The 72,089-nt window shown below is 44.8% G+C and overlaps 1 protein-coding gene and 1 long non-coding RNA gene across 9 annotated transcripts; one reads left to right on the plus strand and one right to left on the minus strand.

The window, feature by feature from the left end:
* The first annotated feature begins 12,041 nt into the window (after positions 1 to 12,041).
* LOC119308869 (sodium/potassium/calcium exchanger 1-like) lies at positions 12,042 to 12,868 on the plus strand. Its single transcript, XM_037585035.1, has one exon. The coding sequence runs from the start codon at positions 12,121 to 12,123 to the stop codon at positions 12,634 to 12,636; it is 516 nt and encodes a 171-aa protein (XP_037440932.1). The 5' UTR covers positions 12,042 to 12,120; the 3' UTR covers positions 12,637 to 12,868.
* A 4,448-nt stretch (positions 12,869 to 17,316) lies between these two features.
* Positions 17,317 to 21,137, minus strand: LOC119308874. Of its 8 annotated transcripts, none has more exons than XR_005150337.1 (6): positions 20,708 to 21,137; positions 19,678 to 20,628; positions 19,476 to 19,549; positions 18,724 to 18,811; positions 18,044 to 18,097; positions 17,317 to 17,825 (listed from the first exon to the last, which is right to left on the minus strand). It is a non-coding gene; the product is annotated as an uncharacterized LOC119308874 (long non-coding RNA). The 8 variants fall into 8 exon arrangements; XR_005150341.1 differs by having other exon boundaries at positions 19,426 to 19,549; XR_005150340.1 differs by having other exon boundaries at positions 18,044 to 19,549; positions 19,678 to 19,795; positions 20,405 to 20,628.
* Between the last annotated feature and the right edge of the window lie 50,952 nt (positions 21,138 to 72,089).

A 72,089-nucleotide genomic window follows, 5' to 3' on the forward strand; every position in this document is an offset into this window, starting at 1 on the left:
ACCGTCGACACTGTTGCGGCATGCCTCATCGCTGCGGCGAGGCATCGTTGTCGTCGAAGCATTGCCACAACCATTGAAGCACATTACTCAACATGGCCGCGACCGTCAACGCCGTCGCAACACGCCTTGTCACTATGGTCATGTGTCATGGTCGTCGAAGCATTGACACGCCATTTTATTGAAGCATGCCTCGTAGCATGGCTGCGGCAATAAACACGGTTGAGACACACCTCGCCGTCATGGTCGTTGAAGCAAGCATGCCTCACAACATTGCAATGGTCGTGGACGCTGTCGGAACACGCTTTGTTGTGGTCGTCAAAGCATCACCGTGGTCCTTGAAAAATGCACCCACACAACATCTCACCCTTCCTCGCAGCATCGCCAGTGCCGTTGTAGCGTCATTGCAGCATACCAACATCCGGCGCTACGGTGAGGATCCATGTCACAGCCATGGAACATGCCTTGTCATGGTCGTCGAAACATCCTGGCGATGGTCGGGCTTGCAACACAAGTGGTCATTTGTGGCAGTTCCTTACAGCGCATACCACTCGGCATGGCAACAGGCGAGCTTCGCCAACGGGCGGCGGCTCATGCCGTTAGATGTTGGCGCGCCGCCATGGCTCACGTCGTTGCAGGAGGTCGAAAAAACGTCGTGTGATGGTCGTAGATGTTGGAAATTCGCCCTCAAAATCAATCACATCAAATCACACGACCACACACGCACGAAAAACTGATAGCCAAGGGCCTGTATCGTGCCCTTTGTTTTCCTCTTTATTTCTATTTTCTGGTTTTCTCCGTGTTACAAAACGCAAGGCCAGGGCTGTGTATATATACACAAGACCATGATCGACCAGACAACCTGACCCTATACTTACGTATATGACCCCTAGTCCCACACAGACACAACCAAAACTAACCTAGCATACCTATCTGAACTAGGACTAGTACTCGTACATGACACTTAAATCAACTTTGCTTTCCTAATCTAATTACCGGCAATGCTGATCACGCTACTAGTCATAACCGGACATAACTAGCACACTTCTAGCCAAATTCAAACTTGTTTAGATTAACCTAACATTCACCCCCTGATCCAAACATCGAACTCTTTACTCGATGAGACACGTAGACGCCCACCTGTTCATCTTGTCACACTGATTGCCTCTGGTGACGCAACTTATCGGACCACAATTTCTCTCTTCTCGCAACGACTTCGTCATCGTCTTTTATTTTCATGCCGACTTGTAGACTAGAACCAACGATTACCGGACTACCAGCCACGCTGTCACATCTTAGTGTGCTATATGCAGACTAAACGCATAGCCTCATGCAAGAACTCAAGTTAACTGGTGCGCGTCCACTTCACGTTGATCTTCATCTTCTCATCGGTTGCTCGCACACGGGGAGTCACATCTCATCACCCGCCACGTCTTCAATCTCATCTCTTTGTCGTTGGTGACACAACTTACCAAACGACGCTTTTCATCCGACAGCATCACAACTCGCCATATACGGGCAACTCAACTTCACCATATATGAACTCGTCGGAACTCCACGAACACAAACGGAAACGCAAGGCACGAATTCCTTTTTCTGTCCGCTCTCGCTCGCAATTCTCCACTGCCAGTGACGCATCTCAACTGCAGCAGAAGACTCACACACTTGAGCTCTTGGACGCAACTTACAAGAACTCATGTGCATACCTTGATGACGGCTCGCAACTTCGCCATCTTCACCTTGCACCCTCCAACGATGATCTCGATGATTTCCTCGGTGTCACAACTTCGGCACCTCCATAACCATCAACGATCACCAATGCCTTGCCGACGACAGCCATGTCGCCCTCCTCTAGGTCGTTCCGCCAAACGACAATCACCCGCCGCCTCGCTTGCGACAACGTCCTCGCCACCTTCTCGTTGTCGCTCCGCCGAACGACAACCACCTGACCCTTCACGTCGCTGCACCACCCAGCGACTAGATCGCTCGTTCCTGTACCACCCAACGACTATATGGCCCGCCCCGAGGAGCTAGTAGGTCATGAAGGAAATATGCCCTAGAGGCAATAATAAAGTTATTATTTATTTCTTCATATCATGATAAATGTTTATTATTCATGCTAGAATTGTATTAACCGGAAACATGATACATGTGTGAATACATAGACAAACATATAGTCACTAGTATGCCTCTACTTGACTAGCTCATTAATCAAAGATGGCTATGTTTTCTAATCATAGACATGTGTTGTCATTTGATTAATGGGATCACATCATTAGGAGAATGATGTGATTGACATGACCCATTCCGTTAGCCTAGCACTTGATCGTTTAGTATATTGCTATTGCTTTCTTCATGACTTATACATGTTCCAGTAACTATGAGAATTATGCAACTCCCGTTTACCGGAGGAACACTTTGGGTACTACCAAATGTCACAACGTAACTGGGTGATTATAAAGGAGTACTACAGGTGTCTCCGAAGGTACATGTTGAGTTGGCGTATTTCGAGATTAGGTTTTGTCACTCCGATTGTCGGAGAGGTGTCTCTGGACCCTCTCGGTAATGCACATCATTATAAGCCTTGCAAGCAATGTGACCAAATGAGTTGGTTACGGGATGATGCATTACGGAACGAGTAAAGAGACTTGCCGGTAACGAGATTGAACTAGGTATTGGATACCGACGATCAAATCTCGGGCAAGTAACATACCGATGACAAAGGGAACAACGTATGTTGTTATGCGGTTTGACCGATAAAGATCTTCGTAGAATATGTAGGAACCAATATGGGCATCCAGGTTCCGCTATTGGTTATTGACCGAGAATAGTTCTAGGTCATGTCTACATAGTTCTCAAACCCGTAGGGTCCGCACGCTTAACGTTATGATGACAGTTTTATTATGAGTTTATAAGTTTTGATGTACCGAAGTTTATTCGGAGTCCCGGATGTGATCACGGACGTAACGAGGAGTCTCGAAATGGTTGAGACATAAAGATCGATATATTGGAAGCCTATATTTGGACATCGGAATCGTTCCGGGTGAAATCGGCATTTTACCGGAGTACCGGGAGGTTACCGGAACCCCCCCCCCCGGGGGGTTATTGGGCCTACATGGGCCTCGAGGGAGAAGAGGGAAGGAGGCAGGAGGGGGCCGCGCGCCCCTCCCCTTCCTAGTCCGAATAGGACAAGGGAAGGGGGGCGGCGCCCCCCCCCCCCTTTCCTTCCCGTCTTCCTCCTCTTTCCCCCCTTCTCCTATTCCAACTAGGAAAGAAGGGAGTCCTACTCCCAGTGGGAGTAGGACTCCGCCCTTGGCGCGCCCTCCTTGGCCGGCCGCCTCCTCCCCCCTGGCTCCTTTATATACGGGGGCAGGGGGCACCCCATAGACACACAAGTTGATCTACGGATCGTTCCTTAGCCGTGTGCGGTGCCCCCCTCCACCATATTCCACCTCGGTTATATCGTCGCGGAGTTTAGGCGAAGCCCTGCGCCGGTAGAGCATCATCATCGTCACCACGCCGTCGTGCTGACAGAACTCATCCCCGAAGCTTTGCTGGATCGGAGCCCGGGGATCGTCATCGAGTTGAACGTGTGCTGAACTCGGTGGTGCCGTACGTTCGGTACTTGGATCGGTCGGATCGTGAAGACGTACAACTACATCAACCGCGTTGTCATAACGCTTCCGCTTACGGTCTACAAGGGTACTGGACAACACTCCCCCCTCTCGTTGCTATGCCATCACCATGATCTTTCGTGTACGTAGGAATTTTTTTTGAAATTACTACGTTCCCCAACAGTGGCATCCGAGCCTAGGTTTTATGCGTTGATGTTATTTGCACGAGTAGAACACAAGTGAGTTGTGCGCGATACAAGTCATACTACTTACCAGCATGTCATACTTTGGTTCGGCGGTATTGTAAGATGAAGCGGCCCGGACCGACATTACGCGTACGCTTACGCGAGACTGGTTTCACCGTTACGAGCACTCGTGCTTAAAGGTGGCTGGCGGGTGTCTGTCTCTCTCACTTTAGCTGAATCGAGTGTGGCTACGCCCGGTCCTTGCGAAGGTTAAAACAGCACCAACTTGACGAACTATCGTTGTGCTTTTTATGCGTAGGTAAGAACGGTTCTTGCTAAAGCCCGTAGCAGCCACGTAAAATTTGCAACAACAAAGTAGAGGACGTCTAACTTGTTTTTGCAGGGCATGTTGTGATGTGATATGGTCAAGACGTGATGCTATATTTTATTGTATGAGATGATCTTGTTTTGTAACCGAAGTTATCGGCAACTGGCAGGAGCCATATGGTTGTCGCTTTATTGTATGAAATGCAAACGCCCTGTAATTGCTTTACTTTATCTCTAAGCGGTAGCGATAGTTGTAGAAGCAATAGATGGCGTAACGACAACGATGCTACGATGGAGATCAAGGTGTCGCGCCGGTGACGATGGTGATCACGACGGTGCTTAGAAGATGGAGATCACAAGCACAAAATGATGATGGCCATATCATATCACTTATATTGATTGCATGTGATGTTTATCCTTTATGCATCTTATCTTGCTTTGATTGACGGTAGCATTATAAGATGATCTCTCACTAATAATCAAGAAGTGTTCTCCCTGAGTATGCACCGTTGCGAAAGTTCTTCGTGCTGAGACACCACGTGATGATCGGGTGTGATAGGCTCTACGTTCAAATACAACGGGTGCAAAACAGTTGCACACGCGGAATACTCAGGTCATACTTGACGAGCCTAGCATATACAGATGTGGCCTCGGAACACGGAGACCGAAAGGTCGAACGTGAATCATATAGTAGATATGATCAACATAGTGATGTTCACCATTGAAACTACTCCATCTCACGTGATGATCGGACATGGTTTAGTTGATTTGGATCACGTGATCACTTAGATGACTAGAGAGATGTCTGTCTAAGTGGGAGTTCTTAAGTAATATGATTAATTGAACTTAAATTTATCATGAACTTAGTACCTGATAGTATTTTGCTTGTCTATGTTTGTTTGTAGATAGATGGATCGTGCTGTTGTTCCATTGAATTTTAATGCGTTCCTTGAGAAAGCAAAGTTGAAAGATGATGGTAGCAATTACACGGACTGGGTCCGTAACCTGAGGATTATCCTCATTGCTGCACAGAAAAGTTACGTCCTGGAAGCACCGCTGGGTGCCAGGCCTGCTGCTGATGCAACTGACGACGTTAAGAACGTCTGGCAGAGCAAAGCTGATGACTACTCGATAGTTCAGTGTGCCATGTTTTACGGCTTAGAACCGGGTCTTCAATGACGTTTTGAACGTCATGGAGCATATGAGATGTTCCAGGAGTTGAAGTTAATATTTCAAGCAAATGCCCGGATTGAGAGATATGAAGTCTCCAATAAGTTCTATAGCTGCAAGATGGAGGAGAATAGTTATGTCAGTGAACATATACTCAAAATGTCTGGGTATAATAATCACTTGATTCAATGGGAGTTAATCTTCCTGATGATAGTGTCATTGACAGAATTCTTCAATCACTGCCACCAAGCTACAAGAGCTTCGTGATGAACTATAATATGCAAGGGATGAACAAGACTATTCCCGAGCTCTTCGCAATGCTAAAAGCCGCGGAGGTAGAAATCAAGAAGGAGCATCAAGTGTTGATGGTTAACAAGACCACCAGTTTCAAGAAAAAGGGCAAAGGGAAGAAGAAGGGGAACTTCAAAAAGAACAGCAAGCAAGTTGTTGCTCAAGAGACGAAACCCAAGTCTGGACCTAAGCCTGAAACTGAGTGCTTCTACTGCAAGCAGACTGGACACTGAAAGCGGAACTGCCCCAAGTATTTGGCGGATAAGAAGGATGGCAAAGTGAACAAAGGTATATGTGATATACATGTTATTGATGTGTACCTTACTAATGCTCGCAGTAGCACATGGGTATTTGATACTGGTTCTGTTGCTAATATTTGCAACTCGAAACAGGGACTACGAATTAAGCGAAGATTGGCTAAGGACAAGGTGACGATGCACGTGGGAAATGGTTCCAAAGTCGATGTGATCGCGGTCGGCACGCTACCTCTACATCTACCATCGGGATTAGTTTTAGACCTAAATAATTGTTATTTGGTGCCAGCGTTGAGCATGAACATTATATCTGGATCTTGTTTGATGCGAGACGGTTATTCATTTAAATCAGAGAATAATGGTTGTTCTATTTATATGAGTAATATCTTTTAAGGTCATGCACCCTTGAAAAGTGGTCTATTTTTATTGAATCTCGATAGTAGTGATACACATATTCATAGTGTTGAAACCAAAAGATGCAGAGTTGATAACGATAGTGCAACTTATTTGTGGCACTACCGTTTAGGTCATATCGGTGTAAAGCGCACGAAGAAACTCCATACTGATGGGCTTTTGGAATCACTTGATTGTGAATCACTTGGTACTTGCGAACCGTGCCTCATGGGCAAGGTGACTAAAACGCCATTCTCCGGAACTATGGAGCGAGCAACTGATTTGTTGGAAATCATACATACTGATGTTTGTGGTCTAATGAATGTTGAGGCTCGCGGCGGGTATCGTTATTTTCTCACCTTCACAGATGATTTGAGCAGATATGGGTATATCTACTTGATGAAACACAAGTCTGAAACATTTGAAAAGTTCAAAGAATTTCAGAGTGAAGTGGAAAATCATCGTAACAAGAAAATAAAATTTCTACGATCTGATCGTGGAGGAGAATATTTGAGTTACGAGTTTGGTCTACACTTGAAACAATGCGGAATAGTTTCGCAACTCACGCCACCCGGAGCACCACAATGAAATGGTGTGTCCGAACATCGTAATCGTACTTTACTAGATATGGTGCGATCTATGATGTCTCTTACTGATTTACCGCTATCGTTTTGGGGTTATGCTTTAGAGACAGCCGCATTCACGTTAAATAGGGCACCATCAAAATCCGTTGAGACGACGCCTTATGAACTGTGGTTTGGCAAGCAACCAAAGTTGTCGTTTCTTAAAGTTTGGGGCTGCGATGCTTATGTGAAGAAACTTCAACCAGATAAGCTCGAACCCAAATCGGAGAAATGTGTCTTCATAGGATACCCAAAAGAGACTATTGGGTACACCTTCTATCACAGATCTGAGGGCAAGATTTTCGTTACTAAAATCGGATCCTTTCTAGAGAAGGAGTTTCTCTCGAAAGAAGTGAGTGGGAGGAAAGTAGAACTTGATGAGATAACTGTATCTACTCCCTTATTGTAAAGTAGTTCATCACAAGAACCGGTTCCTGTGACAACTACACCAATTAGTGAGGAAGCTAATGATATTGATCATGAAACTTCAGATCAAGTTTCTACTGAACCTCGTAGGTCTACCAGAATAAGATCTGCACCAGAGTGGTACGGTAATCCAATTCTGAAAGTCATGTTGCTTGACCATGATGAACCTACGAACTATGAGGAAGCGATGATGAGCCCAGATTCTGCAAAATGGCTAGAGGCCATCTGAGATGGGATCCATGTATGAAAACAAAGTATGGACTTTGGTTGACTTGCCCAATGATCGGCAAGCAATTGAGAATAAATGGATCTTTAAGAACAAGACCGACGCAGATGGTAATGTAACTGTCTATAAAGCTCGACTTGTTGCGAAAGGTTTTCGACAACTTCAAGGAGTTGACTACGATGAGACTTTCTCACCCGTAGCGATGCTTAAGTCTGTCCGAATCATGTTAGCTATTGCTGCATTTCATGATTATGAAATTTGGCAAATGGATGTCAAAACTGCATTCTTGAATGGATTTCTGAAAGAAGAGTTGTATATGATGCAGCCAGAAGGTTTTGTTGATTCAAAAGGTGCTAACAAAGTGTGCAAGCTCCAGCGTTCCATTTATGGACTGGTGCAAGCATCTCGGAGTTGGAATAAACGCTTTGATAGTGTGATCAAAGCATATGGTTTTATACAGACTTTTGGAGAAGCCTGTATTTACAAGAAAGTGAGTGGGAGCTCTGTAGCATTTCTGATATTATATGTAGATGACATATTATTAATTGGAAATGATATAGAATTTCTGGATAGCATAAAAGGATACTTGAATAAAAGTTTTTCAATGAAAGACCTCAGTGAAGCTGCTTACATATTGGGCATCAAGATCTATAGAGATAGATCAAGACGCTTAATAGGACTTTCACAAAGCACATACCTTGATAAAATTTTGAAAAAGTTCAAAATGGACCAGGCAAAGAAAGGGTTCTTGCCCGTACTACAAGGTGTGAAGTTGAGTCAAACTCAATGCCCGACCACAGCAGAAGATAGAGAGAAAATGAAAGATGTTCCCTATGCTTCAGCCATAGGCTCTATCATGTATGCAATGCTGTGTACCAGACCTGACGTATGCTTAGCAATAAGCTTGGCAGGAAGGTACCAAAGTAATCCAGGAGTGGATCACTGGACAACGGTCAAGAACATCCTGAAATACCTGAAAAGGACTAAGGATATGTTTCTCGTATATGGAGGTGACAAAGAGCTAGTCGTAAATGGTTACATCGATGCAAGCTTTGACACTGATCCGGACGATTCTAAATCGCAAACCGGATACGTGTTTTTATTAAACGGTGGAGCTGTAAGTTGGTGCAGTTCTAAACAAAGCGTCGTGGCGGGATCTACATGTGAAGCGGAGTACATAACTGCTTCAGAAGCAGCAAATGAAGGAGTCTGGATGAAGGAGTTCATTTCCGATCTAGGTGTCATACCTAGTGCATCGGGACCAATGAAAATCTTCTGTGACAATACTGGTGCAATTGCCTTGGCAAAGGAATCCAGATTTCACAAGAGGACCAAGCACATCAAGAGACGCTTCAATTCCATTCGGGACCAAGTCCAAGTGGGAGACATAGAGATTTGCAAGATACATACGGATCTGAATGTTGCAGACCCGTTGACTAAGCCACTCTCACGAGCAAAACATGATCAGCACCAAGACTCCATGGGTGTTAGAATCATTACTATGTAATCTAGATTATTGACTCTAGTGCAAGTGGGAGACTGAAGGAAATATGCCCTAGAGGCAATAATAAAGTTATTATTTATTTCCTCATATCATGATAAATGTTTATTATTCATGCTAGAATTGTATTAACTGGAAACATGATACATGTGTGAATACATAGACAAACATATAGTCACTAGTATGCCTCTACTTGACTAGCTCATTAATCAAAGATGGTTATGTTTCCTAATCATAGACATGTGTTGTCATTTGATTAATGGGATCACATCATTAGGAGAATGATGTGATTGACATGACCCATTCCGTTAGCCTAGCACTTGATCGTTTAGTATATTGCTATTGCTTTCTTCATGACTTATACATGTTCCTGTAACTATGAGAATTATGCAACTCCCGTTTACCGGAGGAACACTTTGGGTACTACCAAACGTCACAACGTAACTGGGTGATTATAAAGGAGTACTACAGGTGTCTCCGAAGGTACATGTTGAGTTGGCGTATTTCGAGATTAGGTTTTGTCACTCTGATTGTCGGAGAGGTATCTCTGGGCCCTCTCGGTAATGCACATCATTATAAGCCTTGCAAGCAATGTGACCAAATGAGTTGGTTACGGGATGATGCATTACGGAACGAGTAAAGAGACTTGCCGGTAACGAGATTGAACTAGGTATTGGATACCGACGATCAAATCTCGGGCAAGTAGCATACCGATGACAAAGGGAACAACGTATGTTGTTATGCGGTTTGACCGATAAAGATCTTCGTAGAATATGTAGGAACCAATATGGGCATCCAAGTTCCGCTATTGGTTATTGACCGAGAATAGTTCTAGGTCATGTCTACATAGTTCTCGAACCCGTAGGGTCCGCACGCTTAACGTTACGATGACAGTTTTATTATGAGTTTATATGTTTTGATGTACCAAAGTTTGTTCGGAGTCCCGGATGTGATCACGGACGTAACGAGGAGTCTCGAAATGGTCGAGACATAAAGATTGATATATTGGAAGCCTATATTTGGACATCGGAATCGTTCCGGGTGAAATCGGCATTTTACCGGAGTACCGGGAGGTTACCGGAACCCCCCCCCCCGGGGGGGGGGGGTTATTGGGCCTACATGGGCCTCGAGGGAGAAGAGGGAAGGAGGCAGGAGGGGGCCGCGCGCCCCTCCCCTTCCTAGTCCTTCCCCTCTTCCTCCTCTTTCCCCCCTTCTCCTATTCCAACTAGGAAAGAAGGGAGTCCTACTCCCGGTGGGAGTAGGACTCCCCCCTTGGCGCGCCCTCCTTGGCCGGCCGCCTCCTCCCCCCTGGCTCCTTTATATACGGGGGCAGGGGGCACCCCATAGACACACAAGTTGATCTACGGATCGTTCCTTAGCCGTGTGCGGTGCCCCCTTCCACCATATTCCACCTCGGTCATATTGTCGCGGAGTTTAGGCGAAGCCCTGCGTCGGTAGAGCATCATCATCGTCACCACGCCGTCATGCTGACGGAACTCATCCCCGAAGCTTTGCTGGATCGGAGCCCGGGGATCGTCATCGAGCTGAACGTGTGCTGAACTCGGAGGTGCCGTACGTTCGGTACTTGGATCGGTCGGATCGTGAAGACGTACGACTACATCAACCGCGTTGTCATAACGCTTCCGCTTACGGTCTACGAGGGTACGTGGACAACACTCTCCCCTCTCGTTGCTATGCCAATCACCATGATTTTGCGTGTACGTAGGATTTTTTTTTTAAATTACTACGTTCCCCAACAGGTCGCCACCCTGGGGCAAGCGCAGCTTCACTCGAACCTTACTCTGATACCAATTGTTGGAAATTCGCCTCCAGGTCAATCACATCAAATCACACGAACACACACGCACGAAAAACTGATAGCCTAGGGCCCGTATCATGCCCTTTGTTTTCCTCTTTATTTCTATTTTCTGATTTTCTCTGTGTTACAAAACGCAAGGCCAGGGCTGTGTATATATACACAAGACCATGACCAACCAGACAACCTGACCCTATACTTACCTGTATGACCCCTAGTCCTACACGGACACAACCAAAACTAACCTAGCATACCTATCTGAACTAGGACTAGTAGTCGTACATGACACCTAAATCAACTTTGCTTTCCTAATCTAATTACCGGCAACGCTGATCACACTACTAGTCATAACTGGACATAACTAGCACACTTCTAGCCAAATTCAAACTTGTTTGGATTAACCTAACAGTAGAGAACCAGGAAACTTGTGTTGTTTGGTATAAGGATCAGAGGATGCTACGCGTGCGGGGAGCCCACATGACGCGTGTCGCACATTGGAGGCGGATGACTCGGGGCTGTTTGCATCCGGATGGAGCCAAGGAGTTTACATGTAAAAAGCACTTGTTGATAATGTAAATGACACAACACTCGTTTTTACATCTCCCAGTTTACATCATGTACTGCAAATGCTCTTAGAAGTTAGTGTAGAGAATGATTTGGCGCCGGAGGAAGGCGGCGCGGCGGAGAGAGGCGGCGCGGCGTGGGGAGGGAGGCGCGCGGTGGAGGTAGGGCGCGCAGGGAGGAGAGGTGGAGGCGGCGGCCCGTGGCGGCGGCTAGGGTTAGCGGAAGCTGGAAGATCGACTTGCGATAGATACCATGTAGAGAATGATTTGGTGCATCGATAATTGATTGATCGTGCACTAGGCACATATATATATAGGTACAAGGGGTGTGACCGATATTTTGTCTCCTAAGATATACGTACATACAAAGGGAGACAGATACTACATGTACTACATACAGGACCCAGACCTACGTATATGTACACATGTTCAACAGTTAGGTCTGCGTGTTAGCCAAGCACATTGTCAGCTGGACTGGCTGCCGTCATCCCTTTGTAGCGTGAGGTGTGTATTTCGACTCCACGCGCCCGCATTTATTTTTAGTGAAATTTTACATCGGACGCCTTTGAGTGGGCCGGCCCATTTGCGCGGCCTTCAGCGAAAGCTCAATTATTGGAAGCACGCGGGCGTCCAACAGGCTAAGCCCACATTCAGCCTCAGACTGGCTAAGCCGCCTAGCCCAGCGCAGCGACTTCTGGAGTCCTCCAAGCCAGCGCACGTGCTGTGCACCAAAAATGGCCGAGGAAGGCAGGCACATCGCCGCCGGTGACCCCATCCGGCCGCCGCGGCTGGAGGATGCGGGCCTGGAGGACTGCGCGCTCCCGCCGGAATCCATCGCCGAGGCTTTCTCCCTTGCGGCGTTGGCCGTCTCCTCCCGCCTCCCCCACCTCTCCCTCTCCGACGACGAGGACGAGGACGAGGGAGATGACCCCCTCGCGCCTCGTGGAGGCTGCGTGGAGGACGCGGGACCCACCCGAGGGGCCATTCCCAACGCCCTTGTTGGCGCAGGGGGCGGCAGCGAGGGCGGCGCCGACGAGGTCGTGGTCGTCGGCGGCGGTGGCGGAGGAGGCAGCGACGAGGTGGTAGTCGTCGGGCGCGGAGACGAGGAAGATAGGGTTGTTGTGGTCGGAGAAGAGCTGGGGCAGGAGAAGCGTTGCGGCAAGGGAACCAGAGAAGGAGAGCGCCGGAAGGAGGAGGAGGAGGAGGAGGAGACGGTGGAGAAGGCCATCTTGCTGGAAGATTTCGCGTGAGCTTTGTGAGCTTTTCCTTTAGCCTGATAAGATATTTCCCTAGTACTTTCTTGTTTGTTTGACTTGTAATGTAGTGAATCTCCCTATGAGCAAGGCAAGAGTGAATTTATCTCAGATGTAGTGTTTAATTTTAAGATCATTACTAATGTGGTGGTTGATTTTAAGATCAGATGACAGTATGTTAGTCTCTAGTGGCAAGCTAGTTAGCATCAATGGTATTCGATTTAGTGCACTGCTGATGATTGTTGTCGTTTTCCCGTTCGATTGTTCAAAGTTAGTGACAAGCTGCGAATGCACCTGACATTATTGGTTGTCGTAAGGGGAAATGATGCAAATGTGATTGTGTCTGATATATAATGTGTCTTAGTAGGGCTTGCAAACAGAGAAATGTTAGAAGAAACACCTGGATCTGACATGGCATCAAATCTTTCAACAGAGAAATGTTTGGTGCAGAAACCTTCCTCGATAAATTTATGGAGTGGGAAAATAATACAAGGCATCAATCGTAAAAATAAATAGAACAGAGCAGACTTTTTATTGATCATGAACATGATTTGTACTTTTTCAACTGGAACTGAAGTTGGATTACTGATAAACTAACACCATTGCAGTACACAGTGCCACTCTCGTGAGGGAATTTAGTGAAAGCTTTTCTGTAAAATAATTGGATGTGCTAAGGTCACTAGCAGGTTAGACTTTTTTTTGGTGTGTGGAAATAGCAGTTTAGACTGGTTAGTGTGCTGATAGCCCAGCCTAGCAGACAATTGTCGTGTCAAAGTGAATGGAAGCATTGAAAGTATGTATGAGTACATACATATAGCTGAGTAACTAGTTAAATAGCTTGAATGATTTTTCATCGTATAACTATAACATGGTCGAAGATAGTCACTGAGTCATTTCATTTCATTGTTGTGCCTATATTTTTGCAGCCCTTCAGGTAGCTTCCATGCTTAATCGTCTTTCTACAACAAGATGAACTCAATGGTTCAAGTAATGATAAATGATTTCAGCTAAGTCATGAGTCATCTAACAATCTGCTTGACATAGATTTCTTTTTGCAACTAGCGCTTTTGATTGGCCAGTCACCCTTCCTGGTAGGGTTACTGCAAAAAGGATAGCCTGTTTCTCAAAAATCGATAGATAAATTTTGATTGGGTCAGAGATTCACAGAACTACCATTATTTGCAATTGTTAATATGTTTGAGATATAATCATATATCAGTTGTCCATCTAGTCCTGTTTATGAGGTTTATCAGCTCCGCATTTCCATGTGCCTCAGTGTTCCAACTTCCAAGTTAAGTCTTTGGCCTGATTACTGGCTACCAACTCTCATTAAATGGGAATGAGAGATCCATTTATATTTGGGGTGGTGCTTAACAAAAGATACCTATCTTTTCTTGCCATCTAGGACAGCTGCTAAGTTATTAATTTTGTAGCATCGACGCTTGTGAGCACTAGTGTTTAACAGGTATTTGGGTGTATAACTACCTGCTCTACTAATAGAAAATACAACTACTGAAACACCTATGCTTCTTACTTGGGTACATGATGATGTGGTTATACTGCCCCTCTGTAAGCACCCTGTAGAAGAATGTTTAATTGTGGATATCCTGATGGCTCCAATTTTTTTGTGTGTAGTATTAATTCATCTGGTCGTACAAAACACTGTATATTCTTCATACCATGCTTATAATGTGTTTCTTATCTTACTGATAAAGTAAAATTGGATAAGATCAAATCTGTTCTCACCTGAAATGGATGTATGTGGCTGTCACAGTCTCACAGAGCCACTCACTTTCCACATAGCAGCACTGCTGCTATGTGGATTGTGGATATGGATATTAGGTGCTTAACACGAGTTGATATGTGGATTGTGGATATGGGTAAGGTGCTTAAGATGAGCTAATTGGTTACTGGGGATTTTCTTGTTCCATGAACTGAAACTTTGAGAGCGCCATGCAAGGGGTGCTGGCCTGCTGGAACATTTCACACCTATTAGCCTCCAGTTTATCGACAACATATAATTAGACCATGTGAAGTGAAGCTTTTGCCTCATTGCACAGACCATCCCGTGGACAGTATCCACTGCAGTCACGGGGAGAACCGACGCCCCTAATTTGGATTTTGTTAGATGCTACTGTAGAAACCACCGAGACTACAAACAGAATCTCTACCTTGTTGGCAGGCTTACAAGCGCAAGAAGTTGCTCGTTGATCTTTCTTGCATCAGAAATGCCCAAAAACATTGCTCTCGCCTCTCAGGTGCTTATCAGAAGATAGTGGAGCTAGGACTGTGCAGAGAAATGAGGCAGACATCAGTACATCACTGTAGCTGCTTTGATCAATCTCTGCACCATGTCCACCGCAGGCCTAGCCTGGAGCATCATTCACAGGGATCACGGGTGGTACTGCCTACTAATGAGGCCAAGAAGCCCAGCTTAAGTTGTGCCGGTGTGTAGGCTGCATTATTGTCCTTGCTTTCCAGGTGTTCAACTGCAATCAGTTTTGGCTGATGCTCCTGCTACAGGGTGAGGTACATACCGGCCTATGTGCTGCCCGTACCTGTTGGATTCCTCTCTGTTATGCACACAAGACATTTTCATCGCCATTAGGGATTTGAATCTCTGCTTCTCAAGATTTTACTGTGTTTATTTACATGCACTGGAGTGAGTATGGTCTGTTCATGGCCAGTGTGGATAACATTGTCACTCACGGGTGGTGGAGAACCGGAGAAGGAAATGCAGTGTCTTGCCATCCTGCAACAGTTGCGACTTTGTAGACATCCTTGTCATGAAGGTTTGTCTGATGTGGGGTGGTCTTGTCATCTCAATCTGCAAGGACATGTGAACAAAGATAATAGACAGGTCGAAAATCTGGTAGGGAAATGTTGCACAGTTTGCGGTGCAAAATTTTGGTACGCATCTCCTGAAGCTTTTCCTTGCAGGCATGTTTTTCGTGCTCCATTCTTGACGGTGAGTCGGTGACAGGGAGGGAGCAGACATCTCCACGACACTCGAGAGCCTGCAGAGAGAATGCAATGCCATGGCCAGCACAAAAGGCAGGCGATGAAGAAAAAGTATATAATAAATATTCTTTAGTGCCATGGGCAACAGCATGCTTATGAATGATTCTGCATCCTGGAAAGATGATCTCTACACTGCATGTGATAATTATGCCAGTGTATGGTGGTGATAAGGTAACCCTACAACTACAAGGAGCGCTCCCAAAATTGGATCCAGTCCACCACCAGGCTTGATCAAAGTACTAGGGGTTGGGGTGCCACCTCGTGGCGCCTCCTGAAACGAAGCTGGGGCCGTGCCAGGTTGGCAGCCGCCCATTCCAGTTAGTTTTTTGTAATCTTGGTAACACATGAAAATGGCATGTTACAAGAAGTTGCACTATAAATTTTGGAAGAGTCAAATAAATGAGACTCAAATACAATGAGATTGCATCTCCAACATGGATCAGCAAATGGATACCAACATGTTCGTTGACATCTGAATGCAATTTACCAAAGAAAAAACAGGACACCAATCATAATAAACAACTGAAAACCAAAGAAAAGACAGGACACCGATCAAGGTCGATGACCCCCGCGCCGGAGCCGCCGGCTTTCGCGTTGTTGGTGGCCAAACGTGTGACTTTTTGTATCGTCATCGTGCTACTTAGGTGCCTTGTCATCGTCAGCCTCAAACTCCTTGAACAGTCACTCCCACCGCGCCGAGATAAGTCGGCCACTGCATGTGACTAAGATGGTGTAAGGATGGAGGCGGCGCTTGGAGCAAGTCCGCCGCAGCCCTTCATGGATGTAAGGGGAAACTGATTGACCTTCCAGCTCGTCGCTTGCCAACTAAAAGGGACTTGTTGATTTGTTGTACAAGCAACTCAAACAAACTTCCATAGAGGGATTTAGCAAGAGTGAAGTTAAAATCCATCCCATGCAAATATAAAAAAGATAGATGATAAATCAAAGGAAAATGCAACAGGAAAATTCAACATCTGTTATCATGTAAGCAAACTTCAAACACAATAGGCTGATGCAATTGTGTGAACTGAAGGTTGGTGTGTATCTAAAAAGTGTCAAAGTCACTATGCTAACTACCATAACTATGAGGTCATGGCAACAGAGAATTAATAAATATTTATTTGTTTTTTCCCAATTGTAAATTGACAACTACTTACTCTTGAACATCAGAATTATATATAAAGTAATAAATATTAATTATTAATATACTTATGCTCCAATAAATTTAAATTATCCAGATTACTATATACTAGCAAACATGCCGTGCGTTGCAACGGGGAAATATAAAATCACACACACATATAGCCTAACTCATGTCCCCATGCAATTCTTCCTTTCCACCCCCGCGACCAGTAGTCGAGCAGTGCATATGATGACAATGCGCGTAGAAAGATCGGAGGCGGCGGTGTGTGTGCTTCGCCTGGTCTTGAGTCCCTCCCCGCATATGTTTCATACATCATCCCTTCACCTAGTCCATACATCATTCGTCGTACTCCCGCTTGCTTTTTATTGTGAACTTGTTTCATGGAGGGATGGCAGTCCTCCACGTTTCCCGGCATGCTTGCTTTTTATTGTGAACTTGTTTCATGGAGGGATGGCAGTCCTCCACGTTTCCCGGCATGCCTCCTTTCACCACGCACGCTTGCAACAAATATATATTGAATAAAAGCATATTGCATTAACCAGAGCCAGTCGAGTAGTGCCGCAATGAGTATTTGGTGTCCCCGCCTATCTATTTGAACCACAGATTCACATCAGAATCATAATATTACGGGGTGACCAGACACAAAAGATAAATAAAACCGCGCAAGAAATATTCTATCTATATATACAGCCCAATGCTAGCTAGTAGTTCAAGCACTTGTCACCTGTATCTACACATTTTGATGCATTCACTTGATTAATTGTTTGTTTGTTCTTGGGCATATGTTCATGGCGGATGGCTGAGCCTGATCGTCTTCACGACCATCGCCATCATCTGCCTCTACACCGGGCTTCTAGAACCTTGTTGCTGCTTTGTTTGCTTCTTCACATGATGCAATATATTTGTCCTGCTAGCCTTCCCACGGTGGCTATATATACACTAAGAGAGAACAATCAAACTTGGCAGTTTTCAGCTTTCCAGTGACATGAATAGCAGCAGCGATGCATAGGACCTCTCCAGCCTGAAGATTTTCACAGGAAAATAATTTGATTATGAACAGATTATAGAAGGCAAAAACTGGTCTATTACAAAAGTAGAAAATGTTAGCACAACACTGAAATTTGAAAGTGCTTAACGTAAGTAAAATTTTGTAACATAACATAGAAATTTTCAATCACTTAGTCTGTAGGTAAAAAATTGTCCAGATCATATATAATCATATATGAAGTTACACAATACCTTGTGACGACGCCTGAATGTTAGTTGTGCAGTGCCAGCGGCCCTTCCAGCCCCCTTTTCTCAAATTGCCGGCAAACATGCACATATAAGTAAGAAATTTGCAATAGAACTTACAATTGATAATTTATAAAAAAAAAACCTTTGAACAAACAACAATATTTTAGAAACCTTGATCCCCTTGGGTGGTGGATTATTCCCAAATTAAACACTATATCCTACGAAGAACAGCGGAAGACATAGAAGCAATTGTGCACTTTAGGGGCTAGCACTGGAAGTTTACGATGACGGAGATGTCATCTTTGCTCGTCCTATTCATAGGCTGAAGCTCTGCTAGCAGCGGATGTTTACGACGACGCAGGATATGCCGTCTTTGCTCCTCATGTTCACCAGCTGATCCGCCAGATGCTTCACAACTGCCTGTGTGTCCCTGATGTCATTGCTCTAACTGTAAAGATTGATAGTCCACCTCTAGCAAGATATTTTCAGTCCTTTTCAAAGGAACCAAACCAATTGCAGTTGATTGTTTATATAAATACATACCCATGATTATTAAGATGACATGTACACAGTATTTTGTCTATCCAACAAGCAAATTTCCACGACAAGCAAGCAAGGCAAACACCAAATAGTGCATGAATCATATCAGGAGAGGAGAGGGACCAAACAACAGTGTCACTTACCTTTTATCTGCCGGTAACCATATCAGTCATCATTGTCACCTCCCGTTGACTCGCCCACCACAGTCGATCAGTGTCGTCTTGCACTGCACTGTCATATTCATGCCAGTACTCTAATAAAGAGAATTTTCAACATGCAAGAATGTGCTTCTGCAGCTAACATGCATGTACAGAAGGCCCTGTATAGTATATGTGATCACATTTATTCCTCTCTAATGTCCATAATTGCCATCTTCTCCTGATGTTTTTAACACTCTTAGGTTCTGATACGAACATGCTACTATACTTGTGTAAGTGGTACTGTATTAGAATGATAAAATAGACTGCTCTTGGTTGTTGTGTCACACACTGGAATCGATTACAATATAACCCACATGTGCAGGCCATCATTCATTTACTAATTTTGTACTTATGATCCCCCATGCTTTAATAAACATGTAATTCTTCTTTTTTATCTTGATCCAGATTATTTCATGATGTCACTTAATTCATAGTACAGATTTTCTCTTAACATGGGATAAGAATAGAGACTAACCCTGAAACAAATTGATGCTTAACTTGACTGATCCTATTTTATGAACCAAAAAATCAAGTTAACAGTAGAAGTCACTCATAGATTATTTGACTAAGATCTATTCATGGTATCCTCTAGTCCAAGATTGTAGCTGATGTTGATGGCATCGAAAATAATCAACACATTAGTACCATCCTAAACGACTTGATTGTTGCAGCCGAACTCTAAATACAATTAGTACCTGCATCTAGCACCTCCGGTTCCCTTGCTCCCATACATGTCGTGGATCCACCAATTGGATAACTCTCTATTGTACTGTATTGACACAAAATAATGAACATTCGATTAGCTTGAATCAAAATTCTGCAACCATTTCTACTTACAAGAGTGTCAAAAGGGATATTCATTGCACGATAACATAAGAGTCCAATAATTGTTTTCACCTAACAGAAGACACCAGGGCCAGAATCTTGTGTCATTAATACAATCCTGATGGCGAGGGTGGCGAGGCGACGACAAGATCTGTCCCGATGACGATCATCCAAAAAATATCGACATAATCTACTAAATAAACTTCATTACCTAATGAACAAGCTCATGACCAAATGTAGTATTCAAAGACATTCTTTGATAACGAAAGTTGCAATCAATTAGGACCTGCAAGAACATATTGTAACCTAATTGCTGCTCAATATTCGTTGGCCTCGACTTTTTGCCATGCTCCATGACTCACATGATGATGCCCGATTTGATTCAACGTTTCTTTTGTTCAGTTATATTTTCTTGATCCTTGTTGTGTTTTCATCGATGTTTGATTCAACCTACTTATTTATATTACAACCTTAAGTGCTATGGCAGTATGGCTCATTAATTAGAGGGAAAAGTTTACAAACGCATCAATGTTGCTGAAGATGGGGATGTCTAGACTGTCAGGCTCTTGGGTAGAGAGGAGGGACAAAAGAAGCAACTTGTATAGTGGTTGTTGGTTCAGAACTTTTGCTGTCTAGGAACATGGCATCGTATTCAACAAAGTCCGGATGCAGACACCTATTACAATAAAAGGAGTGTGTTTACCAAGAAGCAAATTACATAGATTATCTCCCTTTCATCGAACGCCTTCTAGGTAACCAAAGACAGAATTTTTCGAGATCAAATAGATTGGGGACTTACCAACGAGCGGATATGAGTATGTGTCTAGTCATCCTGCTATTGACTAAGAGCAGAATCACATTTCTTAAGGAAGCTTTAGACATCTTCAGGTAACATATGTAGGAGACCAATAACCATCCAAATCGGCAGGTTCATCAAACTTATGTAAAGATTCCAAGCATCCGTAGTACAAGCTGCAACATCCATTCATTACAAATCCATTCTAGCTGAACATATGATGGAACCTGTAACAACCAAATCATGAAAATCAAAACAAATTACAGAAGTAGAGAGGGGGGAGAGGGGTGCGGTGGATTAGCATACCCGTAGCTGTCATTCACAGCACAAAGCAAAGCTGGCCGCTACCATGGGTGGTGTACAATCTCGTGGCCGCCGAAATCTGCAGCGCTAGGGCCATGGCTTGGCCGAGCCATCTCCCTCGCCAGAGGAAGCTGGTGGGAAGTCGGCAGCGCCATCTCCACATCACGAAGGTGCCGAGCATCTGTCAGCACCTCGATGCAACCCCCCCTCCTCTGCAACCACCATGACCGCCTGGGGGAACACGAAGATCTGAAGGTTTGGGGGAGAAGCTGTACTCAAGAGGGCGCGTTCGCCAGTGGTCGGTGCCGGAGGAGATGGGACGGGCCGATAGGGGCGAGGCGGCGGCGGCGGAAACCCTAGCCGCACAGCCCGGGGAAGAGAAAAAGAGGAACGGGAGGTTGCGTGCGATGCGATTTTTTTGGGAGAGATACGATAAGTGATGGGGCTCGAGGGGACTTCTCTTCTTATCTCTTTGTCCTGTTTGGAGCAAGCGGTGGGCCATGTTTTTTTCCTAGCCAATACAGTATTTTCTTTCAACCTCGACACAGTAAAACTAATAGGTGGATTGCGCGAGGAGGCTCCACTCGCGCGACCCTTATTGGGTTTAATAGCATGATAAAACTCTGCTGAGTTAATTCCCTTGTCTCTGTAGTTCCGCATGTGATGTAGTAAGGGTGATTTGACAGGAACTCACATGGTAGTACTTACTAGTTGATGTAATAGCATCAGGAGTCTTACAACTTGTCCTGAATGTGACGATTTGGTCCCAAACTTGCAAAAGCCAACTATTGAGTCCCACAACTTGCACCCAATGTGCAAATCTAGTCCTAGCCAATCGTAGCACGACAAGTGGTGCCTAGTCAGCACAACCGGTCAGCCCAGCACACTTTGCATTTAGCTCCCTGTACTTAGCAATTATTAACCCGCACTACACTGCACTTTTCACCTGAATTTATTGGGTCTCTCCCCCCTGTCTGTGACCGGCCGACAGGCCGTGCTGGCTGCGCTCGCGTGAGCCATGTCCTCGTCGCCGGACTTCACCGGTAGTGTGCCGCCGCCGCCTACCGCGCACCAAGTTCAGTCGTTCGCTGTCAACCCTCCGGATTATGGTTAGTCCTCTCTGCTCTATTCCTCCTCTCTGCTATGTTCCTCCTCTCTGTGCTCGCTCGATGTCAAACCTCTCGGTCGGTGTTCTCCTCCCCGTTGGATCGCCCAGTTCTGAGTTCGTTTCAGCCCCATTGGTTGGTAGTTTGTGGTTGTAGTGCTTCCCGCGACGTCATACTGGTTATTGGGTAGTCGATTGTAGCCTAGGGTTTTGGGTGAAGTTGGGGATTTAGGCAAGAACCTAGGGTTCTTGTTTAGAATCTTTTTCGGCCAGACTTTAGGTTTATGGCTAGTATGTACATACTGTTTTGCAAATACATGTGCCAATTTGGCCTAGGATTTGTGCTTAGGGGCAGCATTTGCACTGTAAAAAATGTAAACTTTGTCTGGCCAATGTAGGCCAGTGTTTGAGGTAAGTAGTTTAGTGTTTGTGCTTAGGGGGCAGCATTAGTACTTAGTTTGTACATTAGCCATGCTAAATCATCAGTTTGTTACTGCTTTTGTTGAGTTAATTTGCAAGCTTTAGTTAACTGAATTTATTCTGTTAACTGAATTCAGTTGCAAGTTACAGTTAACTGAAAAAGTTCAATTAACTCAGTGCTCTTACAGTTAACTGTATTTATTCAGTTAAATGTATTTATTCAGTTATTTTTATTGATGATTGTGCTTACATTCTGCATTATGTTGTTGTAGTTTGTGATTCAGCAATGGGACTCAGTGTGGACACCCCTTTCTTCACATTAGAACTGGAGCATGGTGGGATGTTCTGTGGACCAATAAATAACATGGAGTACTATAATCCTTGAGTGGAGGTGCTTGACTATGTTGATACTGGCACATTCTCATATGCAGTTATTGAAGAGCACCTACTTTGGTTGGGATATTCTGTTAATGAGCACATCATTTATTGGTGCATGCCTGACAAAACAATTTCAGATGGTATGCTCAGAATCAGAGGTGATGAGGATGTGCAGCAAATGATAAGAGCCAGTGCTCAGCATAAGGTTCTTTCAATCATGGTTGATCATGCAGATTTCATCAGTAATTTCAGGCAAGATTTGATATGTATAGTGGGAGCAGTAGAGAATCATGTCAGAGTGGTAAACTCAAATGTTGTTGCAGCCAGTGCAGCTAGTTCTCACAGCATCATTTCAGTCAATGCTGAAGATCCAATTTCAGAGTTTGCAACACAGGAGACAGAAGCAGACAATTTGTTGGTTAATGTTGCAGAAGAAGAGCTTTTGCTGACTGATTTTGCACAAAGAGAGCACTTGCTGATTGATGCTGCACAAGGAGAGCAATTGCTGAATGATGTTGCACAAGGAGAGCATGTTGCAGTAGCAGATGAGTTGTTGACTGATTTTGCCGAAGAAGATCACTTGGTGACTGATGTTGCAGAAGATGTAGTGCTTTCAGATTCAGATTTTAGTGACAATGATTATGACATAGATGATGGAGATGATGATCTTTATGAAGAGAACATTAACTTTGATGTTGATGAAGTTGAGCAAGAGGAGGAAGAGGTGGAACCTGAGTATGAACTTGATGATGAAGATTTGAATCTGTCAAGAGAAGAAGAAGAGCAACTGATGTACAAGTTCAAAGCTTTCAATTCCAAGGTGGACATGAAAAACCTTGTATTTAAAGTAGGGATGGTCTTTGCTGATGTAGTTGAGCCGAGGAAAGCTATTACTTCATATTCAATAAAGAACAGAGTGCAAATCAAAAAGTTGAAAAATAACACGATCAGATTTCATGCAGTTCGTCAGAGTGATTGTCCATGGCTGCTTAAGGCTGGCAATGACAACAGGACAGGAGGATTTGTCATTAAGGCCTACTATGGTGATCATATGTGTCAGAAGAAGTGGAGGCTGAAGGACATGACAGCTAAATTCCTTTGCAACTATTTCATAAAAGAATTCAGAGATGACCAGAAGATGTCATTTAGAACATTTTCAAGGAAAATAACAAAGGAGTTTAATTGCACCCCTAATAGATGGAAGTTAGCTAGGGCTAGGACAACAGCAGTGAAGGAGATCCATGGTGATGAAGAAGAGCAATTCAGTAGACTATGGGATTATGGACATGAATTAAGACAGAAGAACCCTAACTCAACTTTTTTGCTGACAACTGGACTGGTCAGAGATACAAAATTTCCAATGGGCAGAAAATGTTTGAAAACACTGTATTGGTCACATGATGCCTGTAAGAGAGGATGGCTTAAGAGTTGCAGGCCTATTATCTTCATAGATGGTTGTCATATGAAAACTAGGTTTAAAGGTGTGCTCCTTAGTGCAGTTGGCATTGATCCTAATGACTGCATTTACCCCATTGCTATGGGCTGGGTGGAAGTAGAATGCACAAGTTCTTGGGAGTGGTTTCTCACAACTTTGAAAGATGATCTGAACATCACCAACAGTGCTCCTTTCACACTTATGAGTGACAAGCAGAAAGGTCTGATAAATGTTGTCCACAAAGTTTGGCCAGATGCAGAGCACAGGTTTTGTGTGAGGCATATTTACCAAAATTTCAATGAGAAGCACAAAGGAGAGCTTCATGAAGCAAGACCTGTGGGCCATTGCCAGATCACCAAACAAGTTGAAGTGGAGAGAGAACTGTGAAAAAATGGATGGTCACAGCTCAGCTGCTTTCCACTGGACTGAAAGACTTGAGTGGAAAACTTGGTGCAAGCATTCTTCAGTGAATTTCCAAAATGTGACATCCTCCTGAACAATAACTCTGAAGTTTTTAACAGTTATATCCTTGAGGGTAGAGAAATGCCAGTGCTAAGCATGCTTGAGTACATTTTTTACAAGATAATGCACAGGATGGTGAGTAAGCAAAGAGAAGCTATAGAAAAGTGGGTAGGGCAGAGAATATGCCCAAAGATCAAGAAGAAATTGGATAAGAACACTGAATTTGCTGCTAACTGCCATGTATCTGAAGCTGGCCAACAGATGTTCAGAGTTCAGTCAGGTAACAATAGCTACACAGTTGATCTTGGTTTGTACACATGTGATTGCAGGAGATGGCAGTTGACTGGAGTACCATGTGGGTATTCAATAGCTTGTTGCAGGGAGGAGAAGATTGACCCAGATACATTGGTACATGAGTGCTACACTGTCAGGACATATCTGAAAGCATATGTATACACTCTTGTCCCTTTAGGAGACCCAAATGTGTGGGAGGTACAGAATGCTTACAAGGTGTATCCACATGTGTTTACAAAACAGTTGGGAAGGCCCAAGAAAAACAGGAAGAAGACTCCTGAGGAGAAGCTGAAGAATGGTGTTAGGGTTTTGAACGAGAAAGGTGTTACAATGCACTGCTCAATTTGTGGTAGAGCTGATCACAACAGGAAGGGGCATTACAGATGGCAGGAAGCTCTCATTGAAGAAGGTGTAGAGCTAGTTGATGAAAACTATGATGACCCCACATTTCTCCAGGTTACTGAATTTACTGCATTTTACTGTAGTGCTATGAATTTACTGAAATCACTGTAGTGCTCTAAATTTACTGTAGTTCTCTGAATTTTGCTGTACATGACTCAATTGCTCAATGTTTTTGTGCAGACCATATTCCCTAGTCAGGTTAATCCTATACTGGATCCAATGCAGTCACCAACCAGTATGGTCTACAACATGAGTCAAAGAGAACTTTTAAGAAGAGCTCCAAATAGAGTTCATGGACCACTACCAGAGCAGTCTTCATTTGTTCTTGTTGCAGGTGCTGCAATACCTCAGCCAAGAGTCACTACAGAAATGAATGCAGGTAGGCAAACAAGGGCAAGAACAGTACTTGAGAGAGGAGAAGGCTCTTAAGCTTCTGATAGGGGAAGGGGGAGGAAAAGACAAAGGAATCCAGATGCAGGCAGAGGAAGAGGAGCAACAGCAGCTTCACGCAGAGGAACAGGAGCAACAGCAGCTTCACGCAGAGGAATAGGAGCAACAACAGCTTCAGGTAGAGGAAGAGGGGCAGCAGCAGCTTCAGGCAGAGGGAGAGGGGGAAATGCAACTGCAGGTGGAGGAAGGGGGTCAAATATAGCTGCTGGTGGAGGGAGAGGAGCAACTCATGTTGCAGGAAGAGGGACAGGAAATGCACATGCTTGAAGAGGAAGAGGAGGAACAACAGGGGGAGAGGAGGTATGCCAGGTGATAGGGCATACTGGCTACTGTTTGGAGAGGAGAGGAGAGGAGAGTGGAAATTCCAGACCTGAATGATCCTCCTGAATAATTTGTGGCTCCTGATCCCTGAGTTGGTGGGACATTACAGTTTCATCTTTTTGAAGAGGCCTAAAGTGATGTAAGACAATGACTGGCCTAACAGTGGCTTAAATTGCCACTTTTTAATGGCAAAACATTTGCTTAATTTACCACTTTTCGATGGCAAATATTGGCATTAATTGCCTTTTTTGTAACTAAATATGATGCAAAACTAGGGGATAACTCAAAGTTGGATGGCAAATGAATGTTGGAAGATATCTGAGTGTTGCTGAATTTTGTTGTGTCAACTGAATTTTGCTGCTTTGAACTGAAAAAAGGCTTTAAAAAAAGTTTTGTAGTGAATACTGTTGTTGTTAACTGAATACTGATCTGTTTTGGAGTGAATACTGCTATTGTTAATTAAAAACAATTTTACAAAAAAAATGTTTGTCCTGGGTATCGAACCCAATACCTTTTGTTTGATAACTTAAGCTCCTTGCCAATGCGCTAGTACTAGTGATCTTGGTAGATACTCATTGCCACTGTTGTTATACCAAGATAAACTGTACGTGCTAATCAGAGCGGTGCCGTTCACTCTTCCACTCCTATTAAGAGGCCACCACCCACCACCCACCGCCCCCACTCACCACTTCCGTTTCACGACGCCTCGGGCTCTATGCTCCCCACCTCCCACTCCACCCCAAGAAAACCCTCGCCGGCCATCTCGACACCGCCGCCGATGCCATGGACAACCACCCTGCATGGCAGAGGATGGTCGACGAGCTGACAGGCGACGACGAGGTCGCGCACGCAGAGCTCCAGGAGATAGGCCGGTGGTTCCCCAGCGTCGACATGCTTACGAACCACGCGCGGGGCCTCATCAACGCGATGACCGATGACGAGAAGAGGCACGCTCTCGTGGACGGCCCAGGTACCCCTCCGGCCAACATCCTCTGTTTCGCAATGGCGGAGACGCGCTCCGACGATCCAAGGAAGCGTGTGCATTGGTGGATGTACAGGTCCGCCACCACGTCGCAGCTGGATCCGAAGCGCGTGTGGTAGGATGCAGCGCGTCCACGACATGGTTCTGGCCCTGCCTGCGCCGGCGCCCCTCGTTCACATCAACGACGATGACGTCTCTCTGTCGTCCGACTCAGAGTACTGCAAGGTGGACTCCAACAACGACTCGGGCTACAGAGGAGATTCGGACTCCTCTGACTCGTATGCCTCGTCTGACACAGTCGAGGTGTCGGTCGTTGTCCTGTCAGACAATGAAGAAGAGGCGGAGGAGGACGAGATCCAAATGGTCGCGCCAGTCCACAATGCCAGGGAGGGCGACAGAGACCTCCCGATTGATGTGGAGGTGCTCCCAGATGTGCCTGACATCGTCAAGCAGGAGCTGGTGGAGGAGGAGCCCAAGCAGGACGCGACGGCAGAGCCGGCAAGGATCGGCAACAAGAGATCTTCTGCAGTGTAGGTGCACCGCTCCGAGCGTCTTGAGCGACTGAAGATGTGAAGAACGACTGAAGAAGGAGTGAAGAAGAAGTGAAGAAGAAGGAGTGAAGAAGAAGGTCAAGTAGTTAGGTATGCTCCTTATAAGTTCAGCATATAAGTTAGTGCTATTTTGCATTTAGTTAAGTTAGGTGTGCTGCTTACAAGTTCAGCACATAAGTTATTTGTAATCTGCTGTGGGAACTGATGCAAAGTTATGCTTGATCTGCTGTAATGTTTGCTGAACTTATGCTATGATGATCAAATGATGTTATGCTGCAATGCTGCTATGCTTGCTATTTTGTTCTGTTAATTTTGGTTACAATGCTGCTGCTGCTGTGTTTGCCATTCTGCTGCTGCTGTGTATGGCATGTTGCTGTTGCTACTGTGTTTGCATTGCTGTTGTAGGTTTAACTCTAATTAGTTAACTGAAACAAATTCAGATAACTGCACTTATGTTAAGTTGTAATCTTAACTGACTTTGCAATTCACTGAATCTTCAGTGAACTGGATATTCAGATAACTGAATATTAAATTAGCTGAATCTTCAGTAACATAAACATGCAACTAACTGGATCTTAGGTTTATCTTAGGGTTATCTTAGGTTATCTTAGGGGTTATCTTCAGTAACATAAACAATGCACTGACACTATCTTCAGGTATGCAAATGTAATTAACTAAAAGTACTTAGTCTCAACTAGTTAAACACATCTTCAGTTTAACACATGTTAACTGAAACAAATACAGTTAACTCATCTTCAGTTAAACTCATGTTAACCGAAGCAAATTCAGTTAACTGAATCTTCAGTTACACTGTCAAAAATTCAACCAAGTTAACTGAATCTTCAGTTAACTGAAACTTCAAATTAAGACAAATTCAGAGCAGTCATACATAACTAAATCTTTAGTTAACTGAAACTTCAAATTAAGACAAATTCAGAGCAGTCATACATATAGGAAATAAGTTAACTTAGAGCAGTCATACATATTCAGTGCCATGGAAATAAGTTAACTTAGAGCAGTCATACATATTCAGTTCCATGGAAATTAACCAAGTTCACTACAGGAATAAAACTAATTAAAAGAACCATCTTAAGGCAGCATTACACCAGCAATGAATTACTCAAATTCATCTAAGATCTCCTTCAACCTCCTTATCTTGCTCTTGTTCTCCTCCTTGTGCCTGAATAAATCACCAATCATGTACTCAAGTTTCTTCTTCTCCTTCTTCAGGTCATCCCTCTGTGACACAACTTTGTCCAACTCTTCCTTCATGTTGTCCATCTGTTCCTTCATGCTGTCCATCTGTTGCTTCATCTCATCCCTCTCTTTCTCTGCCTTAGCCCTCACAACCTGATGAATGGTAGTGCTAGATTTATCAGACAGCTTCTTCTTCTCAAGCTCTTGCTTCAGGTCAGAAACAACAAGTCTTGCATTACCCAATTCAGTAATTGCCTTCTCCTTGTCAGCCACCATCTTAGCAAAATCTAGTTTAAAAAACCTCAGATCCTTTTCCATCTTTTCCTTCTCTTTCACAACCCTAAAATTCTCTTCATCATTAACTACATTTTCCCTGAGCCTTAGCTTGTTCTCATCTTGATACATGCCCCAAACCCTGGCTAAACTCATCTTCAGAGTGGTAGGCCATTCAGGGTTAATCCACTCCACAAAGTTGCATTTAGGTATTTCCTACAAAATAAGAAAGAAAACATTTTTAGATAAATGACAAAGCTTGTACCACTATTGATCTATTATTACAACACTATCTCAATTCTTAGCATAACCAAAACTTCTGCAAGTGAAAATTTCAGTTGACTAAATACTGTTTTCTTCAGTGAACTAATTTCCCTCAATAAACTATATTGATGCGCTAATCCACAGTTAAATGCCACACTATAAGATTATGCACATGACAGTAAGATGACACATTACAAATTTGTTGGCCTTAACTATAGATCTACTAACCTTTTGTGCACAAGCAAGATACCTCCTTCCACTGTCAACTAATTCAAAGGAAACAAACTTCTCACAGACACACTGGTGTTCACATCTAACTACAAGATCTAGAGCAAGGCATGTCCATTCAGAGCAGAAAATGGTGGCAGCAGCAAGAGCCTAGAAAATATTCTTGTCAGCAAAAATTCCCCAATGCTAACCCTAAATGCCAGTGAGTATGCATGTTATGTACTGGAGCTAACCTCACTTGTAACAGAGTACCCGTCGGACGAAGAGCTGGATCCTCACTCCAAGACACCATGGCGGCGAGCTTGACGGACGGCGGCGGCGAGCTGGACGGCGGCGACGAGCTGGAGAGCAGGGGATCGTCGAGAGCAGAGAAAGATGAATGGGTGGAGTGGAGTGGGCTGAGTAGAATATCCCAGGAATATACCCAGGCAGCTAAACTAAGGTGGTGTAGTGCGGGTTAATAATTGCTAAGTACAGGGGGCTAAATGCAAAGTGTGCTAGGCTGACGGGCTGTGCTGACTAGGCGCCACTTGTCGTGCTACAATTGGCTTGGACTAGATTTGCACATTGGGTGCAAGTTGTGGGACTCAATAGTTGGCTTTTGCAAGTTTGGGACCAAATCATCACATCCAGGACAAGTTGTGGGACTCCTGGTGCTATTACCTCTTACTAGTTTGTGGGAGAGAAGCCTCGAATGGTAGATTTTTTTCCAGCTTTCTTCTTTATGGGAATGATTATAAATTCTAGTACGACTGCTATGCTTTGGCGCTTTGGGTAAATGGTGTTTCCATAAGTATGTTTGCTATTTTTCCAATCAAATCCTTCTTAGTGGTGCTGCAAATCTCGTGTGCATGCAAATATTGGCCCAGCATGGCAAGGGACCCCTCGTGTTAGTCCGGTGGTAGTAGGGTACTGCCTGCAAAATCGGAAGGAATAAGCACAAGCCGGTGACAGTGATGCTGCCATGTTGGAGTGAGTGATGGACAACAGCCTACAGAATTTGAAAAAAAATTTGCCGAGCACAACCACGTGGGAACGAACAAAGTTTTAGGTGGCCCCACTCCCACGGCGCCGGCCATCTCCACCGCGCGACCCCATCTTGTCCGGTGCATCCATTTGGGGTAGAACAGACGAATAGCGCGGCCCAACGCGTGGCCCCAAACAGACAAATGTCCGGAATCCGTCCGTTTTCGACCCATCCCCGCCCAAACTTGCGTCGAGTTTGGGGCGAAACGGACATCACACGGACGGGCTCGCCGCACGCCCTTGTCCTCCCGTGGCCCGCCTGTCGGGGACACAAGTAGTCCCATTCGATTCCAACACCTCCATTCCCTCCCCGCCCCGCCCCACCAATGGCGCCGCCGCTATTCTCCAGCCGCCTTCTCCATGCAGCCCCTGGCCGTCCATAGCTAACCATGCCTCGACATGGCCGCCACCACGCCCGCTCTTTCATCGTAGTTTACGCCGTCGATTGGAGGAGGTTTGGCCGTCACCGTCGTAGCCGGTGGCAGAGGGGATACGACCGCCGGCGACGTACCACGGCGGCCACGACAACTTCCGACGAGTGCTCCAGAGCGGGCAGTAGCCGTCCGCCAACCACACCTGCGTCGAGGGGATCACCCCGGCTACTTTGCCACCACGACCGCAAGGTGTTCGACACTTTGCTCACAAAGGTATGGACAGTGATGATGAGTTTTTCTTCCACCACTTCATTTGTTCATCGGATGATTCGTCGTCGGATGATGAAGATCTTGTGGTGGCTGCACTGGTGGTTCACGAACAAATTTAACGACAGCTTCCTCGGTATAGGGGGTCAGTCCCTGGCCGTGCTCCCAACCTGAACCGCAACAGGGAGAGAGGCCACGCCCTACTCTATGCCGATTACTTTGCGAACACCCCGCTCTTCAAGCCGGATAAATTTCGTCACCGTTTTCGTATGGCAAGGCATGTGTTCAATCGTATCCGAGAGGGTGTGGTTGCTCATGACCCATACTTCGAGTGCAAGACGGATGCCCTTGGGAAGCTTGGATTCTCCTCTTACTAGAAATGCACTGCAGCCATCCGCATGCTTGCATATGGAATTCCAGGCGATCTGATGGATGGGTATGTGCGTATGAGTGAGACAACATGTTTGATGTCAATGCACAAGTTCTACCAGGCTGTGATTGAGGTATTTGGTCCTGAGTACTTGAGGCAGCCAACTGCCGCTGATACAGAGAGATTGTTGGCAACCAACGCAGCTAGAGGCTTTCCAGGTATGCTTGGCAGCATAGATTATATGCACCGGGAGTGGAAGAACTGTCCATTTGCTTGGCAGGTCCAGTACAAGGGGCATGTCAAAGCTTGCACTGTCATATTAGAAGCGGTGGCTTCGCAAGATCTTTGGATATGGCATTCTTTCTTCGGCATGGCAGGTTCTCACAATGATATCAACGTGCTGCAGTGTTCTCTAGTCTTCGCAAGGCTTGCAGAAGGCCACTCCCCACCTGTCAACTTTGAGATCAACGACCACCAGTACAACAAGGGAAACTATCTAGCTGATGGTATATATCCTCAGTGGTCAACTTTTGTGAAGACAATCTCGAAGCCCCAAGGTGAGAAGAGAAAGAGATTTGCCCAAATGCAAGAGAGTGCTAGAAAGGATGTGGAACATGCTTTTGGTGTGCTTCAATCCCGATGGGGTATCGTTCGATCCCCTGCACTGTCATAGGATGAAAGGAAGCTTTGGGAGGTAATGACTGCTTGTGTGATCATGCACAACATGATCGTCGAGGACGAGTGTGATGACAGTATCTTTGACCAAGGATTTGATTTTCAAGGTGATAATGTTGAGCCCCTGCACCAAGAACCGACCACGTTTGATCAGTTTGTCCAGTTCCATCGTGAGCTGCGTGATTGGCACACTCATTTGGATCTTCAAAATGACTTGGTTGAGCACATGTGGGATCATATTGGCAACCAATAGATGTATTGGTTCATTTTATGTTCATTCAAGACAATTTCGATTTGGTTGTAAAACTATTTTTATTAGAGACAACTTCCTATTTTAATTTTCAAACAATTAATATTTGGACGTGCAAACTTGTTTTGATATGAAAATATAGGCCCTAGCGGACGGGATGGGGCAAACTGATGCGGCCGCGCGCTGGGCGCACGGCCACCGCATCCCAGGACAGGCCCGGACACGACCCCATCGTCCTACCCAAACTGACAAAATCCAGGCAAAACGGACGTCCGTTTGGGGTCGCGCGGTGGAGTTGGCCTTAGGCCATCTCCACCGCGCAACCCCATCTTGTCCGGGTGTGTCCGTTTGGGGTAGAACGGACAAATAGCGCGGCCCAACGCGCGGCCCCAAACTGACAAATGTCTGGAATCCGTCCGTTTTCGACCCATCCCCGGCCCAAACTCGCGCCGAGTTTGGAGTGGAACGGACATCGCGCGGACGGGCTTGCTGCACACCCTTGTCCCCCCGTGGCCCGCCTATCAGGGACGCAAGTAGTCCCATTCGATTCCAACACCTCCATCCTCCTCCCCCGCCCCGCCCCGCCGACGGCACCGCCGCTATTCTTGGGCCGCCTTCTCCATGCAGCCCCCGGTCGTCCATAGCCAACCACGCCTCGACATGGCCGCCACCACACTCGCGCTTTTGCCGTAGTTTAGGCTGTCGATCGAAGGAGGTTTGGACGTCACTGTCGTAGCTGGCGGCAGAGGGGATACGACCGCAGGCGATGTACCACGGCGGCCACGCCAGCTTCTGATGAGTGCTCCAGAGCGGCCAGTAGCCGGCCGCCGACCACACCTGCGTCGAGGTGATCACCCCGGCCACTTTGCCACCACGACCGCAAGGTGTTCGACACTTTGCCCACAAAGGTATGGACAGTGGTGATGAGTTTTTCTTCCACCACTTTATTTGTTCATCGGACGATTCATCGTCGGATGATGAAGATCTTGTGGTGGCTGCACTGGTGGTTCACGACCACATTCAACGGCAACTTCCTCGGTACAGGGGGTCAGTCCCTGTCCGTGCTCCCAACCTGAACTGCAACAGGGAGAGATGCCACGCCCTACTCTGTGCCGATTACTTTGCGAACACCCCGCTCTTCAAGCCGGATAAATTCCGTCATCGTTTTCGTATGGCAAGGCATGTGTTCAATCGTATCCGAGAGGGTGTAGTTGCTCATGACCCATACTCCGTGCAAGACGGATGCCCTTGGCAAGCTTGAATTCTCCTCTTACCAGAAATGCATTGCGGCCATCTGCATGCTTGCATATGGAATTCCAGGCGATCTGGTGGATGAGTATGTGCGTATGAGTGAGACAACATGTTTGATGTCAATGTACAAGTTCTGCCAGGCTATGATCGAGGTGTTTGGCCCTGAGTACTTGAGGCAGCCAACTGCCGCTGATACAGAGATATTGTTGGCGACCAGCGCAGCTAGAGGCTTTCTAGGCATGCTTGGTAGCATAGATTATATGCACTGGGAGTGGAAGAACTATCCATTTTCTTGGGAGGTCCAGTACAAGGGGCATGTCAAAGCTTGCACTATCATATTAGAAGCGGTGGCTTCACAAGATCTTTGGATATGGCATTCTTTCTTCGGCATGGCAGGTTCTCACAATGATATCAACGTGCTGTAGCGTTCTCCAGTCTTCGCAAGGCTTGCAGAAGGCCACTCCCCACCTGTCAACTTTGAGATCAACAACCACCAGTACAACAAGGGATACTATCTAGCTGATGGTATATATCCTCAGTGGTCAACTTTTGTGAAGACAATCTCGAAGCCCCAAGGTGAGAAGAGAAAGAGATTTGCCCAAATGCAAGAGAGTGTTAGAAAGGATGTGGAATGTGCTTTTGGTGTGCTTCAATCCCGATGGGGTATCGTTCGATACCCTGCATTGTCATGGGATGAAAGGAAGCTTTGGGAGGTGATGACTGCTTATGTGATCATGCACAACATGATCGTTGAGGACGAGCGCGATGACAGTATCTTCGACCAAGGATTTGATTTTTAAGGTGACAATGTTGAGCCCCTGCACCAAGAACCGACCACGTTTGATCAGTTTGTCCAGTTCCATCATGAGCTACGTGATTGGCACACTCATTTGGATCTTCAAAATGACTTGGTTGAGCACGTGTGGGATCATATTGGCAACCAATAGATGTATTGGTTCATTTTATGTTCATTCAAGAAAATTTCGATTTGGTTGTAAAACTATTTTTTATTAGAGACAACTTCCTATTTTAATTTTCAAACAATTAATATTTGGATGTGCAAACTTGTTTTGATATGAAAATATAGGCCCTAGCAGACGGGATGGGGCAAACTGATGCGGCCGCGCGCTGGGCGCATGGCCACCGCATCCCTGGACAGCCCGGACACGACCCCATCGCCCTACCCAAATGGACAGAATCCGGGCAAAACGGACGTCCGTTTGGGGTCGTGCCGTGGAGTTGGCCTTAGCCGTACAATCTTGTTCGTGTCTCCAGGAGTCGTCCAACTGACGATGAGCGGCGAGCGATGGCGCCATGCACATCCAACCGTCTAGGATGCAAGGTGAAGACTTTTACCAGTAGGGTGTGTGTAGGGCTAGAATTTTAACTCGAAATTCGCGAGTTAACGACTCGTCTCGAGTTGAGTCAATTTTAATCTGAGCTCATTCACATACCGAGTTTAAGGAGCCGAGCTAATGAGTTACCCCCTCTGTATTTAATGATCTAAACGCTCTTATATTTCTTTATGGAGGGAGTACTTGTTTAGCTCATTAAGCTCGTTAATTAGAGGAGGAGTGAGATAAGTACCAACATTTTTGTTGATTGTTGCCATTTATAGTGTATCAAGTGTTCTTGTAGTGTAAATTGTTGGTTGTTATGATTTGTGAAGAAAAATATGTGTCTACATATATACTTTGTAAATAAATCACATACATAATACATATATTTTGTTATTCACGTCTATAATTAGCTTAACGTGTTAACAATCTAGCTCACGAGTTATAAGAGTCGAGCTGAATTTAAATCTGAGCTCGTTATGTTAATGAGTCGAGTCGAGCTAACTCGTTCCATAAATATATCTTTTCATTGATAAAGAAGTTAGAATATGTTCAAAATGAGGTACATCATATGACACATACGCAACGCAAGGAGGCGTTGATGATCTACCTAGAACAACGAGACATGGGGTGCCCATCCCAAATTCCCAATACATCATGAGTCTTAATTCTCAGGCCAAATGTTCTTAATCCCAGTGGCGACGACGCGCACCCAAAGCCTCACGTCATCCTAGGTAGTCTGCACTAGGTGAGCAGCGAAGGGGCGCTGGCCGTTGAATATGTAGCCATTTTGGTGCTTCTCGTGCCACTAGGTTGTGAGCATGATGATGGAGGAGAGCCCATGACGATGCGAGATGGCAGCATGAGAGCAAGTGGAAGTCCACTAGTCCGGGAAGAGTTCCGACCGAAGGGTGTGAGCGTGGATTGACACCATGAAAAAATTCCGTGCCATACCTGCTGAGAGAAGGAGCAACCTACGAGAAGATAGTTAATGTCCTCAAGGACCTGATTACAGAGTAAGCAGAAATCATCATGGGGAAGCCCGTGATGGTGAAGCCAGTCTAACAATGGTCCTCCAAGGCCAGCCAAGAGAAGACCTTGACCGCAGTAGGGGAGGGGGGGTCTTCTAGGAGAGCCGCCAATGAGGGTCGGGGATAGATCCTTAATTAAAATTTGGCAATGATGGTGGCAGGTGCCACCCATTACACCAGACTTTGGTAGAAGTTGTGTGGGTGCATCCTTGTAGTGGTGTGCTTGTGTGCGTCTATGTTGTGCCCGTTCTTTTCTTCTTCTAAAAAGGCATCATCATGTTCCACAACCACAATCCGAAAAAAGTTTTCAACGTGTGATGGGTGGTATCATTGTATGGAATTCTATAACGACCATGTTATGGTTTCGTTGGGTGTTGAGACTTAGTATCACCCGATATTTTGATCATATGCACAATACTCCCACCGCCCCAATAGGTGGCCTATAAACTGAGTCAAAAAGCCAATGCTTTCTAAGTTTGTCGAAGCATGTATAAAAAATATGAAGATAAACAATATCAAATCAATATCAATGTATCCTCCATTCGATATATCTTCACAATTTACTTATATTTGATATTATGGTTGTTGATTTTTGATCTTCCATATATTTGATCAAACTTAGAAATAATTAACTTTTACCTGAGTGTATACGCCATCTATATGGGGATGGAGGGAGTATCAAGCATTTCAACCGCTCAGAATAGATGAGACACTTTGAGTGAAAATGAATTATGTATAGGAAACAACAAAGGGAAATCCATATGCCACAAACCAGGTTAAAAGCCAACTAATTCTCAGAGTGCACACCAATCTTTTTCCAAAGGAGTGGAAGCTCTATATTAATCAAGCACCGTCGTTATAGGAAAACCCCTGAAGGAAAAGAAAATTACAATCCCTCCATTGGTTAGTCATCCATAGTATCCATCCCGCACAAGAAGATGGCCTGCCGTTGTGCTGTTGATGAAGTTCCGCATCGCCGTCTCGACAAGAAACTAGTATCCATCCAGGTGGCCAAGACAACAATGATCTCTATCGAGAAGTTTTGGCGATGTCGACCCCTAAGGATCCGCAACTCCTGAAAGAAGACGACAATGGGTCGATCAATGATATTTACAGGGGAAACAAAATACCCCATGCCTTGGAGCCACCCGGGTTATTTTGGTTGCAGGCTATCTCCCAATCCGGTGATATTTACCAGGGGACTTCCTCGGTCAATATTGGTGATGGCTCTTTCCCCCTCCTGTTTTGGAAAGACATGTGGCAACCCTAGATTGGAGTTGATTCTTACCTAGAGTCTTTTTCTTCGCGATGAATGAAGATCTCTACATGCAAAAAACTGGGTATGATTGAACTACAACAAGGCTTGCAACTCCCTCTCTCCACCCAAGTGCATGAAGAAATCAGACATATTAAAACCCTAATGATTCTTCTTTAAAGATGGTATATTTAATCATGCATTCAGTTCATATGGAAGTCAAAATGAAAAATGAAGTTTAAAGTGTTTTCTTTACTCCTCCTTGTTGATTGACTCAACACTAGAAATATGCTTCATCGTCAACAATATAATATAGGAAATGATCATACATGCCCACTGTACTCCATTGCGGTTGATAAAATAGTGCAACACCTCTTCTTTCGCTGCTCCTTCAGTACTTATTTATGGGATGCCCTTCATATGACTTGGCCCCTAACCAATGATAGACTTCGTGCTATAAAGGAGGCCAGGGTTGGGTGTCTAGGCTAATGTATATGGAGATTTTCATCATGGTGTCGTGGAACATTAAGGAAGGAAAGGATAATCTCCTGTTCCAAGGGACCCTCCCCCCATAAATACACATTGAGATCCTAGAGGGATATGTTTAAGAATGACTTTGCTCTCCTTGCCCATATAACAGAACCTGGCCTAAAGCCTTTCTGTTTCTCTTGTAATTTCCTTCTCTTAGACTCCCCCACCCTCTCTAGTTTCCCTTTACAATCCTTACCCCTCTTTGGTTCAACCTCCACCGCTTCTTCAAGGGTGGGGGAGGGGACACGTACGACTTGTAAAATGAATGTAATTTTGGCGGCGACACATTAATACATGTGTGGATAAGAGCCTTTCTGCTTGTCTTCAGGTTAAAAAAATGCTCGGTCGGTCACACCTAAACATCCACCCGAGTCAACAGAATAGCAAGACTGATGTTATTAATGGTGAAGCACCACACAACCAACGAAGATGCATCCATGTCCCGCTGCTTCCACATAAGGAAAGGCAATTTTTCTACCTGATCTCGTTGCTAGATCTGACAACACACACACTACCGGAGAAGAGACCTTATTGAGCACCACCGCCGCCACCACCAGAATGGACGAAGCGACGAACAACGAAGACCTACATGTCCACCCGATATCACCGCTAGAATCAAACAACACACGCACTGCTAAAGCCGGAGTATAAGCTAAAGGAAGGATTATTGAACACCGCCACCACCATCACCGAAAAGGCCAGAGCAAGAGACAAGCGAATACCTACACAATGTCCCACGAGAAGGTAACCACATCGATCCCACCAATAGATTGGGACCTCACCACACACCCCACCAATAGAGTCAGGCAACCGGTAGGAGGCGGCAGAGGAGGATGCAAGCGATCTACCAATAGAGGATGAGTGGCAACATGGAAACCCTAGATCGCCTACTAGAGACATTAAACTAGTACACTCACCACATATGGTTATGTTTCTAATGTTACTTATCAATCCAAGCCCGACACTGAACAAAATATTTTTCCTGATATCAGTCTTAAAAAATGGAGCCCTCCATCGGCCGGATGGATTAAACTCAATGTTGATGGCTCATACTCACATGAGGACCGGAGTGCAGGTTCAGGTATGGTGTTACGTGGCCATGATGGGGCCATCCTCTTCTCGACGTGTAGGTCCGTGTGGTCGTGGCCGGACCCCTTGCATCCGGAGCTCGCCGGTTGCATGGAAGGCCTAACCCTTGCTCACCAATGGACGGAGTTGCCGATCATCGTCGAGAGTGACAGTCTGCAAGCAGTATAGATGATCAATGCCCAAGGCCAAGATCGGTCTCAGTACGCTATGATAATTTTTGAGGTGAAGCGTCTCATGGGTCTAAGGGAGTGTCATGTTACTCATATCTCTAGAGAGCAGAATAATGTAAGTCACACGTCAGCAAACTTCGGGAGGACGGAGGATCGAACTATGGTATGGATCCGTTCTGATCCTGATTACATCCCTAGTCTGTGTAGGGATGAACTTGTGAAAGCACAAGTGCTCCTTGGGTGATTTTGGTAATTAATGTCAACATATCTCTTGTTGGACTAACGTTTTTATCTAGTATATTTCAGACAAGTTCAACAATGGCGTGGAAAGGACAAAAGGATGTGGAACCCCTTCAAAATGCTAAGGACACATATTGGCAAAAGCTCAAAGACTCTTCATTTATATTTTAGTGATCCAAGATCACATTGAGACCATAGGAAAGTCAATACTATTAAAATGGGATGAGGTGTTGCTTAATGGTATACTTGCTCAAGTGCTTAGTGATATTGCTCCAAAGCCCCCAACCACTTTCTCATTCCAAATATGTCAAAACCCCAACTCCAACTCGGCCCCACCAATTCTTTCTATCCGGTGCCACCGAGTTCATATGACATAGCCACTGCCAAAAACCCTAAAAGTCCGGTCACACCGATACGGATCTCGGTTCCACCAAGATGGCCTTGCCAATTCTTTGTTGCCTATTGCAATTATTTTGGTCTCACCAAAATAGCAATCGGTCTCAGCGAGTTGGCTTGACAATTTCTCTATTGCCTTATTGCTTCACTTCGTTCTCACCGAGTTGATGTTTGCCCTAAGCCCTAGCACATCAGTCCCACCGAGTTGTTCCAATCGGTCCCACCGTGATTCCTAACATTCACATTTTGAACTGAATCGGTCTCACCGAGTTCTTCTATTCGGTCTGACCGAGTTGGGTCAAATGAGTGTAACGGTTGGATTTTGTGTTATCCACTTAACCAGCCCACGACATGCGGTACTATCGCACCAGACAAGCGGTACTACCGCAAGGCGTTGTGGTACTACCGCACCAATGGCAGATACCAGAAGAAGCCCTTTTGCATTGACGCTACGAGCGGTAGAATCGCCGAAGCGGTACTATCATGCGCCCTTGGGGTACTACCGCAAGGCAGGGTTCGACTGGGCTGGGAAGGCACGGATGAATAATATTACATCCGTCACTACTTCCGCTGAGTTTAGATCAGTGCAAAAATCCGACACGGTACTACCGCATCCAGGGAGCGGTACTACCTCATAGGGTGCGGATGTAAAAAATTACATCCGCCCCTACTTCTGCGTGAGTAGCTGTGCTGGACTAGAAGTCACGGTACTACCGCGTCCTAGGAGCGGTACTACCGCAAGGTGGTGCAGTACTACCACATCCTCGGACGGTACTACCATGAGCCTCTACGGTACTACTGCTCCCTTGAGCAGTACTACCGAACGCCACAACACACTACCACTTGGAGTCGTTCATTTTGCAAAGACACGGATAACAGATCGGTGCTCCAAAGAGGCAAGGGAAAGGTGGTGCAAAGGAACAGACGTGTACGTGATGATTCCACCCTAACCTTTGCAAAGCGGACCCCCTCTTAATAGTACGGCTTTCCTACGATTCAAATCCACCAAAAGGAAACGTAGAGAAACGCCGTCTTCACTAGGCTCCGAGGGGCATCAAATCGTCTTGTGCCAAAACATGAGATATCTGAAATGCTCAATGCACACGATTAGTACACAAAAGCATTGTCATCAATCACCAAAACCACTTAGGGTGAAATATGCCCTTACAACGTGCCTACACTTCCAGCATACATTTTCTGAGAGAGAACCACCTACTTATGTGTTGAGATCCAGATATACCAATCCTACCACAAGAATCTTGATTTCTAGCCTTCCCCAAGTTGCTTTCCACTAAAATCATCTTTCCACCATATCCAAATATGTGTGAGAGAGTTGAGTGTTGGGGAGACTATCATTTGAAGCATAGGAGCAAGGAGTTCATCATCAACACAACATCTATTACCTTTTGGAGAGTGGTGTCTCCTATATTGGAGGTGTCGCTTGGGAGCCTCTGGCAAGATTGTGGAGTTGAACCAAGAAGTTTGTAAGGGCAAGGAGATCACCTACTTTGTGAAGATCTACCCGAGTGAGGCAAGTCCTTCATGGGCGATGGCCATGGTCGGATAGACAAGGTTGCTTCTTCATGGAGCCTTCGTGGGTGAGCCCTCCGTGGACTCGCGCAGCCGTTACCCTTCATGGGTTGAAGTCTCCATCAACGTGGACGTACGATGGCATCACCTATCGAAACCACGCCAAAAATCTCTGTGTCTTCATTACATTTGGACACTCCAATCCCATCCCTTTACATTCTTGCAAATAACATGTTTTACTCTTTTTGCTGCATATACTCTTGCCATGCTTACTTGAAATGTATTGTGAATGCTTAAACTTGTGCTAAACTCCACCTCAACTTGAAGAACTTAAAAATTGCCACTTTTACCTGTTGAGGGTCTAATCACCCCCCTCTAGACCCCTCTTCTCGATCCTTTCAACTTGTTTGCTCTTGAGTAATATACTCCTTTTACCCCCGCAAAGAAATAAGGATAGTAAAAGAGCTAATAATTCCGGAATACAACTATGTCTAACTAGATTTTTTTTCTTACGTCGTGGAGGGAGATTTTGTATTACTCAAGGTGGATCATCATCCTTGCAAATTCTCAAAACCGCATCTGCACCCCTTCCTAACCACACCACTATGCGAGAGGTACTGCGCCCCTAACCCGCCAAATGGTGACTAATTTTATTTTGTCCGCGGTTAATATGCGTAAACAAAATCTTCGTATCAGTTGAAATTAGCTCTTGGATATCTCAAATGGTGGCCATATGTCGTGATCTGTCTTGGGACATGTCTAAGGGCATCTCCAACGCCGATCCTCAAACCGTCTAAACCGCGCGGTCCGGACGTGTTATGCCATCCAAAGCGGGCTTGTATCGGGTCCACGGGGCGATTCAGATGTAGCTTTTTCCCCAAACCGGAGACAAATGTGGGGGGCTTTACAGGCGTGGACAACAGCCACTACCGCTTTTGACCACCCTGGCCCACCCAAACCCCATTCTCCCTCGCTCCACTACTAGGAAAACCTTATACACAGAATCTTAGCAGCTGCGCAGTTCAGGGGGAGGCGCTACTGCTAATTAGCAGCAGCGCAGGAAAAAATATGCGCTACTGCTACTAACTTAGCAGTAGCGCGGCTGGGCGAAGCCACGCTGTTACTAAAATCGACCGACAGTTCCCGCCAACCTAGGTTTAGTAGTAGAGCCATCTTTATAAGCGTGTTGCTGATAAATTCATAGTAATAGCACGCTTTTTCTGGGACGTGCTACTGCTAATTATCGCTATTTTTGAAATTGGCCACATGGCGGACCCACTTAGCAGTAGCACGTAAGGCATAAGCGCGCTGCTGCTACGTTAATAGCAGTAGCGTGGTTTATGAATAGCGCTACTGCTAAGTCGCAACATATACCACCTTTTTCCCTCCCCCTCATCCTTCCCCATCCTCTCTTTCTCACTTTCCCCTACCTCCCACGTCCTCTCTCCCTCACTTTGCTTCTTCCTCACTATTTCTCCCCCCATTACTCTCCTTCTTCTACCTACCTTTCTGTCTCTTTATTTCTCCTAGCTAACTTACACCACCTCCATTAATGCATCTCCTTTATCTTCTTCCTCTCCCTCCACTAGAGAAAGTCATCTCCTTCCCCAACTAGCTTGGTAGATCTACCCATTTAATGAAGTGACCTATGTACCTCCCTAACTAGATCTAGCCATCTCAAGAAGTAGCTTTGTCCACTTTTGATCATTACCCAGGTGTGTGGTGACACCGATCGACATCATCATCACCGTGCTCGATCTCGAGATAGGTGATTAAAAATTTTGTGCTTTTGCAAGGATGGGAATATGTGTATGTGTGCGATATGACATAATCGCGTGATATGATGAAAATTGTGTGTGTGGCTTGAGTTGCAACTGAATTGTGCTTGAGTTCCCTATGTTTTGCCGAAATGTCGATTTATTTCCGTTTCGGCGAATTTCGGGAAAACTCTATATGTCCTATTTTTAGGGAAGGTCATGCCGAATTTTTGTATGACTTTGATGCATGCATGCATTTTTATAATCAATTTGTTTATTATTACCGTGCAGGCATTCATGATCATCAGTGGAATGATGGTGGACAGGTGGTTGCGGTCGGCGGCGCAGGACATGAAAGAAAATAACCTGAGAGAGGTTTTATGTCCGTGTCGAAGATGCAAAGGAATATTTTGGTTCGACCCCTATGATGATGGTCGTGCCGAAGCGCACTTGCTCATGACTGGTTTCGTGGATGGCTATAATTGGTGGATAATTGAAGATGAGGATGATGATGTTGAGGACGCCGACGGGGCAGGCAGTGACGACACTGGGCAAGACAAACAAATGATCAATAATGGCAGCGGGGAACAGTCCGGACATGGCGACGGAGAAGGGGTGGGACATGGCGGAGGAGAAGGGGCCGGACATGGCGGCGGAAGGGGCCGGACATGGCGGTGGAGAGAACATGGACTCCACGCCGCAGAGTTTGTCGGTACTAAGTTCAATCGTGCGGGACCCTCATGTTCAAGCACTACTTCGCAAGGAGACAAGTACTAAGAGAGCTACTTCTAGAGAGGAGGCTAAGCTGCAGTAACTGGTGGTAGACTCGAACACTCCATTGTATGATGGTTGCAATCCTGAGGTGACCCGCTTGAGTTTCACGCTCCAACTCCTGAAGACGAAGGCTAAAAACGAATGGACCGACACTAGCCTTGATGAGCATCTCAAGTACCTAAAGGATGTTCTTCCTGCAGGGAATCTATGTCCTACTAGTGTGGATGAGGCCAAGAAGATCGTGTGCCCTCTTGATCTACCGCACGTTAGATACCATGCATGCATCAACGATTGCATAATTTATCGGAAGGAGCACGTGGAAAAAACAAGTTGTCCAGTGTGCAATGCTTCTCGATATAAGAAGGCCAGGAAGAAATCTCCCCAGAAAGTTGTATGGTACTTATCGATCACTCCCTGTCTCCAGCGGTATTTCATAGATCCCAAGGAAGCAAAGCTCATGCGCTGGCACATGGAGAGGAAGAAGCCCGACGATGGAGATGATCTGAAGCTGAGACACGTCAAGGATGGAAGCCAGTGGAGAGCATTGAACGACTTCTATCGGTATTTCAAATGTGATGCAAGGAACATCATGCTCGGCGCGTGTACCAATGGCATGAATCCATTTGGCAACCAGAACACCAACCATAGCACATGGCCCGTGTTTGTATGGATGTACAACCTCCCCCCTGGTTGTGCATGAAGTCGAAGTACATTCACATGAGCATGCTGATTCAAGGGCCGAAACAACCGGGAAATAATATTAATCTATATTTGGGGCTACTTCAAGAGGAGTTAGACACGTTATGGAAAACACCGGCCAAGACATGGGACACCAGCAAAGGCGAGTATTTATAGATGAGAGCCGCGCTGATCATGACGGTCCATGACTATCTCGGTTACGGATATGTCACAGGCTAGGTGTTCCATGGATATTGCGGATGCACGCGGTGCATGGATGATACGCCGTCTCAACAGCTAACGTCAAGGAAAGAGGGCGGGTCTGGGAAAATCGTGTACATGGGGCATCAAAGATGGCTCGAGAAGGACGACCCATGGAGAAACCATGGAGATCTGTTCAATGGTCACACTCAGCATCGAGGACCTCCACGTAAGCGGAGCGGCACCAAAATCGATGAGCTGTTGAAAAACTGGGAACAGTGCCCCGCGCCAGGAAAGACGATGAAGAAGGCGCCGGAGCCGCTGCTGAAGGTATGGAAGACGAGGTTTGTGTTCTGGGACTTGGAGTACTGGCACAAACTCGACACACCTAATTGCCTTGATCAAATGCATATCTGTAAGAATGTCCTTGAGAGCTTGCTCGCAACACCGATGAACATGCCGGATAAGACCAAGGATGGGCCGAATGCAAGAAAAGACTTGCAAGATTTGGAAATCAGGGAAGATCTGCACATGTCGGCCCGTAAAATGTTAGACAAGACAGAGACGGAGGCAGAGGCGTGGGATAAGAAGGGAAACAAGTAAAGGGAGAGGATTATTGCCCCCTTCTTGCTTCACCTTAAGTCTGGCTAAGATCGATAAATTCTTTAAGTGCCTTACATGAGTCAAAGTTAGTTCCGGTTACTATGGCAAGATAAGCAGATATCTAGACACGAACAAGAAAAGGTTCAGTGGGATGAAGTCCCATGACTATCATGTGATGATGACGCAAATACTACCTGTTGACCTTAGAGGGATAATGGACAAGCACATCGTGACACGCTTATTGGTCTCTGCAACTTTTTCGATGTCATCTCTCGAAAGTTGATCAGTGTGAAGCAGCTTCGAAGGCTACAGGAAGAGATCGTTGTGATACTGAATGAGCTTGAGATGTACTTCCCGCCCGCATTCTTTGACGTCATGGTGCATCTGTGTGTCCATATTGTGGACGACATAATAGACCTGGGGCCGTCATTCCTGCACAACATGATGCCGTTTGAGAGGATAAATGGGATCGTCAAAGGATTCGTTCATAACATGTCTTGTCTAGATGGAAGCATCGTCCAGGCTATCTAACACAAGAGTGCATCTCTTTGTGCGAGAATTTTCTATATGGCGCGGACCAGCCGCCTGGTGTTGGTGTTTGTTTGCCCGTTAACAAGCACGATGGGAGGCTCGAAGGAGAAGGTCACACTAACGATCGCAGGGAATTGCACGTGGCATACTCAGATCGATGCAACAACTTTGACAGAGCAAACTTGGTAGTGCTATAACACCTAGAAGAGGTAGATCCTTTCGTGGCACTGCACAAAGAAATTATCTCAAAGAAGTATCATGACCGGGGGTATGCAGGACAGACGCTGAAGTTACTAGAGAGCACAACTCCACTTTCCTGCATTGGTTCAAAGAGCATATTATTGCTAATCCCTCGGAAGAGGGCTCTAAGGACGGATTGCTCATATACGTCTTAGCACATGGCCCCTCGCCCAACCTCGCACCTATCAGGCATATGATATCAATGGATACACATTCTACACGAGGCCAAAGATATGGATAGTGATGATTAGAACTCAGGGGTGACGATGGAATGCATGACCGACAGCGACAACGGTGCAACTGAGAGATTTTACGGAAGGGACGAGGAGATCTAGGAGCTTGACTACTCTGGACTGCACAACACGACGATGTTCCGTGTCAGATGGGCTAAGAATGTCAAAAGAGAAAACCGGTATTTCACTACCATGACTATACCCAATGCCAAGAGCGCTACCATGAACGCTATCGCAAAAAACGAGCCATGGGTACATGCTAAGCATGTGACACAATGCTTCTTCATAACCGACCCGTTCAATCTTGTGTTGTTGTGAGGAGAGGCAAAAGGAACATCATTGGAATGGATGGAGTCGTCAACGAGGAAGACTATGACCAGTACGACAACCCAATGAGGGAAGATGACGATGACGATGAAGTATATGTCAAAAGAAGAATCAATAGTACATTAACTAAGAAAGATCGTACTCCATGTAAAAGGAAAATTCACAATGAGGGGCTTAATTATTCTTCAACAAACAAGAAGGGAAAGACGCTCACTCAAAAACGAAAATGTCAACACTGAGGAACCGTACGTTATCGGTCAAATGATGTAATATATATGTTCCTATTTTGTGTACACACTTGGCAATTATGCACTGGTCAAATGATGTAATATATATGTTTCTATTTTGTATACATACTTAGCCGTCAAATGATGCAATATATATCGTCTTAGTTATATACATTGTATCACCTATATATCGCCTTAGTTATATACATTGTATCACCTTCCCTTTGTTCACTACTCTCGGAAAAAAGGAAAAAAAAATAAAAGAAAAGGGAGAGAAAATAAAGGAAAGAAAGTAGAAGAAACAAAAAGGAAAACTGCTATAGGTACTGGCTATAGCAGTAGCGCTTTCTGCAGGAAAACGCTATCGCTATCTGTAATAGCAGTAGTGCTTTCTGACAAAAATGCTATAGCTATCTGTAATAGCAGTAGCGCGGTCTGTGCAAAAGCGCTATAGCTGACTTAGCTATAGCGCATTTGTCCGGAATGCGCTACTGCTACCTTGACTTAACCCTCAAAATCCTCACTCTCTTTGCTTCTTCCCGCCTCTGCTTTTCCCCCAAATCCCCACTCTCTCTTCCCTCGTGTCGTCGTCGCCGGAGCCCTCGACCCCGATCCTCGCCCTCGACCCCGACGCTCGCCCCAACCCCGATGCTCGGCCCCATCCCAGCGCTCACCTCCGACCCCGGCGCTTGCCCCCGTCCCCGCGCTCGCCCCCGTCCTGACGCTCGCCCCCAACCCTGGCGGTCTCCCTCGACCCTGATGACCCTCGGTGCCGTGCCGTCTCCCCCGACCTCGCCTCGCCTCACTGCCGCGCTGTCTCCCCCAACCCCATCTCTCTCTCTGCCCTCTGTAAGCCCTCTCCCCTCCTCTCTTCTGTACTATTTAATGCTAATTAGTATGAAATAGTATGAACCCTAGGCTATTTTTAGTGTAAAAAAACAGAATTGATCATATAGGTTTCTTGCATTTTTTTAGTTAAATAAATTTTTGTTATTTAAATTTTATAGTGCTAGTTAGTTAATTAGAATTAGTATGAAACCTAGGACAGATTAGTTAAAGCAATTGTTTCTATTTAATTTTATAGTTAAAGCAATTCTTGCCATTAAAAAAATAGAATTTGAAGTGGACAGATTAGTTCTATATTTAAAGAAAAACACGACTTCTTGCATTTTTCTTCAAGTTCTATATTTTTCTTCCTTTTATATGCAAATTTGAAGTGGACATGTGATATGTGGACATGTGATTTGGACATGTCATATTTGGAATTTGTACATGTGATGTGCAGGGTAAATCATCCGAATGGCCTATGTTTCGCTGGAATGTTGATTCATATCCGTTCCGGTGAATTTCAGGCGCTCAATATGTCCACTTTTTTAGCAAAGGTCATGCCAAAATTTTCCATGAATTTTGGCATGACTTGTGCTAGAAAGTTGGCATATCGAGTGCCGGGAGTTGCTGTGAACGACATTCCGGCAAACATAGATCTTTTTATGTCATTTCTCATTTTTTATAGTTTTAGAATTAAACGAGGAGACATAATCATAGGAAACTTGTCAAACAATGAAGAAACCGGGCCTTCTGACCAAGATGCAGACAAGATGGATTATGAGGGTGAACAAGAGTACCTCGACCTTTTGTCTGCTAAGCACAATCAAGGTTTGTAGGTCGGCCTCGATGATGGTACTGACGCCGACATCAACACCGACGGCGCCGGTACCGATGGCGGCACCGAGACCGGCGGGGAAGGTACCGGCGGGGAAGATACTGGCACCGATGCCGCTACCGGAGAGAAAAAGCAGAGGATATGGAAACCTAACAAACTCAGCATCGGACGACTGGTGATCACAAAGATGGCATCTGGCAAGTTTGAGCCATTAGAGCCGGAAGAACCTCACAAGTGCTACGGGAACCAAGTAGAATGCATCCTACGGGAATGCGCAAGCATCAATGACGATGACTTAAGGAGTAAAGAACATTTGAGTCAGTTGCTCCCGACGAAGTTGCACAAGAGATTCAAGTTCCCCGACCGGGATGATAGCATAGAGCAACTGTGGGATGATCCGAAGATGAAAAAGATTAACAATCATGCCATGGGCATGTTCAACAATGATTTGGCCTCTTGGAAAGGGAGGTAAATGAGCTATTGAGGCTGAGGAACCCCTGTCCAAGATTCTGGAGGAAAATCCTACACTTACGAAAGAGGAGTTTGGAAAGTTCAAGGACACTTGCGCTACTGATGCAACCAAGGCTAAGGCTGCGAAATTCAAGAGCCTTCAGCAAAGGAACACAGGGAAGCATCGCCTCGGAAGCCGTGGCTACCTTGGCAAAAGGCCCATATGGGATAAGGAGGATGCGGAACGTGAAGCCGCGGGTCTCCCAGACCCCTTCGTGAAGTTCACCAACCCCTTGGAGCGTGACTTCATCAGGGCCCGCTACAAGTGGGACAAGAAAAAGAAGGTTTTTTACACGGACGAGATCACAAGGAGATTGATTAGATTACTGGTAATTATTCTTTTACCACCTTACATTTAGCTCCTGATCAAGTCGACTACACATTCGTAAACGGTTCACATTCCTTCTACAGGAGAAGCAACACCAGCTTGCAGCCGAAAGCCCTACTTCGCGGATGAGGCCCAAGTGGGACACCCCTCTCAACCGGGCCTTTAACGAACTTAAGGGACTCCCTTTGGGCCAGCGGCCACAATATGGACGTGTGCACGACTCCGGAGACGGTGCCACGTGGAAGGTGATTTACAACAAGGGCCCCGAGGCCAAGGAGTAGAAAAAGAAGTTTAGTCAGGCGGACATCAACGAGAAGGTGAAGCTTGCGGTCGAGAAAAAGAAGCCGAGGACACGCAAAAAGCAGCCGAGGAGAAACATGATTTGCTACAACAGGCATTAGATGCAACTCTAAATGCCTGCAGAAATGATTTTGCTACTAACTTGGTCCCGGCTATCATCAACTGGATGTGGGCTGCTAAAAGTGATGTGGGCTACCATGCTCTTTCCCAAGTTCCAACTTGGTGCATCCAAGGTAAAATCAATGGGCTCCATTGTTGGCGCAAACGTCCTCCCAGGTACACGAACTTTGATCCTCCAGCGCTCCTCTTCTGATAAAGTTGTAGAGAAATTTCTAGTGAAGCTTGGTAGTCCGATGTTCAAATACTTCATGACTTCCTTCAAGTGTCGTCCGAAAGGGGTGTCGTCATCTGGCTGAGAGAACTTGTTCCAGGGGTCCGACATCTATAGAGTAGAAATAGAGGAGAATTAGAAATGAGCAAAGAAGAGTAATCCTGTGGCTTTTCCTAGTGGTCGTGTCCTACAGTCAGCGTGTGTTCTGATACCATCTTGTAGGGACCACGATCCCAATGGACCAAAGTCTCTGTGCTTAAGTGTCATCCCTGGATTGGTATGCTAACACACACAGTACTCGAGGAATTATAACAGAGTTCAATCACACACTTATTACATCGAGATCCTCATAAAGAGTATGTATTACACAAATAAAAATGGCTGAAGGTCATCTAAACTAAATAACCGCGGAAGCTTCAAAGATAAATGAGTCCATCAACTCCAACGGCATAGCTGAGTGCATGACAACGACCTATCGCACCTTATTCTTCATCGGTAAAATCTGCAACATGAGACGTTGCAGCCGTGTAGGTCAACACATGGAATATGCTGGCAGAGTTACACTGTAAAGCAATGAATGAAAGAAACTATATCTACATGCATATTTGGCTGGTGGAGGCTCTAAGTTTAATTTTGCATAAAGCTAATTTTTCCCTACAACAAAGGAATACATTTTATTTACTACAAAGTTATACAATTAGTTGAGAAGGTTCCTCCAACTCAAATCCCATCATTAATCAAGTACCATCATTAAACCCAATTTAGTTAATCAAAGGGTGATGAGATCAACAATAATATCTTATAGATACTCAAGATGTCCATAACTGGGGACACGGTTAACCATGATTTGTTTATACACTCTGCAAAGGTTGCACACTTTTCCCCACAAGACTCAACCGCATCCATGATTGGAAGATCGAGACATAGTCTTTCTGAAGCATTAACAATCTACTCTGGGTAGACCGGTACACCTACTTTCCCCTATATCTACTAGTCCACCTCTTCAAGAGCTCATACAACTTACTCAACTATGCCAGAGCCCATAATGGCTTGTGGCTGCACATGGAAGTTTCTAGGCATGAAATATCATATGATCCCATTGAGCCTGGGTGGTGAACCGAGGAAAAATCACACGGGTACTCCAGGATTTTCCAATGAGCAAGCACTGGTTTCTCCAGGTGCTCCAACCAATCCACCCAGATGTGTATTAAAGTTGCCACCTTAATGTTATCCAAAAATTAATATCTCTGACAACTTCCATGTGTTTCATGATCCAATCCCCGTCTACGAGCATGGCTAAGCAATAACTGAGCATAACGTATATTCCTGGGGTGATCAAAGGTAATAGGTTTCTACCTCCAATACTACAACCAAACCACATGTTTCCAATCCTACTCATGCAAATATTTGAGGGGCAATACTAATGCATAGTAAAAACTGGGTATTGAAGAGTATGATCAAAGGGTAACTTGCCTTGTTGATGATCAGAAAACTCTGGAGATTCGTAGTAACAAGCTTCACACTCCGGAAAATCTAGCATAGACAAACAGTAGCATACAGAAGCAATCAATCAAACATTGCAAAGAGAAATCAAGAAAAACTCGAAACAAGCAAACAACGAAACAAACCAAAAAACAACTTCTAATAGCATTATTTTCATGTGGATTAGATCTTAACAGTAGGTATATGTGATTAGCTGCGATTTGCAATAAGAATCAACTCAAACGGAGTTACGAAACTCAAGATACAAACAAAACAAGGTCAAATACCAATCTGAACTAAACTTAAATTTTATATTCTCAAAATCATGTTTAAGTTGGTTTAATGGATAGAGGGGATCGTTACAAAGAATTAGGTGTTGGTTTCATCTAATTTGGATAAACGAGCTAAAAGTTACGCTAGTTTGAAGATCAAGGGCTAAATCACGATAAAAGTATTCGCGTATACGTCCCTGGCTGAAAATAAACAGAAAAATAAAAATATATCGGACAAACATCCGCTAACAGAGGCTAACGAAAGAACTCATTCGTTAACTGAACCAATCGGGTGAACGCCCGTTATTTAACGAACTAAAAAAAAGATAAAACCGATCTAAACCAAAACAAAAAAACCGAAGAATAAACCGGCAAACCAGGACGGTTTTTATACCGGTTCGGTCAAACAACGAAGCGGTCAACGGTGAGGCGGGCGACATTTCTAGCGAGGTGACAGCTCCGGCGGCGGCGGGCTTGGCGACTACATGCGGTGGCTAGCGGAGGCGCGGGCGACAGCACGCAGCGGCAGCGAGCTGCGGCGACAACACGCAGCAGCGGTGCGAGCGGGACGGGGCGAAGAGGGGCGGCGGGGTGCGGCTTATAAGAGGACCGGGGGGGCTCGGCTTGCGCGAGGGGGCGACGGGTGGCTCTGACCCGGACTCCCTTGCCAGAGTCCGCGGGGCCACGGGGCGACGGCGAGGCGGTTGGCAAGCTGGGCCTTGGCCTGGCTTCGGCTGGGCCAGCCAAGTTGGCACGCACGACTTTTTTTTAAAACAGCGCCTCGAAGAAAAATTCGAATAAAAATAAAACAAAAAATCATAAAATTCTAGAAACAATTTTCACCATCCCCTCCTAATATTTGGGACAATGTGAACATTTTTTTGGACTAAATGCAATTTCTAAAAATGCATGTCTTTCCCTAATTTAAATAAAATACAACCGAATGAAATTGCAAATAAAACTCAAATAAAATAATTTGACTTCCAAATGTCTTTTCCAACATTTCTCCTATGTTTGGAAGAAGTACTTTTATCTTCTCTCTTTTATTTTTATTGTTTTGAAATAATTGGAAAAATTTGCTGAAATCAAATTGATCCACTTTTCCAATTTGAAATAAATTCAAAAATGAAAACTATATGAAACCTCCAACTCTCTCCTTGGGTCCTTGAGTTGCTTAAGATTTCTTGGATCACAACCACATAAAATCCAAGAATGAAATAAAATATGCATGCATATGAATGATCTATGTATAACATAGAAACTGAAAATTGGGATGTTACAAATTCCGTCGACACTCTCCTACGTCACCTCGATATGCTTGCTCAAATTCGAGATCTCGGGATCCCTGGCATTAAACTTCGTGAGAAATGCGGTCAACGACTCCTGGAGGTTCTCCGAACTCTCTACCATGGCGGAGATGGCCAGCTTGGTCTGCATGGACGAAAGGGGCAACTTCGATGGCGCCGTTGTGACTCACTCTGAGTCCAGCGAACCCCTGGGGATTTTGTGTGAATTATCCAAAAACCGAAATTTGCACTCTTCGTGGTGAAATTTTACCACCGGATCGAGATATTACAAGTGTAACAGATGCTAAATCAAGGCTTTGGATACAAATTGTGAGGCCCCAAGAGGAAATCACAGGTAACAGTGGAGGTTGGTGGGGAATTTGGGATAAGCAGGATAGAAAAGCAAGTGGAGAACAAGAGAAGCAAGAGAGATTTAGATGTTTTGTACCTCATTAGCTAAGACAACACACACAAGGTTCACACTTCAAGTACCCACACCCAACGGCACATGAGCCCACTGACACGACATGTTGGTCACCCGGAACCGGTCCAGCTCAACTAACCACTTGTCCATTTCCGCTCTGGAGCCCAGTTGTCACAGACACATTGCCCATCCATAGCGTTGATGTAGTCATAGGAGGGGATACGATAAAAGGCTATAATTGCTCCTAGTTGTGGCCGTAAAAGGAGATTTCATTAGATCCTAGGATCCAAATGCTACTTATTAGGACGAATTGATTTTCTTATTGAAATATATTGTCCATGGTTTATCCATAAATTTGGAATTCTAGAGCAACTAGCTGGAGTATGAATTCAATATGGTATCAGAGCCAAGAGATCTCGAGATCAAGATCCTGCTAACGCAATATTAAAAAAAAGATTCTGCAGTCTACATGGAGATCCCATGTCTAAAGACTAAAAAACGAGATGTAAGGGGATTTTCGAAATATATTGCCCATCCAGACTTTGGAGCAGCTGGCTGGAGTATGAATTCAATAATTCTGATCGGTCCTATACATCCTCTCCCTTCTCACGACATTGAACCAGGGTTTCTACGAACACCAAGTTAACAAAACTGTGGTGAGGTTGAACTGGCTGGTATGTTCTAACCATAATTTATACATCTATAGTTTCTTTATATTGACCAAGTCGATCAGCTTTACTGTTTGAGATTTCTATAAATTTTTAATTTCAGAACCAATAAGGACTTAGCAAGAGTAAGATACGAGATAATAGATCCTTCATCTCTTTTGCAGCTATTTGCTTAGAATTTTATTTATCTACTGCTCATTTGTGAGCAAATCGGTTCTAAATCCTTGAAATCCTGATGGCATATACAAACAAATAGAAAAGTACTACCCAATATGTTTCACTTCGCAGGGGAGGTGCAGATTGGGTTCAAAGCATTTGGATATTTTTGCTGCCTTTATTTTCAACTCGAGGAAACACACATTTGACTCATCGCCATCCATAGAATGGAGAATGGTATCAACCTCAGACTAACCTGCTGGTGCCTGAAAACATATATTGTTAGACATGGTTGTGACCGGTTGTTCATGGTACTTACAGTACCGTACTGCCGAGAAAGTGAAGGGCAGTCTATTAGCTGAACGTACATGTTCTGCTACTGGTACTACTATATATGTGCTTGACTTGGCACTGCACTAACAGGGTTTCAATATTTTCTTGTCTTTGCTCAGAAAATCTCAGATATCTCAGTCACATGCTTTAGTCTTCGATCCCCTTGTCTTGACTGACCAAAGCAAAGCCTAGCCAAGCTGGCTGAATTTCGTGCCCTACTACTTATTTGTAGGTATCTTGGTTCTTGCATTTACTTATTGCTTGTACCTTGTATTCCAACTTCATCTCCCTCGGTAGTTGGTTTACATCAAACTTCATCGTAGAGCTCCACCGATGATCGCCTGATCAAAATTCAAGTATGTATATCATGATCTTCATGATCAGCATGTCCTACCAATGCATCGCTCCCCTCGCTTCCGCAGTACCTACCAACTACACTACTTCTAACATGCTTGTTACTTCTGTTCATGGCCGCCCCGTTACGAACACCACAGTGGCAATGGCCAATGGCGTACCCTCCATAGACTTCTTAGAGCACGAGGCACCTCTCTTGTTACCCCCGAGCGAATCCAAAGGCTGGGCGGTTGATGATTCGAATCTGGCCACACATCGTGACAAAGTTCTTACTAGTAAGGCTCCTAGGGTTGATCTGGTAACCGGTTCTGCCCCTTGCAGAGGTAATTGCACAAGCCGAACGGACAGAGTGAGTCCTAGGAATCACATCCCTTCTCCTTTTGTTCCCCCCGTTGCTTCAAACGGTAGCATAGCTGAGCGGCTTCCTCCTATCCGCCGGCAAGTGCAATGAAGAGTGCACCGTCGACACAAGAAGAAAGGTGACAGCATCAAAGTAAGGAAATGACAGGGTGTATATCACTATCCGACGAGATTACAGAGTGATCCTACCAGCTCGAGAACTACCGCTGTAGCTGTAGGTTCTATGGTGTTGGTCTTGCTTTGTGTCCTTGCAGATTAATAGGTTTCTACCTCAAATACTACAACGAAACCACATGTTTCCAATCCCACTGATGCAAATATTTGCGGGGCAATACTAATGCATAGTAAAAACTGGGTATTGAAGAGTATGCTCAAAGTGTAACTTGCCTTGCTGACGATCAGAAAACTCTAGAGATTCGTAGTAACAAGCTTCGCACTCTGGAAAATCTAGCGTAGACAAACAGTAGCATACATAAGAAATCAATCAAACGATGCAAAGAGAAATCAAGAAAAGATCCAAACAAAAACTCGAAACAAGCAAACAACAAAACTAAATAGAAACCAACTTCTAACAACATTATTTTCATGTGGATTAGATCTAAACAGTAGGTATAGGTGATTAGCTACGATTTGCAAAAAGAATCAACTCAAACGGAGTTACGAAACTCAAGATACAAACAAAACAAAGTCAAATACTAATCTGAACTAAACTCAAATTTTAAATTGTCAAAGTCATGTTCAAGTTGGTTTACTGGATAGAGGAGATCATTACAAAGAATTAGGCGTTGGTTTCATCTAATTTGGATAAACGAGCTAAAAGTTACACTAGTTTGAAGATCAGGGGCTAAATTGTGATAAAAGTATTCGCGGATAGGTCCCTACCGAAAATAAACAGAAAAAGAAAAATCTATCGGACGAACATCTGCTAACAGAGACTAATGAACGAACTCGTTCGTTAACAGAACCAATCGGGTGAACTTCCGCTATTTAACGAAATAATAATAATAATAAAACCGATCTAAACCGAAACTAAAAAAACAAAGAATAAACCGGCAAACCGGGACGGTTTTTATACCAGTTTGGTCAATCTACGAAATGGTCAACGGCAAGGCGGGTGGCGGTTCCAGCGAGGTGGCGGCTCCGGCGGCGGTGGGCTTGGCGACGATGGGTGGTGTCATTGGCAAGCGGAAGCACGGGCGGCTGCAGCAGCGGCAGCGAGCAGTGGCAGCGGCAGCGTGGAACAGCGGTGGTGCGGTGCGGCTTGGTGGCGGTGGCTACAATGTTGGCGGCGCGAGCGGGACGGGGCGAAGAGGGGCGGCGGGGTGCGGCTTATAAAAGGGCCGGGGGCCTCGGCTTGCGTGAGGGGCCGACGGGCGGCTCCGACCCGGACTCCCTTGCCGGTGTCCAGCACGGTCACGGGGTGGCGGCGAGGCGGTTGGAAAGCTGGGCCTTGGCCTGGCTTCAGCTGGGCCGGCCCAGTCGGCACGCGCGCGGCCTTTTTTTTGAAACGACGCCTCAAAGAAAAATCTGAATAAAAATAAAATAAAAAATCCTAAAATTCCAGGAACAATTTTCTCCATCCCCTCCTAATATTTGGGACAATGTGAACATTTTTTCGACTAAATGCAATTTTTAAAAATGCATGTTTTCCCTAATTTAAATAAAATACTACCAAATAAAACTCAAATAAACGAATTTGACTTCCAAATTTCTTTTCCAACATTTCTCCTATGTTTTGAAGCAGTCCTTTTATCTTCTCTCTTTTATTTTGATTGTTTTGAAATAATTGGGAAGAATTTGCTGAAATCAAATTGATCCACTTCTCAAATTTTAAATAAATTCAAAAATGAAAATTATATGAAACCTCCAACTCTCTCTTTGGGTCCTTGAGTTGCTTAAGATTTCTTGGATCACAACCAAATAAAATCCAAGAATAAAATAAGATATGCATGCATATAAATGATCTATGTATAACATCCAAATTGAAAATTGGGATGTTACAAACCTACCCCCCTTAAGATGATTCTCGCCGTCAAGATTCGGGTTGGTCAGCAAAAAGGTGTGGGTGGTCCTTGCAGAGATCTTCTTCTCGCTCCCAGGTGGCTTCCTCCTCGATATGGTGGCTCCACTAAACTTTGCAGAACTTGATGACTTTCCTGCGGGTAACTCGGCTGGAAAACTCAAGAATCTTGACTAGCTTCTCTTCATAGGTCAGATCACTATCCAACTGAATTGCTTCCAGTGGCACTGTATCCCTTAGAGGAATGTCGGCCATATCTGCGTGGCACTTCTTCAACTAGGAAATGTGAAACACATCATGAACTCCTGACATTCCTTCGGCCAATTCCAACTTGTAGGCAACCTCTTCCATGCATTCCAAAACTCTGTAGGGTCCTACAAATCATGGCGCTAGCTTCCCTTTGACTCCAAAACCCTGAACTCCTCGAAGGGGGGACACACGAAGATATGCTCTGTCTCCTACTTCGTAGGCTACGTCCTTGCATTTAGTATCGACATAGCTCTTCTGCCGGGACTCAGCTATCTTGAGTCTATCTCAAATCAACTTGCCTTGTTGACGATCGGAAAACTCTGGAGATTCGTAGTAACAAGCTTCGCACTCCAGAAAATCTAGCATAGACAAACAGTAGCATACATAAGCAACAAATGATGCAAAGAGAATTCGAGAAAAGATCCAAATAAAAACTCGAAACAAGCAAACAATGAAACTAAACAGAAAACAACTTCTAACAGCATTACTTCCATGTGGATTAGATCTTAACAGTAGGTATATGTGATTAGCTACGATTTGCAAAATGAATCAACTCAAACGGAGTTACGAAACTCAAGATACAAACAAAACAAGGTCAAATACTAATCTGAACTAAACTCAAATTTTATATATCCAAAATAATGTTTAAGTTGGTTTACTGGATAGAGGGGATCGTTACAAACAATTAGGCGTTGGTTTCATCTAATTTGGATAAACGAGCTAAAAGTTACGCTAGTTTGAAGATCAGGGGCTAAATTGCGATAAAAGTATTCGCGGATAGGCCATTTGCCAAAAGTAAACAGAAAAAGAAAAATCTATCAAACGAACATCCTCTAAGAGAGACTAATGAATGAACTCGTTCATTAACAGAACCAATCGGGTGAATGTCCGCTATTTAACGAACTAAAAAAAGATAAAACCGATCTAAACGGAAACTAAAAAAACCGAAGAATAAACCGGCGACCCGGGACGGTTTTTATACCGGTTCGGTCAAACAACGAAGTGGTCAACTGCGAGGCAGACGGTGGTTTTGGCGAGGTGGCGGCTCCGGCGGCGGCGGGCTTGGCGACGACGGGCGGTGGCTAGCGGAGGCGCGGGTGGCAGCAGCAGCGGCAGAGAGTTGCGGCGGCAGCACGCAGCAGTAGCGGTGGCGCGGCGCGGCTTGGCAGCGGTGGCTACAGCAGCGGCGGCATGAGCGGGATGGGGCAAAGAGGGGCGGCGGGGTGCGGCTTATAAGAGGACCGGGGGCCTCGGCTTGCGCGAGGGGGCAACGGGCGGCTCCGACCCGGACTCCCTTGCCGGAGTCCGCGCAGCCACGGGGCGGCGGCGAGGCGGTTGGCAAGCTGGGCCTTGGCCTGGCTTTGGCTGGGCCGGCCTAGTCGGCATGCGCGACTTTTTTTTAAAACAACGCCTTGAAGAAAAATTTGAATAAAAATAAAATAAAAAAATCCTAAAATTCTAGAAACAATTTTCACCATCCCCTCCTAATATTTGGGACAATGTGAACATTTTTCTGGACTAAATGCAATTTTTAAAAATGCATGTTTTCCCCTAATTTAAATAAAATGCAACCGAATAAAATTGCAAATAAAACTCAAATAAAATAATTTGACTTCCAAATTTCTTTTCCAACATTTCTCCTCTGTTTTGAAGAAGTCCTTTTATCTTCTCTCTTTTATTTTTATTGTTTTGAAATAATTGAAAAAATTTGCTGAAATCAAATTGATCCACTTTTCAAATTTGAAATAAATTCAAAAATGAAAACTATATGAAACCTCCAACTCTCTTCTTGGGTCCTTGAGTTGCTTAAGATTTCTTGGATCACAACCAAATAAAATCCAAGAATGAAATAAAATATGCATGCATATGAATGATCCATGTATAACATCCAAATTGAAAATTGGGATGTTACAAATTCCGTCAACGCTCTCCTACGTCACCTCGATATGCTTGCTCAAATTCGAGATCTCGGGATCCATGGCATTAAACTTCATGAGCAATGTGGCCAGCGACTCTTGGAGGTTCTCCGAACTCTCTACCATGGCGGAGATGGCCAGCTTTGTCTGCATGGACGAAAGGGGCAACTTCGATGGCGCCGTTGTCACTCACTCCGAATCCAATGAACCCCAAGGGATTTTGTGTCAATTCTCCAAAAAAACAAAATTTGCACTCTTCGCGGTGAAAGTTTACCACCGGATCAAGATATTACAAGTGTAACAGACGCTAAATCGAGGCTTTGGATACCAATTGTGAGGCCCCTAGAGGAAATCACAGGTAACAGTGGAGGTAGGTGGGGAACTGGGGATAAGCAGGATAGAAAAGCAAGTGGAGAAGGAGAGAAGCAAGAGAGATTTAGATGTTTCCTACCTCATTAGCTATGACAACACACACAAGGTTCACACTAAGTACCCACACCCAACGGCACACGAGCCCACTCACACGACACGCAGTTCACCCGGAACCGATCTGGCTCAACTAACCACTTGTCCATTTCTGCTCTGGAGCCCAGTTGTCACAAACACATTGCCCATCCATAGCGTTGATGTAGTCAGAGGAGGGGATATGATAAAAGGCTATAATTGCTCCTAGTTGTGGCCGTAAAAGGCGATTTCATTAGATCCTAGGATCCAAATGCTACTTATTAGGATGAATTGATGTTCATATTGAAATATATTGTCCATCGTTTATCCATAAATTTGGAATTCTAGAGCAACTAGCTGGAGTGCGAATTCAATATGGTATCAGAGCCAAGAGATGTTGAGATCAAGATCCTGCTAACATAATATTAAAAAAAGATTCCGCAGTCTACATGGATCCCATGTCGAAAGACTAAAAAACGAGACGTAAGGGGATTTTCGAAATATATTGCCCATCCAGACTTTGGAGCAGCTGGCTGGAGTATGAATTCGGTAATTCTGATCGGTCGTATACATCCTCTCCCTTCTCACGACATTGAACCAGGGTTTCTATGAACACCGATTTAACAAAACTGTGGTGAGGTTGAACTGGCTGGTACGTTCTAACCATAATTTATACATATAGAGTTTCTTTATATTGACCAAGTCGGTCAGCTTTACTGCTTGAGATTTCTATAATTTTTCTAATTTGAGAACCAATAAGGACTTAGCAAGAGTAAGATATGAGATAACAGACCCTTCATCTCTTTTGTAGCTATTTGCTTAGAATTTTATTTATCTACTACTCGTTTGTGAGCAAATCGGTTCTAAATCCTTTCTTGACGGCATATACAAACAAATAGAATAGTACTACCCAATATGTTTCACTCCGTAGGAGAGGTGCAGATTGGATTCAGAGCATTTGGATATTTTTGCTGCCTTTATTTTCAACTCGAAGAAACGCGCATTTGACTCATTGCCATCCAGAGAATGGAGAATGGTATCAATCTCAGACTAACCTGCTGGTGTGTGAAAAGATATATTGTTAGACATGGTCGTGACCGGTTGTTCATGGTACTTACAGTATCATACTGCTGAGAAAGTGAAGGGCAGTCTATTAGCTGAACGTACATGTTCTGCTACTGGTACTACTATCTATGTGCTTGACTTGGCACTGCACTAACAGGGTTTCATTGTTTTCTTGTCTTTGCTCAGAAAATCTCAGATATCTCAGTCACACGCTTTAGTCTCCGATTCCCTTGTCTTGACTGACCAAAGCAAAGCCTAGCCAAGCTGGCTAAATTTCTTTCCCTACTACTTATTTGTAGGTATCTTGGTTCTTTTATTTACTTATTGCTTGTACCTTGTCTTCCAACTTCAGCTCCCTCGGTAGTTGGTTGACATCAAATTTCATCGCAGAGCTCCACCTATGATCGCCTGATCAAAATTCAAGTATGTATATCGTGATCTTCATGATCAGCATGTCCTACCAATGCATCGCTCCCCTTGCTTCCGCAGTACCCACCAACTACACTACTTCTAACATGCTTGTTACTTCTGTTCATGGCCGCCCCGTTACGAACACCACAGTGGCAATGGCCAATGGCGTACCCTCCATAGACTTCTTAGAGCACGAGGCACCTCTCTTGTTGCCCCCGAGCGAATCCAAAGGCTAGGCGGTTGATGATTCAAATCTGGCCACACATCGTTATAGAGTTCTTACTAGTAAGGCTTCTAGGGTTGATCTGGTAACCGGTTCTACCCCTTGCAGAGGTAATTGCACAAGCCGAACGGACAGAGTGAGTCCTAGGAATCACATCCCTTCTCCTTTTGTTCCCCCCATTGCTTCAAACGGTAGCACAATTGAGCGACTTCCACCTATCCGCCGGCAAGTGCAATGAAGAGTGCACCGTCGACACAAGAAGAAAGGTGACACCATCAAAGTAAGAAAACTACAAGGTGTTTATCACGATCCGACGAGATTACAGAGTGAGCCTACCGGCTTGAGAGCTACCGCTGTAGCCGTAGGTTCTATGTTGTTGGTCTCGCTCTGTGTCCTTGCAGATTAATATGTTTCTACCTCAAATACTACAACCAAACCACATGTTTCCAATCCTACTCATGCAAATATTTGAGGGGCAATACTGATGCATAGTAAAAACTAGGTATTCAAGAGTATGATCAAAGGGTAACTTGCCTTGCTGACGATCTGAAAACTCTGGAGATTTGTAGTAACAAGCTTCACACTCCGGAAAATCTAGCGTACACAAACAGTAGCATACATAAGCAATCAATCAAACGATGCAAAGAGAAATCAAGAAAAGATCCAAATAAAAACTCGAAACAAGCAAACAACGAAACTAAACAGACAACAACTTCTAACAGCATTATTTTCATGTGGATTAGATCTTAACAGTAGGTATATGTGATTAGCCACGATTTGCAAAAAGAATCAACTCAAACGGAGTTACGAAACTCAAGATACAAACAAAACAAGGTCAAATACTAATCTGAACTAAACTCAAATTTTAAATTTTTCAAAATCATCTTCAAGTTAGTTTACTGGATAGAGGGGATCGTTACAAAGAATTAGGTGTTGGTTTCATCTAATTTGGATAAACGAGCTAACAGTTACGCTAGTTTGAAGATCAAGGGCTAAATCCCGATAAAAGTATTCGTGGATACGTCCCTGGCCGAAAATAAACAGAAAAAGAAAAATCTATCGGTCGAACATCCGCTAACAGAGACTAACGAATGAAATCGTTCGTTAACAGAACCAATCGGGTGAATGTCCGCTATTTAACGAACTAAAAAAAGATAAAACCGATCTGAACCAAAACTAAAAAACCGAAGAATAAACCGGCGAACCGGGACAATTTTTATACCGGTTTTGTCAAACAACGAAGCGGTCAACGGTGAGGCGGGCGGCGGTTACGGCGAGGTGGCGGCTCCGGCGGCGGCAGTGGGCTTGGCGACGACGGGCGGTGGCTAGCGGAGGTGCCGGTGGCAGCAGCAGCGGCAATGAGCTGCGGTGGCAGCACGCAGCAGCGGCGGTGGCGGCGCGGAACGACGGTGTCGTGGAGTGGCTTGGCGGCGGTGGCTACAGCGGCAGTGACGCGAGCGGGACGGGGCGAAGAGAGGCGGCGGGGTGTGGCTTATAAGAGGACCGGGGGGGGGGCGTCGGCTTGCACGAGGGGGCTACGGGCGGCTCCGACCCGGACTTCCTTGTGGGAGTCCGCGCGGCCACGGGGCATCGGTGAGGCAGTTGGCAAGCTGGGCCTTGGGCTGGCTTCGGCTGGGCCGGCCCAGTCGGCACACGCGCGACTCTTTTTTTATAACAGCGCATCAAAGAAAAGTCCGAATAAAAATAAAATGATCCTAAAGTTCCAGAAACAATTTTCACCATCCCCTCATAATATTAGGGACAATGTGAACATTTTTTGGACTAAATGCATATTTTAAAAATGCATATTTTTCCTAATTTAAATAAAATACAACCAAATAAAATTGCAAATAAAACTCAAATAAAATAATTAGACTTCCAAATTTCTTTTCCAACATTTCTCCTATGTTTTGAAGAAGTCCTTTTATCTTGTCTCTTTTATTTTTTTTGTTTTGAAATAATTGGGAAGAATTTGCCGAAATCAAATTGATCCACTTTTCAAATTTGAAATAAATTCAAAAATGAAAATTATATGAAACCTCCAACTCTCTCTTTGGGTCCTTGAGTTGCTTAAGATTTCTTGGATCACAACCAAATAAAATCTAAGAATAAAATAAGATATGCATGCATATGAATGATCTATGTATAACATCCAAATTGAAAATTGAGATGTTACAAACCTACCCCTCTTAAGATGAATCTTGCCTTCGAGATTCTGGTTGGTCAGCAAAAAGGTGTGGGTGGTCCTTGCGGAGATCTTCTTCTCGCTCCCAGGTGGCTTCCTCCTCGATATGGTGGCTCCACTGAACTTTGCAAGACTTGATGACTTTTGCGAGTAACTCGGCTGGAAATCTCGAGAATCTTGAGTGGCTTCTCTTCATAGGTCAGATCACTATCCAACTGAATTGCTTCCAGTGGCACTGTATCCCTCAGTGAATGTCGGCCATATATGCGTGGCACTTATTCAACTGGGAAGCACGAAACACATCATGAACTCCTGACAATACTTCGACCAATTCCAACTTGTAGGCAACCTCTTCCATGCGTTCCAAAACTCTGTAGGGTCCTACAAATCGTGGCGCTAGCTTCCCTTTGACTCCAAAACCCTGAACTCCTCGAAGTGGGGGAACACGAAGATATGCTCTGTCTCCTACTTCGTAGGCTACGTCCTTGCATTTAGTGTCGGCATAGCTCTTCTGCCGGGACTGGGCTATCTTGAGTCTGTCTCGAATCAACTTAACCTTCTCCTCAGAATCTCTGATTAAGTCGGATCCGAAGAACTGTCTATCTCCAACTTCATCCCACGATAGCGGTGTCCTGCACCTCCTTCCGTACAAGGCTTGTTATAGGAGAACTCTGCATAGGGCAAATTATCATCCCAACTAGATCCATAATCTAGCGCACAAGCTCTCAACATGTCCTCCAGAATCTGATTGACTCTCTCGGTCTGTCCATATGTCTGCGGATAAAAGATTGTACTGAACTCTAGCCTGGTACCCAAAGTTTCATGCAACTGATTCCAAAACTTTGAAGTAAACTGTGTCTCCTGTATCTGATACCATGGTCCTCGGAAATGCATGCAGACATATGATCTTGGTCATGTATATCTTCGCCAACTTAGCACTCGTGTAAGTTGTCTTCACAGGGATGAAATGGGCTACCTTCGTCAAGCGATCGACTACAACCCAGATAGAGTCATAGCCTGCATGAGTCCTGGGTAATCCAGTGATAAAATCCATGCCAAGTTTATCCCACTTCCATTAGGGTATCGTCAAAGACTGAAGTAACCCTCTTGGTTTCTGATGCTCTGCCTTAACTCTCTGACATACATCACATACTGCTACATACTCAGCAATATCCTTCTTCATTCCTGTCCACCAGAAACTCTCCTTCAAATCCACATACATCTTGGTGTTGCCTGGGTGAATCGAATATGGCGAATCATGAGCCTCCTGAAGAATCAACTTCCTAATCTCAGGGTCATTATGCACGTAGATATGATCCTCAAACCATAAAGTCTCGTATTCATCCTCACCAAAACCTTTAGCCTTTCCTTTACTCATCCTTTCCTTTATCTCTGCAATCTCCTTGTTCGTCTTCTGGGCTTCTCTGATCTTTCCGGACAAAGTGGACTGAATTTCCAAAGCTGCAACATAACCACTCGAAACTATCTCCAAGCATAGCTCCCGAAGATCATCGGCTAACTCTTGAGGTAATCCTCCGGTTATGAGCGTGTTAACATAACTCTTGCGGCTCAACGCATCTGCTACGACATTGGCCTTTCCTGGATGATAATGCAATCTCATGTCATAATCCTTTATGAGCTCCAACCATCTCCTTTTCCCGAGGTTCAACTCCTTCTGTGTGAAGCTGTACTTCAAACTCTTATGATCCATGTAAACATCACAACGTTTACTGATGAGAAAGTGTCTCCATGTCTTGAGCGCATGCACTATGGCTGCTAACTCCAAATCATGTGTAGAAAATTCAACTTGTGAGGTCGAAGCTGTCGGGAGGCGTATGAAACAACTCTTCCATCCTGCATAAGCACACCTCCAAGTCATTGATGTGAAGCGTCGCAATATACTTGGAAATCCTTGCGTATGTTTGGGAAAATCAGCACCGGGGTTGTAACCAAACGTTTCTTCAACTCCTGAAAACTGACCTCAGAATCCTCTGTCTATTTAAACTTGGTGTCCTTCTTCACTAAATCCGTCATTGTCTTCGCTATCTTGGAAAAATTCTCAATAAATCTCCAGTAATAACCCGCGAGTCGAGAAAACTCCCGATCTCTCCAACTGAGGTGGGTGCCAACCACTCAGTCACAGATACAACCTTAGTAGGGTCTATTGCTATTCCTTCTCCTGATATAACATGTCTGAGAAATCCAACTTCTTTCAACCAAAACTCACATTTGCTGAACTTGGCATACAACTGATGTTCCCTGAGCTTCTCGAGAACCAAGCGCAAATGTTCCTTATGCTCTTCTTCATTCTTCAAGTAGACCAATATATCATCAATGAACACCACAACAAACTTGTCCAGAAACTCCATGAACACCTTGTTCATCATACTCATGAAATAGGCAGGGGCATTAGTCAAAACAAATGACATAACTATATACTCATATATCCCATACCTCATGGTAAAAGCTATCTTAGGTATATCATGCTCTCGGATCTTCAACAGGTGATAACCTGATCGAAAATCAACCTTGGAGAAAACCTTAGCTCCATGCAGCTTGTCAAACAAGTCATTGATCATCGACAGAGGGTATTTGTTCTTGATCGTGACCTGATTCAACGCACAATAATCAACAACCATGCTCAAAGATCCATCCTTCTTCTCCACTAGAAGCACTGGGGCTCCCGAGAGTGATGAACTTGGTCGAATATAACCTTTCTCCAGTAACTCCTTAATCTTCTTCTTCATTTCCTCCAGATCATTTGCAGGCATCCGATACGGTCTCTTGGATATTGGTCTGGTGCCTGGCAATAACTCAATCAAAAACTCAATATCTCGATCTGGTGGCATGCCTGGTAACTCCTCCCGAAATACATCGGGATAATCCTTCACCACTGGTACTTCTTCCTGAACAACTCCTGATTGGGAATTTACCCGAGTCCTCCTCAGCACATGCCTAGACACATACTTGATCCTCCTTCCTTCTGGGGTGGTGAGAAGAATTGATTTACTGGTGCAAACGATGTTTCCTTCAAACTTGGATAGCCAAAACATGCCTAGGATCATGACCAATCCTTGTGACTCCAAGACAATAAGGTCGGTGGGGAAAACGTGTCTACCTATAGTTATTGGCAACTGATAACATCCCCGACTTGCCATATACTCTACTCCTGGGGAACTCACTAACATAGGTGACTTAAGGGCTACGGTTGGCAATTTAAACTTGTCCATAAATCCCCTTGATATGAATAAATAAGATGCACCAGTATAAAAAATAATAAGGGTTGTAAATGCATTAATCAAAAATTTACCGACAACTGCATCGGGCTGCTCCTCAATCTCCTCCACACTGATGTGGTTCACCTGACCTCTGGTGAAAGGGTTGAGCTTCTTTCTAGAACTTCCATTGCCATTTCCATTGTTTGCTTTAGAACATTCAGTGGCATAATGTTCAGTCTTCCCGCACTTGAAACAAGTAATGTGACTCAGATCCTTCTTGGCGGGTGTCGCGGGGTTGGAATGGTTCTGACTGTTGCTTCCTCCATTCCCATTGCCATTCTTAGGGCCACTGTGGTTGTGTGAACTTCCTCCATTGTGCGAATGTGTCCTCCATGGTTATGAGTATGTCCTCCCGAGTACGGGGAATAGCGGGGCTTCTACTGAGCTCCAGAAGTGTACCTCCCCTGTCCATACTTCCTCTTGTGATTATCAATCTATTGCTGCCTGCCTTCTATCATGAGAGCCCTGTCTACCAACTCCTGGTAGTTGTTGAAAGTTGTCACCATCAACTGCATGCTTAGCTCATCATTGAGTCCCTCAAGAAACTTCTCCTACTTTGTGGCATCTGTGGCCACATCCTCTGGGTCATAGCGTGCTAACTTGCTGAACTCATCCACATACTGTCCCACTGTATGACTCCCTTGGCGCAAGTTGTGAAACTCACGCTTCTTCAAACTCATAGCTCCAACTGAAACATGTGTGGTGCGGAAGGCCTGCTGAAACTGATCCCATGTAACTGTAGCAATGGGGTAAGTGGTGGTGAAGTTCTCCCACCAAGATGATGCGGGTCCATCAAGCTGATGTGCGGCAAAGCACACTCTCTCCGCATCAGTGCATACGGTAGTGGTCAGCTCTCTCCCAATCTTGCAGAGCCAATCATCTGCAACAATCGGCTCGGTGCTGCTAGAGAACACCGACGGATTCAACCTAAAAAAACGGGCTAGGGTGTCAGCAGGGGGTGGTGGCAGTGGGTTGTTGTTGTTGCCTTGGTTCTGATTCTGATTCTGGACTAACATCTGCATCAAGGCATTCTGCTGTTGGATCAACTGGGTGAGCTTCAGTGGGAACACGAATCCGGTGTCACGTCTCGGAGGCATCTAATGGGTTAGAGGGGGTGAGAAAACAAAATAGAATAAGGTCTAAGAGAGCTTTCACTACCCATATGCATATGAGGCAAAATAATCAATTCACTTCATTCAATATCAAACAAGGTGCACACAAACGATCCAAACTACGATTACAACTCGATCGATACTAACTACTTGGAAGAATACTACTAGTAGCATGGTGGTCGTCTAGAAATTTTGATCGGTGGAAGACTCCATAATATCTGCTCCAGCTTCGTCTATGTAGTCATCATCACTATCATCATTTGCATCACTGTCCATGTCGGTGTCGTCCAAGATGATGTAGTCCTCCGAACGAAGCTCCACTTCAGGCTCTTGCTTCAGGTTCTCCGCGGGTATTCCTAGCTTCTTCTTCAGGTCTTCATGCTTCTCCAGTAGTACAAAAATTTCTTCCTCATATCCATCGCGCATTGACTTGATTTCCTCTTCTAGCTCGATATTCCTCTTCATCAACTTCTTGGTCTTCTTCATGATAGCGCACATTTGCTTCTCATATCGACGAATGTGCTGATCCATCTCCTGAATGTATGCTGCAATTGATCCATCCTTCCTGGTGTGAATCATCTCCCATTCCTCGTCTCGGCGTCCACATATCTGGTAGACGGTGTCTTCAAGCTCCTTGTGGTACACCTCACAAATGCGTCCAAAAGTGATGTGGGCTGCCATGCTCTTTCCCAAGTTCCAACTTGGTGCATCCAAGGTAAAATCAATGGGCTCCGTTGTTGGCGCAAACGTCCTCCCAGGTACACGAACTTTGATCCTCCAGCGCTCCTCTTCCGATAAAGTTGCAGACAAATTTCCAGTGAAAGTTAGTAGTATGATGTTGAGATACTTCGTGACTTCCTAAAAGTGTCATACGAAATGGGTGTCATCATCTGGCTGAGTGAACTTGTTCCAGGGGTCCGCCATCTATAGAGTAGAAATAGAGGAGAATTAGAAATGAGCAAAGAAGAGTAATCCTGTGGCTTTTCCTAGTGGTCGTGTCCTACAGTCAGCGTGTGTTCTGATATCATCTTGTAGTGACCACGATCCCAATGGACTAAAGTCTCTATGCTTAAGTGTCATCCCTAGATAGGTATGCTGACACACATAGTACTCGAGGAATTATAACAGAGTTCAATCACACACTTATTACATCGAGATCCTCATAAAGAGTATGTATTACACAAATAAAAATGGCTGAAGGCCATCTAAACTAAATAAATACAGAAGCTTCAAAGATAAATGAGTCCACCAACTCCAACGACATAGCTGAGTGCATGACAACGACCTATTGCACCTTATTCTTCGTTGGTAAAGTCTGCAACATGAGACGCTGCAGCCGTGTAGGTCAGCACATGGAATAAGCTGGCAGAGTTACACTATAAAGCAATGAATGCAAGAAACTATATCTACATGCATATTTGGCTGGTGGAGGCTCTAAGTTTAATTTTCCAATAAAGCTAATTTTTCCCTACAACAAAGGAATACATTTTATTTACTACAAAGTTATACCATTAGTTGAGAAGGTTCCTCCAACTCAAATCCCATCATTAATCAAGTATCATCATTAAACCCAATTCAGTTAATCAAAGAGTGATGAGATCAACAATAATATCCACTTATAGATACTCAAGATGTCCACACACTACAAAAAAATACACTTCCGTGATGATACGTGTTTGTCACAGTAGGTCATGTTTTTTGTCATGCATGTACATCCATGATGATTTTATGACAGAATCAAGATAGTCATACCTGTGGTGTCGTAGAAGTGTTCCATGACATTACCAAAATTATCATCACGGAAGTGTCCACTTCCATGACAATAAATCGCGCGTCATAGAAGTGCTTTTGTCAAGGGTGACTGACACGTGGCATCCACCGTAATGGAACATCGTTAAGCTATCGGGTCCGGTTTTGGATCCGATAACCCGTTAACAACCCAGACCAATGGGAATTTTCCACGTGTAAAATCATCATTGGCCGCAGGAAACACGTGTTGCCTCACCGTTGGGACAGATGTCATCCACTCATTGGACAGGAGGCGCCTATGATAGGTCGACATGTGGCATGGCCCAACAGTGGCCCATTCCGGTGAAAAAGGCCGACCCAGTAAAAATTAGCAGGCCGGCCCATATAAGGCCTACTTGTGTCAGGTCCATTTAAGCCCACGACCCATATGAGATGTGCCAATTCGGTCCGTCAAAGGCTCGTTAAAGATTTGACACTATTGTAGCCCATCGTTAGTTCGAGCCCGTTAACAGCCCGCTATATATTTAGGCTCAATATTGACCCGATGAGATTTCGGCCTGTTAACGGCCCATTTAATGGATGGGCCAATTTTCAGGATGTACCTCTTTCGGTCTTTTAGCGACCCATTTAAATATTGGGCTAATTTCCGGCCCGGTATGTCTTTCAGCCTGTTGACGGCCCATAAATCTGTTGGGCCATTAGTAGTCAGACCTGAGTTTCGGCCTTTTAGTGGCCCATTTAAGTGTTGGGCCAATTTCTAACCCGGTGTCACTTTCAGCCTGTTGACGACCCATAAATCAGTTGGGCCATTTGTAGTCGGACCTAAGTTTTGGCCTTTTAGCGACCCATTTAAGTGTTGGGACAATTCCCAGCCCTGTGTGCCTTTCGGCCTGTTAACGGACCATAAATGAGTTGGGCCATTTATAGTCGGACCTTAGTTTTGGCCTTTTAACGCCCCATGCCCTTCATGGTCCAATACCAGCCCGGTTTCTCTTTCGGCCTGCTAAAGGCCCACAACATAGTTGGGCCATTTACAATACGACCTGACTTTCGGCCTCTTAGCGGCCCATACTCTTCATAGTCCAGTACAAGCCCGCTGTCTCTTTCGGCCTGCTAAAGGCCTACAGTATAGTTGGGCCATATGTAGCCCAAACTTAGTAACGGCCTGTTAATGGCCCGTGAAATAAATTGGGGCCACCTGTTGCCCGCTTCGATGTCGGCCTGTTAACGACTCGGGAGGTGAGAGGGCCGACCATTAACTTTCGGCCAAGTATCGACCCATTAACTTAATGGGCCCACTAAAGTTCGTACATGTCTTTAGGCCAAATTAGATAATTTGAGCCCATTACGACGAGCAATTATGCACAGGACCAAAACCGATCAAGCAAAGGTACGGCATACAGGGAATAACGTTGCACATCCAGCATATATTACAGGAAATTACATCCACTGGGAAATCAAAGATTGATGCCAGTGCAAATAAATGAGCAGAACCTAACCATCTACAACGTCACAATCTGCAACCTCAGCACAGATGACGCCCATAAGCATGTGGGAAAGTTCTTGCTGCTTTGCTACACTGTCTCTGAAAACATTGATCATTTGTTGTGTCGCACGACTCTGCATCTCTGATTCATCCACCATTTCCATCATTGCTTCAGCCATTAATTGGTTCACAAACATACATTTATTCCATTGCATTCGAGACAAAGGATACTGAACAGATTTAGATGGCGAGCTTGTATTATTGATAGTGGAGAGTGTCTCGACCACTGCATCATAACATAAATTAGCACAGGAACCAAATAGATTAATCATGAGTTATTGCCATATTACCTGGCCTAGATTTACTAGAAAGAAACAATGGGGTTGCCTTGCTGTTTTTAGAGTTTGTCTTCTTATCTTCAACAGCCTGCACAAAATTAACACACTAGCATTGCTACCATTGGCCAAGTCAGATAATAAGAAAGCAACATTGACATAACGAACGTTTGGGCAACTATCCTACACCAAATTAACACAATATAGCGCAGCTATCATCAGCCAGGGAAGGTAGTACGAAAGCAACATTGACACAATGAATGAATGGGCAACCAGAGAAGCACTATAATTCAGTAATGTGCGTGATATGAGATAGTATA

This window comes from Triticum dicoccoides, chromosome 5B (assembly GCF_002162155.2).
Source record: "Triticum dicoccoides isolate Atlit2015 ecotype Zavitan chromosome 5B, WEW_v2.0, whole genome shotgun sequence".
NCBI classification, from domain to species: domain Eukaryota; kingdom Viridiplantae; phylum Streptophyta; class Magnoliopsida; order Poales; family Poaceae; genus Triticum; species Triticum dicoccoides.

Bases quoted from the DNA above. Each gene is read 5' to 3' on its own strand.
- LOC119308869 (XM_037585035.1), top strand. From the start codon at position 12,121: ATGGCCGAGGAAGGCAGGCACATCGCCGCCGGTGACCCCATCCGGCCG.